Genomic DNA, 65,792 nt, shown 5'->3' on the forward strand with positions numbered 1-65,792 from the left:
TTGTATCAGATCAATGGATGTGACTTCAATAAAAAGCTGTTATACAAACGATGAAGTATAAATTGATGCAAACAGAGGGGGTAATTTGGCTGCTCCTGGACAGAAGGATCATGTATTTACTGAGGGACACCCTACCCTAAATTCTCTATTACTGAGGGACAATCTGTCACTATTGCTCTATTTGCTTTCCACAAGCTACTCTGAGTATAAATTTTTATGAGTGATGTATCTGAATATTTGGATGCTAATATTTTAATTGTATTGTTAAATTTATTAACCTTAATTTGGGATATTGCAGATTAGGTATATATTTTATGACTTTTAAACCAAACTTTGTACTTTTGGATCATGTAAGCATTATACCCAGATGTGTAGGCACTCTTCCCTTAACCTGTGTATTAGATAATTTCAGCGTTAGCTTTAATAAAAAGTTTTACTGTAGGCACTTTCGCATGCTTGGCTATGAAAAACAGAGGCACCTTCAGGGAGGTCTGCTTAATTTTTGGAGACCTACAGCGGGAGATCGAGCAGGGAGATGAGTCAGGGAAATGAATTCCGGCAACTTTCACGTGATGTCCATTTTGAATTGGGGTGTGCAAAAAACTGGCCGTGGGGCTGCACCCAGGGGCCGAGGCAGGGGCAGGGAGAGAGGAAGAGGCAGGTTAAACAAGGCAGGAAGACGCAGACGGAGCGAAGGGAAGGGGGCCCCGCTCTGGAGGCGCCAGGCGGCGCTGTAAGCTGCGAAAGCGGAGCCACCCCCACCGCGGCTTCCCGCTGCCCTTTGCCTCCTGGCGGCGGCGCGGAAATCAAATTTCGGCGCCTGGCCGGGCCCTCAGCGCTGCCGCCACCCCGGGCCGGACTCCCAGCTCCAGCGGGAAGGAGGCGACATGGTAAGCGGCGTCCGGTCCGGCTCCCCCTGCCCGGGAGCCGCGGGCGCCCCTGCGGGAACCGAGCTCCGGGGCCCTCCCCAGAGCCAGCCGCTACCGAGCCTGTCGGAGGCGCTGCTCGGTTTATGGCCTGGGCGCGCAGATGGGGTGACTGGGTGGGGGCCCGTGGCCGCCTGGCCCGCCCCGTGCAATGGGCAGAAGGGGTGTGCCCGTAGCCGCCTGGGCTGTGCTGGGCTTTCCTAGACCCGCCCCCCCGATCCTGCTGGGCCCCTCAGCCGTGGCCACCCGGCGCGGCCCCTCTGCAGGTGCCCGGAGTCCGACCCGTGGCCCCACAGCCCTGGCCCTGGCCCTGGCCCGGTGTGTTCCGGTCCGCGCGCGGCGCCTGCAGCCACCCCCCCGCCGCCGCTGCCGCTCACTCGTAGGGGCTCCAGGCCAGCTTCTTTAGTCGGCTTTAAAAGGGGGGGCGGTTCAGACAAGAACCAAGTCGCTACGAGTTTAGTGTATTAGCCAATACCTAAACACCAGGTCTTGTACTAGAGGAGAAAATGCGGACTGCCCCAGTTTTGAAGTGAGTTAAATCCTGCATAACCCCATTGATTTCACCCATTAAAAATGTTGACTTTTAATGGGATTTCATAGGGTGTAATTAACTTGTGGAACTCAATACCACAAAATCTCATTGAGACCAGTAGTTTAACACTGATTAAAAAATTTAAAAAAAGATTTAAAAAAGGGGGGCTCCCCATTTATAGGGATAAAGAGTGTCCCTGGTTATATTATGTCGGGTATGAAATAGCCACCACTTTCCAGAGGTTAGGAAGAAACATCCAGCATGAGCAGATTATCCCATGATTGTCCATTACTGGGTTTTTTGTACCTGCATTTGGTACCCTCCCCTGCCAAAGACAGGATACTGGAGTAAATGGACTGATTAGTCAGTATGGCAAATCCTTATGTTCCTTTGCTTGGAATTTGGCTCAAAATTCCAAACTTTACTAATGACATCACAAACTTTCAATGTAGAGTTTAAAATAGGCTTAAAACAATTGAGAGGCCCTGTTAGGGAAGGGGATTTTCTCCATAATGAAACCAGCTGCTGTTTCCTTGGAGTTGCAGCTGGGATTGGGGTTATGACAAAGGAAACAAAGAGAAACAGTTGGATAGATTGTAGGGAGCAAGAACTGGTTGTAGGAGGAGAAAAGAGCAGAGATGTAGGCAGGCTGGAAATGTGGAGAGAACTGAACTTGAATCATGAGAGGATCTTAGAGGCTTTGAGAGTTGAACCTTAGAAAGCTGGGTAGGTGCATTAAAGTGCTCTTCTATCAACTTTGAATCATCAGATATAGGTTATTGGATGCTGGCCTCATTACCCAATGAGAGGAGGAGTGGACCAGTGATTAGAGAACTAGCCTAGGTCTTGGGAGATTTTAGTTCAGCTCCTTGGTCTGCACACGACTTCCTCTGTGACCTTGGGCATGTCTCTTAGCTTTTCTGTGCCTCAGTTCCAGTTGTAAAATAGGGATAATAGTATTTCCTTATTTCACAGAGGTTTGTGAAGATAAATATGTTAAAGGTTATGAAGTGCTTTGAGACCTGTTGATGAAAAGTGATAGTGATCTGACAGGTTTTACTGTTAATAATGTGTTCTGGTAAGGCCTTTGTTTCTCTACATATGATTGGTCTCCTTCATGTTGCTTTTCATCTCTCTATTTTCTCTGCCACTTGAGATGAGGCAGAGGTGGGTAAAGTTTTCCCAGTAATTTTTCTCATACCATCTTCTATTGAAAATGGATGGTAGTGTTTTTGTATAACAGCTTCATATAATTACTTTTAATCCTTCTCTGTCTAAAAGGTGAATTCAAGAATTTAAATGTCAGGATTTTTCCCATATAAATTCTAATTTAATTTATGTTTCTGTAGCACTGGTCAATGCAATATTGATTAGCTGCACTCCTTATTTCCAATAAAATCTTTTAAAGCTGCATCTGTTTTATGTTTTTCCTCCCTGTTAGTTGCATGTGGACCAAACTAATTTTAGCTGGAGGCCACCACCGTTATAACAGGTCATGTAAAAATAACTTGCACTAGGCCCAGTCTTCTTAGCATATGTGCAGTGTGCCTCAGATGGCACGTGACCAGGATTCATCACTGAATTTGGTCCGCTGGTTGGATCATTAGCTTACCTGGCATTGGGCTGGGTACTGATGGGGAGTGCAGTATGAACACTGATCCATTAGGCCCAGTGATGAGTAGCATAGCCAAAATTGGAACACAAAAAGGTTTTGTGGGATTTACATGGACAGTTTCCCATACATCCAGGTGTGAACAGAACTTATAGTAGCTTGATTGTGGTTATACTGTCCACACAGCCCCATGAACATCAAGAATGACTTCCATGCTTAAGTAAACTTGAGTAAACTTAATAATACTGCATGCTACCAAAACATTATTTAAAATGTCATGTTGTATTTACATATTTTTGTTCCCATCATTGCCGATTACCAAGATATTTGGGGAAAAATAGAACCCTTATTAACTTCTAGTCAATCTGCTGTTCTTATTTATACAGCAGTGCCATATACAAGTGTTTGTAACATCAAAATCTCTTTCATAATAACTAGTTGTGATGTCACCAATTTAGGTATGTGGCAGAGTTGAATAAATCAGATGGGAAGAGTTTATGTAAAAAAAAATACAAAATTTAACAAGGCTTTAGTCAAATAAACTTTATTACAGTGAATTAATTGTTTTAAATTGATGCATAAGTGATTGCTGAATAAATTATCTTCCAAAATTAAAATTTTGTACAATATAACTTAAAAAAATCCAAAGCAATCTGGCCCTTGTCCATGACCACAGATGATAAATGCAAACATTTGTTGCTCTTGCATATAACCTGTTTCAAAGTGAAAAAGCCGTGAAACTGACAAGAGTTCCATCACTTTCAATCTACTGCAGCTTTGATATGCTATGAATAGCTGAGGCAAGGCATGATTCTCTCCTTTCAAAGTTCTATGTGTCCCTGAACGCTACTTACCTTTTCTAGGAACTCCCCAAATTCACTTTCCCACTGATGAGTGTTTTTAAGGATTCTTTTTAGTATATGAAGATTATGCAGCATATTTTTCCAGTACATAATGTGATGCACTAGCACTTTCTTCCTATGGGCTTTAAAGGGACACTATCAACTTAAAAAGTCACATTTCTGCTTAGAAATATTTTATATGCTGCTGTTACAAGTAACACTTGATGGGATAACATGATTTTGGTAATTAATTGATCTTTAAATATTCATGGTAAATAGGCCCAATGGCCTGTGATGGGATGTTAGATGGGGTGGGATCTGAGATACTACAGAAAATTCTTTCCTGGGTATCTGGCTGGTGAATCTTGCCCATATGCTCAGGGTTTAGCTGATTGCAGTATTTGGGGTCGGGAAGGAATTTTCCTCCAGGGCAGATTGGAAGAGGCCCTGGAGGTTTTTCGCCTTCCTCTGTAACAGGGGCATGGGTCACTTGCTGGAGGATTCCCTGCTCCTTGAAGTCTTTAAACCAAGATTTGAGGACTTCAGTAGCTCAGACATAGGTGAGAGGTTTATCGCAGGAGTGGGTGGGTGAGATTCTGTGGCCTGCATTGTGCAGGAGGTCGGACTAGATGATCATAATGGTCCCTTCTGACCTTAGTATCTATGAACGCTCAATATAATTGACAGAGATTGGAGAGGAAAATACTTTTCAGTTTTACTTTTCTGTATTATATTTGTATATAATCCGTTCCAGTGTTTCCCTGTATATTCCATCAGTTTCCCCTGCTAATTGTTTGACACATGATGAAAAGAAAAATATTTGAAAAACGGAGCACAGGATCTGTTCCAAGAGGTGAATATAGCTGAAGCTCTTGGTAATAGTGACTATAATATAATAAAATTTAACATCCCTGTGGTGGGGAAAACACCACAGCAGCCCACCACAGTAGCATTTAATTTCAGAAAGGGGACTACACAAAAATGAGGAAGTTAGTTAAACAGAAATTAAAAGGCACAGTGCCAAAAGTCAAATCCCTGCAAGCTGCATGGAAACTTTTTAAAGACACCATAATAGAGGCTCAACTTACATGTATACCCCAAATTAAAAAACAGAGAACCAAAAAAGTGCCACCGTGGCTAAACAACAAAGTAAAAGAAGCAATGAGAGGCAAAAGGGCATCCTTTAAAAAGTGGAAGTTAAATCCTAATGAGGAAAATAGAAGGGAGAATAAACTCGAGCAAATGAAGTGTAAAAATATAATTAGGAAGGCCAAAAAAGAATCTGAAAAACAACTAGCCAAAGACTCAAAAAGTAATAGCAGTTTTTTTTAAGAACATCAGAAGCAGCAATCCTGCTAAACAACCAAGGGGGCCACTGGATGACTGAGATGCTGAAGGAGCATTCAAGGATGATAAGGTCATTGCAGAGAAACTAAATGAATTTTTTGCATCGGTCTTCATGGCTGAGGATATAAGGGAGATTCCCAAACCTGAGCCATTCTTTCTAGGTGACAAATCTGAGAAACTGTCCCAGATTGAGGTGACCTTAGAGGAGATTTTGGGACAAATTGATAAATTAAACAGTAATAAGTCACCAGGACCAGATGGCATTCACCCAAGAGTTCTGAAGGAACTCAAATGTGAAATTGCAGAACTTCTGTGATATATAATTTATCATTTAAATCAACTTCCGTACCAAATGATTGGAGGATAGCTAATGTGATGCCAATTTTTAAAAGGGGCTCCAGAGGTGATCCTGGCAATTGCAGGCCGGTAAGCCTAACTTCAGTACTGGACAAATTGGTTGAAACTATCGTAAAGAACAAAATTGTCAGACACACAGATGAACATAATTTGTTGGGAAAGAGCCAACGTGGTTTTTGTAAAGGGAAATCATTCCTCACCAATCTACTAGAATTCTTTGAGGGGGTTAACAAACGTGGATAAGGGTGATCCAGTGAATATAGTATACTTAGAGTTTCAGAAAACCTTTGACAAGGTCCTTCACCAAAGGCTCTTAAGCAAAGTAAGCTGTCCTGGGATAAGGGGGAAGGTTCTCTCATGGATTGGTAACTGGTTAAAAGATAGGAAACAAAGGGTAGGAATGAATGGTCAGTTTTCAGAATGCAGAGAAGTAAATAGTGGTGTCCCCCAGGGGGCTGTACTGGGACAAGTACTATTCAATATATTCATAAATAATCTGGAAAAAGGCGTAAACAGTGAGGGGGCAAAATTTTCAGATGATACAAAACAACTCAAGATAGTTAAGTCCAAAGCAGACTGAAGAGTTACAAAGGGACCTTACAAAACTGGGTAAATAGGCAACAAAATGGCAGATGAAATTCAATGTTGATAAATGCAAAGTAATGCACATTGGAACACATAACCCCAACTCTACATATAAAATGATGGGGTCTAAATTAGCTGTTACCACTCAAGAAAGAGATCTTGGAGTCCTTGTGGATAGTTCTCTGAAAACATCCACTCGATGTGCAGTGGCTGTCAAAAAGGCGAACAGAATGTTGGGAATCATTAAGAAGGGGATAGATAATAAGACAGAAAATGTCATATTGCTTCTTTAAACATCCATGGTACACCAACATCTTGAATACTGCGTGTGGATGTGGTCACCCCATCTCAAAAAAGATGTACTGGAATTGGAAAAGGTTGAGAAAAGGGCAGCAAAAATGATTGGGGTATGGAACGGCTTCCATATGAGGAGAGATTAATAAGACTTGGACTTTTCAGCTTGGAAAAGAGATGAATAATGGGAGATATGATAGAGCTCTATAAAATCATGACTGGTGTGGAGAAAATAAATAAGGAAGTGTTTTTTACTCCTTCTTATAACACGAGAACTAGGGGTCACCAAATGAAATTTATAGGCAGCAGGTTTAAAACAAACAAAAGGAAGTATTTTTTCACACACAGTGCACAGTCAACCTGTGGAACTCCTTGCCTGAGGATGTTGTGAAGGCCAAGACTATAACAGGATTAAAAAAGAACTAGATAAATTCATAAAGGATAGGTCCATCAATGGCTATTAGCCAGGATGGGCAGAGATGGTGTTCCTAGTCGCTGTTTGCCAGAAGCTGGGAATGGGTGACAGGATGGATCCCTTAATGATTACTTGTTCTGTTCATTCCCTCTGGGGCACTGGCATTAGCCACAAGTTGGAAGACAGAATACTGGGCTAGATGGACCTTTGGTCTGACCCAGTATGGCTGTTCTTATGTTTTTAATAAAGATAATGTGATTGTTAATCCACAACATTGGAAAGGTGATTTGAAGGCAGATACAGTTTCTGAAAACTACTCTAACTTTAAAATGGTCTAGATTTCACATTGGCTATGTCATTTTAACAAGAAGGAAAGAACAATATTCACAGAAATAAATGAGTCAGACAAAAAGCAGAAGTCTCACACTATAGACTAAATAGTAGAAATAACTTTTTAAGGACAATTGGGCATTGGTACCAGTTACCAAGAGAGACTGGAACTGCCATTTCTAGAGTTAGTAAGGCAAGACAGACAAGGAACTATAGGGATGCAGTAAAACACATTGAAAACTACCTTGCAGTGAGGTAGGGGATGAACTAGATTATACAACATATCAGTACCAAACTTAATATCTTTGAAACAATTGATATATTTTGAATGGATTAGCCCGGCATGGTTTTCCTTTGTGAAGAAGTCCTGTTTTAGGGAGTATTGTGATGTAGGACAGTATTAAGGGAGATGTCAAGGAAATGGTTCTTCTAGAGTAAATAGATGTGAATTCTGAATGAAATGTTAATTCTAAGTACTGAATACATGTTCTATTGTAGTCCAAGAAAAGGGGACTGAGTGTTGAAGAGAAGAGAACTCGTATGATGGAAATATTTTTTGAAACAGTAAGTGTTTTAATTTTTGCATATTTCATAGAATATCAGGGTTGGAAGGGACCTTAGGAGGTCATCTAGTCCAACCCCCTGCTCAAAGCAGGACCAGTCCCCAAGTTTTGCCCCGGATCCCTAAATGGCCCCCTCAAGGATTGAACTCACAACCCTGGGTTTAGCAGGCCAATGCGCAAACCACTGAGCTCTCCCTCCCCCTCCTGGCCATTGGGAGCACCCATAAGGAGCCAGAGAGACTGAGTGGCTCGGGCACTGGACTGTGATTCAGGAGTCTTGGGTTCAGTTCCTGGCTCTGCCACTGTCCTGCTGGGTGACCTTGGGCAAGTCACTTCCCTGTTCTGTGCCTCAGTTTCCCCATGTGTAATATGCAGATAGTGATACCGATCTCCTTTATACAGTTCTTTGAGAGTGACTAAATGAAAAGCAGTATATTACTATTCTTTATTAATGTACCATAGGGGGAAAATACCTTTGTGATTCCATCAAACTGCTAAATTTTTAGCCAGCTTTATTTTTCCTAGGACACAGTGGCCTTACTTGCATTTGTGAAACTATCGGTTGCTGATCAAAGGTGTTGGTGAGAGGTGCAGATGAGCTTGTGCTAAGTAGAGTTTTGGATGCTCTTTTAGTTAAATTGTTCGGCACCAGTTCAACTGAACTTTTATTGATTCCCTTGTCAGCAGTGGATAAGGTATTAACAGTTAAGTCGAAAACCAAAAAGGTTTATTTTTCAGGTAGTGCAACGGTTTCAAATTTAGGTACAACAGTCAGGAAATCCAAAGTTAGATTTCTCATAACATCAGTAATTGCTGCTGACGTGCTTGTGCTTCATGTACTTCTATGTAGTATTTCTCAAACATTTTCCTGTAAAGGGACTGCCATGTGTAACAGAGGTGGATGCACAAAGCCACATGACCTGGTACCTTAATAACCTCCAGCCCATATGTGAGGGAGCAGCAAAGTAAAATTAAACAGGAATTTGGGACATTTTCAGTATTTGCTTTGTTCCTTAGGCTCCAAATCTCATCAGTTTCACTGTGCTCCCACAGAAGGCAGGGAGGTAGTTAGGGATGCTCAAATTCGACAGTATGGGAGAGGGATAAAACTGGGAAATAGGAAAGGGAAGGATGAGAATGCACCCAAAAGAGGGCAGTGGAAGGGGAAGAGAAATGGAGCTCCAACTCAGAGACACCTTTGTGTTTGTGATGTAACTGAAATATTATTTATTTTGTTTGTTAAAATTAATTTATTGTGATGCTGCAGTGCAAAAGCAGCTAGACTAGGGGCTGAGGATCTGGCCACAGCGCTCTCTTCCCTGAGGAGCTAGCAGCCTAAATTTAGGCATGAAGCAATTAATTAAAGTAACAAAGAAAAACTGGAGGAAATAACAAAGCCTACAACAAAATAAAATCACTTTTTATTTTCAAGTACTTTAGCTCTATCTTGAGGAGCATGCAATATTTTTCCTGGAGAAATGAAAAAATACATTAGATATGGTACTTGTATATTTGTTGGGATTAATTTAGTAAAGAACGTAGACATGACTTAAATGAGACCGTCATTCAGAGCTGACGTGCCTTTTGTGTTTTGAACAGAAAGATGTGTTCCAATTAAAGGATATGGAGAAGATTGCTCCCAAAGAGAAAGGAATTAGTAAGTATTAATGCTTTCCCCCCTCCCTAAAACTTGTTTAGACATTGAGAATTGTTTTGTGGACTAGTTATACTGTGTGCATTTTCATGTTTTCACATAACACTGACTTTATGATCTTTATAACAGTAACGTTAAACAAAAGAAAAAAAATACCTAGCTGCAACTGGTTAGTCATGGTGACCTAACCAAGTGTAAATTTAGAAACTGTACATTTTATGCACGCACATCCCAACCCTATGTTACTAGTAGCTGTAACTTATATTGGACATTAAGGCCAACATTTTCAAGTGCTGATGTCTAAAGTCTGGAACTTGTATCCCTAGTTAGCTACCTAAATACATGGCACGATTCTCAAAGGAGCTGAGCACCTACTGAAGTCATTTCTGAGCACCCACAGCTTCCATCTCTGAGAATCATGCCATATGTTTAGGTGCTTAACTAAGGATTTAGGTGTCCAACTTCAGATTATGGCCCATTTAACTAGATCCTTGGCAGTTTCAGAGACCAAAAGAGCATCCGCCACCACAGAAGTAACTGTGAGACTGCCATTTGGTCCCCACTCACCTTTACTAAGCACTACAGGCCTGACCTGCAATTTTACACGTAAGTGTCCTTTTGTAGGAAGGTTTTCCCTCTATAAAGTAGTACTTTAGGGAAGGGGATTGCTAATCTCACCTGCTCTGATGATTTTTCTTTGTTGCTTGCTACATTCCAAACTGGTCTAGATTAGGGGAAAAGTCAGGACCCAGAATGGAAAATATCCAGGAACAAATTGTCTTCGTATTGTGAGCTATCCTATGCATGATATTGCCATTAGACATCAAAGGGATTCTCTGCATGGAGTGGCTGTGGCACAAGATCTTTATTTTTGGTGTCTTCCAGATAGCTTGTGAAAAAGGAATAAGCTTTTCAGAAATATGTGTTTGTGGATTATGTGCTTTGCTTAGAACTACAGCAACATAAATAATCTGCAGTGAAAATGAAAATAGGTGTAGTACATTGTCTGTTACATTGACATACTTGCTTCGCAATCATATTTTAAAATAAAGTATAACCACTTAACACATACACTGAAGAAAAAGTGACTTTTTTTTTCTTTGTTAGCCGCAATGTCGGTCAAGGAGATCCTGCAAAGTTTAGTTGATGATGGTATGGTGGACACCGATAGGATTGGAACTTCCAATTATTTTTGGGCTTTTCCAAGTAAAGCTCTTCATGCCAGGAAGCGTAAATTGGAAGCACTGGAGACTCAGGTATATTTGTGTTGCGAAAAGCACTTGTTTGTCTGAATGGTATTGGCATTCTGTTTTCCTACAGTCCTTGCCATATCTATCTCAGTTTGTTACAGGACATGCTGCCAGTAGGTCCATTTCACCCAGCTAATAAAGTTTTTTTTCCTGCTATTATACCGTTTTATCAAAAAGAGCCTATTCGTGAGCCAGAACACAGATGCTTTAAAAAATGTTGCCATGGTTGAGAAGATTTTTTTGTTTGTGTTTTTGTTCCATTGATGCAGAAAAAAATTGTGGCCCATTTGCTTCAGATTCAAAACATTTTTACCTGGGGAATTATCTTTAAATTATTGGGCAGTATGCATTTTCCTTTTTACGCCATTGTATGTTGTGGCTGGGTGATGTTCTGAGGACTAAAATGGACATCCCAGCAGAGTGCTGCCTTAACTTGGGTATCTGTTTCTGGCTGGTAGCTTTAGTCCTCAGGTACCCTGTCAAACCAACCCTGCACTCCTGTTTAGGGGAGTCGACCAAACTGGTCACAATGTTCTAGATGAGTGCATGACTCTCTTTTGAGCCAACGTTGTTATTCTATATTTTCAGTATTATTTCTATTTGTTTTTTAAATAAACGCAATTATTCTGCTTGTTTGTTTGAATTGCTGTTCACTGGAAAGACTTCTACTCGTCAGTTTTGTTTATTCAGAGTATAAATATAACCAAAACTCAGAGGGCGACTTTTTGTAAGCAACTTCATGGTCTGATCACATGACATTTCTTTTAATCTGTTCTTTCCCTGATTTGGAACAATTAACTGATTCTTCAGTGAATGGGTTATGAATACAAAATTTATTTATTTCAGAGCATGTTACTTATTTAACTAAAGGTGGAATGAGCTGAGGCCTTGTTTACATGAGAGTTTTCTCAGTGTAGTTCTTCATCCACTCGGCTTTATCTAAACTGGTCTAAGCTGTTTCCCTTGTGAATCTCAGCATCCACACAAGACTGCTCTTATTTTTTAAAATAGGCCCACCACATTCTGGGCAGGCACCCCTGGGTCCAGTGTTTTGCTGCCAGGCTCTATGTATTCTGGGATTTTTCTTTTGATGCGTTGTAGGGTAGCTATTGGAACCTACTGAGATTTGGGTCAGATTCACAAACTCCCATGATTCCTTTCCTAATATCCCATAATTCCTCTGGTTTTTCACAAGCCAGCGTGATTTTCAAAGTGCTGTAAGGCAGCATGGAGGAAGCACTGCAATCCTGACCATCACTAATAGGAGCAGGGTGTTCCAGATGTATTGGCAGTCATGTAGGCAGGTGCTTTGGATGAGTTGGAAGAGATGCTAACATGACTATGATGCCCTCATATCTGTTCCTGGTTCCACCACTGACCTTGCAGGGCAAGTCACTTACCCTCTTTGTGCCTCAGATCACCAATTTTTATAGTAGAGGAGCACTTGTGGCACCTTAGAGACTAACAAATTTATTAGAGCATAAGCTTTCGTGAGCTACAGTTCACTTCTGAAACCAATTTTTATAGTGAGTTTAAATAACAGCTCCCTCACAGGTATGTTGTGTGGCCTCATTAATGTTTGTAAAGCCTCACATCCTTGTGTGACATCTGAGATTGTCAAATGAAAGGCACGATGTGAGTGTAAATTATAACGTGAACTGCTTCCGCTATCCTCAGCAGGATGACCTTGCAGCATTTCCAGGTGTGGCCTCCAGTTGAGAGTCTGCGGGGGATGGAAATTAAATCCATTTTTGCCGCAGGGCAGTAACACTGTGCTGGTTCCTGTATGACATTTTAACAAGGTTTTTAATTCTTTGAAAAACTAGATCAGTTTAACTCTCCTCCACTGACCTATTTTGGAATTAGGTTCCTAGCAAAAGTAGTAAAATTCATCACCTCATTAGAGCATCCAAATAAGATAGAGACAAGGCAACTTGGGAGATCTACAAACTGACCAATTGAAAAACCTGCCACAATGTAAATAAGCAACTGAGCAACCAAATCAGTGTGTGCCAAAACTCCAGCCTTGTTCACCCAAACACACCATTACAACTGCCTTGTTGAATGCAAATTTGTTTTTGGACATGTCATTTCAAGTCTGACTGAGTATAATTTATTTAAAAGACCACATAGCCTGCTAGCAGAACAATGAAATCGATATGCTATAGTCATTATTTTGCCCTCTGGCCTATCTTATCTCTCTCTCTCTCATATTGATGAATATTATCCTTGGAATATCCTGCAGTAGCTGCATTAAAATCACATTGAATATTTAAGATCTTATCTACATACATTAGTTGTACTCTACTGGTATAGTGAAAGTGATATTGCCACTCTAGTGTATATGCAGTTATAGTAATATAAGGGTGCTTTATATCAGTATGGCTAGTCTCATATGGGAAGGGGAATAAACTACACTGGTATGAGCCCTTTATATCAGTATACCTGCATTCACAATAGGGGTTGTACTGGTGTAACTACTTCAGGAAAAAAATCACACCCCTAACTGACGTAATTATACTGGTCCAAGAACTGCATAGGCTGGGCCTAAGACATTCTTTAGGTTTCTTCGACGTATTATTCTGAGTTATTGAAGGGGAAGGGAATTATATAGTACTTCAGTTAGAAAAGACAAGTGGACTTGCTTGTTTCCTTCTGGATCCTCACTATTCTGTAAGTAGGCCTTTCTGAAGAAAATTTGCATTTCAATAACAGTAGCTCTCTGGACACTTATTTTTACTAGATGTTGAAATGTTCTGTCTATGATTACAGACTTAAAACAATTAGTTACATCTAAGTGTTTATATTCTTCCTTACACGAGCACTTGCATATGTTTTCTTAATGCTTTCCAAATCCAGTCAGCAAGTCTCTCATGTCATAACGTGTAAAGCAGCAAATCGTAAGTTATCATCCCACTTCTTTAGCACATCACACACTTTTGATTATAGTCATACAGCCTACAATGTGCAGTGTGATATGTTTCCCTTTTGTCTGTCTTGTCCAGGTCCATTTGTATGGTAATATTTATTGTCCCCTCCCCTCATCCGTTTCAGAATCTGAAAAATGTAGGCTTTCATATTGGAGAAAAAATAGTTAGCGGTTTGGTAGAGGGTGAACCTTTCTCAAGTGTGCTGAATTTAACTGACACTATGTAGTCTTTGGCTGCGTTAGTGCTATGAAATTATATTTAGGACTTGTATTTTTTGCTGGTAGTAACAAATGTGGCTGTAGTGAAGATAGGACTCTAAGAGCTTTGTCAGTGGTTGATTTTTTTTGTATCCTAGTGTTCCTAATGTAGATAAGACCTTTGTAGAGAGCCTGAATAAATAGTTGTGTGACGGGGTTGAACTCTTTCCCCCCCAGTTACTTCAGTGAAGTGTTAATGCTGAAGACTTGCAGGATATAACTACTAATTTTTCAAGTGGCGAGCTTAAGGCTTTTCATCACATACATCGCTACAGCTGTAGCGTAGCCTATAGTGAAGACACTCCTATAAGGACGGGAGAAGCTCTCCTGTTCGTGTAGTTAATCAGCCTCCCCAAGAGATGGTAGCTATGTCGGTGGGAGATGCTTTTCTGCCAACATGGAGGAGGAAGACATGGGGGTGGAGGAGAAAACAGGTGGGGTAGGTTGGTATTACTATATAGCTCAGAGGTGTGGATTTTTCACACCAGTATAGGTCTGTACTGTAGACCTGGCCTAAACCTCTTTCTTCAGCTTTAGAATGTGTTAACTAAGATGATCTAATAACACACCTTTCTATTAGTCAAAACAAACAGTGAGTTGTGACACAGACGTTTTTGTAAATGTGAAACAATGGGCTAAATTCCTCCCTGGTGTAACTCAACAATTAAGCCTATGCTTCAGCCTGACCAGCTAGCATATGTTAAAGTCTACACTAGAGTTTTAGAATAGGTGTTTGCTAACATGTTCTAACACATTTTGAAATCCTAGTGAAGACAAGCCTAGGGGCAGTCAGTTTAACAACTGCTTTTGCAATTTAACACTTGTTTCAGTCTTTTAGGAATTACTAAACCACACCCAAATTATTCAGCTGATCACCAGCAATGGAATCTGACTCATCTATTCAGAACCAAGAAAATAAGAAACTTTATTCTTGGATATCAGTGTTGTGGTTCAGCTTTCATTACGGCTATGTACACGTTTGTTTTTTCAGGAAAACTCCATTGCATTATCAAAAGTGATGTTGGGACACAGTAGTAAAAATGCTGGAATTCTATACTTGTGCTTTTACCTTTGCTGTCGCTGGTGGACCTGCAACAGTGTGCAATTTCTTGAAAAATGCTAGGGGTAGGCAAGACTTAAATATTCCTCTTTCAAAGCATTTCCAAATTCAGTGCAGTAACTATAAATTACTAGAAGGTCCACAGAGAGCAGAAAATACTGTTCCAATACTTTTATTTTGGCCTCCCTTGAAAGTAGCTTGTTTCTTCAGTAATCACGTAAAGAGCTCAAGATTAAATCATTGTTTGTTTTTAAATGGATATTTTCTTTGAAGAAACTCCCCCCCCCCCCCCCCAAAAAAAGTCATAATGCCTTTGGTCACTTAGTAGACACTTCCCCATCCTTTTTTCTCAGTTCTTAGTGAACAGCGTGAGTACATTCTAGGCAGTGATCCTGTTGTGCAATCAGCAACATGGCAATTAACTTTGGTTTTAATTCCCTTTTCATTGTGGGTGTCACTGTTGTTCGGGTGCTTTTGTTTTTTAGTTTCCCATCTTGCTCTTGGTTTTCTGCTAAACACCCAGGGTGGAATCATGGCCTCGTTGAAGTCCATGGCAAAACTCCCATTGACTTAAGTAGGGTCAGGATTTTACCACTGCTTTCTAACCCAGCTTCCCTCTTGAGAACCACAAGAAGAAGTGTGAATAATAAAGCTGGCAAACATCTTCAATCACATGGTGTCTGCAACAAATCTTGTTTCCAATAGCCTACAGAATAAGTAGTACCAAATGAACCTCTATGTCTCTGCCAAGAGAAAGATTACTGACAGAGTTGAACAACTGTTTTCTAAACAATGTTTTTTTTGATGGGAATAGACAAAAAGATTTTATTCTCTTCCAAACTTTTCCCAGCAGCAGGTCCAGATAACTTGCAAGCAAGAATTTTAAAAGAGTTGACCAAGGAGTTTTGTGGATCATTGTTGGTTTTCAGTAAGTCTTGGAACACTGGGGAAGTTCAGGGAACTGGAAGAAAGCTAATGTGTAAATATTTAAAAAGAATAAATGGAACAACCTGAATAAATATAGATCTGTCAACTTGATACTGATCCAAAGCAAAATAGTGGAATAGCTGATATGGGACTTGGTTGATAAAGAATTAAAAGGATACTAATATAATTAATGCCAATCAGCAAAGGTTTATGGAAAATAAATCTTGTCAAACTAATTTGGTATTTTTTGATGTGATTATAAGTTTGGCTGATTAAGGTGGTAATGTTGATGTTATATATTTAGACTTCTGTAGGGTATTTAAGTTGGTACCACATGACTAGAATGATACAAAATTAACATTATACATATTAAATGGATTAAAACTTTTGCCTAAACTTCAGTGTGAGCAGATTAGGCACATGGTTGGGCCAGTAATGAAACTATGTGTACTGTAACTATTGGCTGTCCTATTGTGATACTAGGGCTATGAATATACTTGATGGTATCTTCTTATGTTGGCATTAGTGTGGTTTATAAAGTTCTATATAACCCTTGTTAGCAGAAGGTCAGTGATTGCATTGGCTACTTGGATCACAGCAGTCCCCACGGTAGATTTGCTCACTCCGAATCGATTCCCGACTGACTGGTAGAAGTCAGGTGTTGCAAGCTTCCACAGGGCTATCGCCACTGGCTTCTCAATTGTCAGGGCAGCTCTCATCTTGGTATTCCTGCGCTTCAGAGCGGGGGAAAGCAACTCACAAAGTCATGTGTTCCAGACCCATAATCATTTTTGTTGCCCTTCTCTGGACTCTTTCCAATTTATCCACATCCTTCTTGTAGTGTGGGGCCCAAAACTAGACACAGTACTCCAGATGAGGCCTCACTAATGTCGAATAGAGGGGGACGATCACGTCCCTCGATCTGCTCACTATGCCCCTACATATACATCCCAAAATGCCATTGGCCTTCTTGGCAACAAGGGCACACTGCTGACTCATATCCAGCTTCTCATCCACTGTCACCCCTAGGTCCTTTTCCGCAGAACTGCTGCTTAGCCATTCGGTCCCTAGTCTGTAGCTGTGCATTGGGTTCTTCCGTCCTAAGTGCAGGACCCTGCACTTATCCTTATTGAACCTCATCAGATTTCTTTTGGCCCAATCCTCCAATTTGTCTAGGTCCCTCTGTATCCTATCCCTGCCCTCCAGTGTATCTACCACTCCTCCCAGTTTAGTATCATCCGCAAATTTGCTGAGAGTGCAATCCACACCATCCTCCAGATCATTTATGAAGATACCTCCAGATCATTTATTGACGGTGTGTCTGTGAAGTATAGATTCCCCCACCATCAGTTGATGTAAAATAGAATTCGAGTGATTTTATAGTAACTTTTTTTTAAAAAAAGCTGGTTTTATGTGAATTATAGAGGGATTATGGGCTAGATTTAAAAAAATAAAAATAAATTAAAAACGTGTGTTACCTTATTTTGTATTGTATATCCCATGATTATCTTTTGAAGGAAAAATATCAGCCTTTTAGAGAGACACTCTGAAACTGAATGCAGAATTTTTAACACAATGGCATCTCCCTCTCTTTTTACCTCTTTCGAAGAATTACTGGCCCAAACCTGTGCCTCATCTGCTCATGCTGAAGTTGAGGCAAAAGTCCCCCTGACTTCAATGTGAACTGACTGTGGGGAAACTTATTTTGGGTCAGACTCTGAAACTTGCATTAAATAGTACTTTACTTCATGAGTGAAGTCCCACTGACCACTGAATAAGCAGATTTTAATAATCAGTGGAGTAAGGTGATGTGACTGAGGATGGTAAAATCTGGTCCTGGGTGAGGAACTCCTAGTATTCTAACAAATGTAATGGTACTTTAGGCCTTCGAGGTGGCGTGCAAGTGGGATGCCAGCAACCACTTCCTCCCTGGGGGCAGCTTCACCCAATTTGCTGACTGGAGGTTCATCCCCTGGGCCTGGCTCGTCTGCGTTCCGCTGAAAGGGGCCATGTGCCACAGGAATAGAGACAAACAATACAGGAAGTGTGGCTATGCCAATGAGACACTCCCCCATGTCCTGTGTAGCTGCAAGCCTCATTCCAGAGCCTGGCAGCTGCGACATAACGCCATGCAACATCACCTAGTCAGAGCCATCCCACTACCCATTGGGAAGATGGCTGTGAACTCCGCCATCCCCGGAACCAACAGCCAACTGTGAGCAGACATCGTCATCACTAATGAGGACCAGAAGAAGATCATGATGGTGGATGTCATAGTGCCCTTTGAAAACAGGACCCCAGCTTTCCATGACGCCCGAGCTCGAAAGGTGGAGAAATACACCCCTCTGGCCTAAACCTTGAGAGCTAAGGGTTACCAGGTTCAGACACACCCGCTGATTGTTGGAGCCCTCGGCACATGTGACCCCAGTAACGAGCATGTTACGAGAATGCGGAATCGGTCAATGCTACGCTCAGCTGATGTGGCAACTCATGGTTTTGGACGCTATCAGGTGGTCAAGGGACATCTACATAGAACACATCACCAGACATCGGCAATACCAGGAGGGATGAGCTGGAGTGCCGATGAGAAGCGTCGTCGGGAAAGTAACTGAAATACTTTCCTCGTGGATTGTACTTTCTAAATGGACAACCTATCCTAAATTCTCAATTACTGAGGGACAATCTTCACTCATTGCTATATTTGCTTTCCACAACCAACTCTCTGTATAAGTACCTGAATACTTGGATGCGAATATCTAAACTGTATTCTTAAATTTATTCACCTAAATTTGGGGGTTATTGCTGATTATGCACTATACGTATTTTATGACTTTAAAGACAAACTTTGTATTGTGTGGATAATCTAAGCACTATACCAAGATGTACAGACACTCTTTTCTTAACATGTGTATTATATAATTTTTTAACATTAGCTTTAATAAAATTTTTAAATCTGTTTTTATTTGGAAGCTCACAGGACAGAGGTCCCCTCTTTGGAATGAGTGGCACATGAAAAGTTCACACAGGAGAATTTAAGGCCACTCACTTGTCTGATCTGTGAATAAAGCATCCTCCAATTTCAGTAAAGCTAAATTTCAAAACTTGGTTTGAAGCAGAGATACTTATTTTAAGAAAAAAAAGGCTCCTGCGTTCTGCGTACATTCTTAATAGGACAGCTAATTGTTACCGTACATATGGTTCCTTTACAGTCTGTACCCTGTACTTGGAATTAGAGGTGACTTTAGAAGTGACTTGATTGACTGAACATTACTTCTAGTTTATGAAATCAACATAGAGTAACAAATGCAGCTGTGAAAGGCTGCTGTCAAATTGCTAGATTTAGTCTCTGTGTGTGTTCCACTCTGGGATTTCTAGTACGCTTATAATACGTAAATGTATACCTTGGACTTATTGTGCATTCAGCTTCCAGAATAATGACTTGAATTATTTTTGTGCTCTCTTTAGAGAGTGATTGGATATAGAGTATAATTTATATCAGTCCCTTTTGAGTAACACATACAGTGTCTGGGATTGTCTGTGTTTTGTCCCTGAAACTTTCTGACAGTATGTGTCCTAGCTGGTTAGAAACCGCAATCACTGAAAAGCCTTTTAGGTAAAAGTTGTCAAAAGAAGACTTCCTTTTTTTAATGATGATGTTCTTCAGCATTCTTTCTGCTGTCCACTGACCTGGTAACTATTAATCCCCACTGGTTCTCTTATTTCCCAGTTCAGCAAATTCTAAATTGTGCGCTAAGAAAAACAGTGACAAAAGTTTCTGGGGAATTGCACATGTTAAAAACTTGCACTGTTTTGTCAGATGTGTCTGATGGATTTTTGATTGCTGTTTCAGCTCTTACTGTAAGATTGCTTGCAGTTGTGAAGCGAGGATAAGGAATGAGGCATTTCTACTTGTTCTCATTTTTGTTCAGGTTGATTTGACATACTTGATATCTGAGTAAACAGCCATCTGTCCCTGAAGTCTTGCCAATTACACCAACTCTGAAAGCAGTCAGAGAAACTTAATTCTTCCACTTAATCATGTGCAAGTCCTCATTCTATCTTTTGTCAAATCCATCTTTTTGTCTAATTAAAAAAACCTTGGTCTGGATTTCTTATTTTCTGTTTCCCAACTGTAGAGTTTACAACTGGCATTATAGCTAGATAACAAAATAAATAAAAATAAAATTATTTTCTCTGAAGAAACATTTAATGACTTACGTGTTAGAATTAATCCCAGATTAAAATTACAGTATTAAAAACTGCTTCCTTTCAAGTATTGTAATTCAGTTAATAGTGTGAGGGTTGTTGTATCTATGGCAAGGAGAGGTAGGTCAAAAATTTCAAAAACGGATACTTAATATTAGACTCCTAAGTCATCGTTAGGTGTCTAAATAAGGGGCCTGATTTTCAGTAGTACTAATTATGTTGACTTCAAGAGGAGTTCATGGCTGCTCAGTGCTACTGAAATTCAGGCCGCTTTGGAGCCTAACTTTTTTAGGCACCCAGTTTTATGGTCTGGACAATTCTCCATCATATGTTTGTAGAAGGAGTCAAGTATTTTTCCAATCACGATTCCCTGCAAAAATATCTTCCTTTATTCAGCTAGCATGAATATTTCTTCATTCATTATCTTCCAAGTTGTTAATTCCAGTTCTGCTAACTAGTGCTAGTAATTACTTTTGTTTTTGAATTTTTTTTCTTTATTTTTTAAACCTGGTACTGTTTAAGTCAAAGCTTCTTCAAACTTGTTACCTGGTATTTCACTTTTTACTAACAACAGCTAAATTCTTACTGAATTTGGCACTGCAGTATATAACGCAAGGATTGCTGCTGATGGAAAAGTGCATACTTCCAACTCCTAATTAATGTATGAGGAAAGTAGTACGTGTTCAGATATAAAATACAGCTCTTTAGTCAATCGTCCTATATTTTTCAAAGGGTATGATATTTGCTTTTCTAGGAACTAGTATTAAGAACAGAGAACAAAATGAAACTAAAAGCATCATATTGCAAAAAATATTTAATGGAGAACTGCTGAAAACAACTATTACTTTCCAACTTGACCCATTCCGCTTGTTTCATGCTGGCTTTATTTTAAATGCCTAACGTAAAACATCACAGAACAAAATAGGTGTTTTAAATATGATTAATTATCCTTAAATTGTCCAAAGCATTCACTTTTTTATCATTGAGAAACATGCTTGTAAACCATAATTGTTCAATTATAAAAATCCTTTGCAGTTCAATAGTAACAAATCTCACTGGTGTTGGGGAAGAAATATATTGTGGGCAGTTTTAAAAATAAGGTTCAGGAGAAATTGTTCTGTGTACCACTCTTCCACTATGAGCAGTGTAAGAAAACTTTAGTATGAAATTTTTGCTAAAGTTGGATTGATTATTTTTCTCCAGATTTTTAAATTAACATTCAACTGAGCTAATCTGTCTCTTTATGGTACAATTTCATATATGCAAAAAGAAAAGAGCTTTTGTACTAAGTGCTCTCTCTCTCTTCTCCCATCCCCCAAAAGAAGAGGCTTCCCTCAGGAGTCTAGAAATGTAGTGGGACTGGTTTCTTGCTTCTTACTCTTGCTGTTCTCCATTTTTCCATTCTACTTGTCATCCCTCTTACGTTTTTTTTTTCCCTTCTATGGAAGCCTATTATGCATATTCCATTGTCTGAAGACAAGATTCTTATAGCTCTGCCTTCATCTTCTCTTATACTTCCTGTGCTTCACTATTTTGATTGCTTTCTTTGACTCCTTCACTAGGTGCAGATTCTATCCCTTCTTTCATGCTGTTCAGCAGGCTTGGAACAACTGCCCAATTAATGTATTTCAAGTTTCTCCTTTTCCTTACAATGTCAGAAACTTCTTTAAAAACCTATTTTTTTGACATTATGTGGTATATAATAAACATGTCCCATTCTTTCTGTCCTTCCCTGAAACTGTTTTTTCTGTATCCAGTGTGTCATTGTGGGACCTGTTCCTACTTGGATTCAGTTTAGTTATTGTGCAGTGTTTATGTACCTAAGTGGCACTTTGTGAATGATGATAATGCCTTCGGTATCGGTGATCTCTGGAGAGCAGAGCAAAACAGCTGTCTGGTACACTTTTTATCACAGATGCACTGCTTCTGTTGTGAGTTTCCTGGCAGTGTAATTAGCTAGCAAACATATATCTTAAATATCTGTACCCTGCTTTAATCAGCAAGTGTGTGATTGGAACTATATATGTATAAGATAAATAATTGTATCAACAGACCTTTGAGTCTGCAGTTCAATGTAACTCTAGTAGTACAGCAGAAACCAATTCAGTACAGTGACTTGGCCTACAGACTGATCTACGTTATAAATAGCTTTAGTTAGTAATAGTTGGAGAGTGCTATTTTTGTAGTGTTGTATACACTTGGTTTTAGTGCAAGGATTATGATTTTTAACTTGTCTATTTTTAATGTTTTATTAGATGAATTTCACTAGATTCCACTCTGTTCTGTATATCTGTATTTTGTTAGACTGCTTTCTACCTTCAGCTGATGAGTTACTCTTCCATATAATTGCTGATCAAAACAAAATATAGCGTAATAAATGCTGTAAAATTACCCTCTTCTTTGTACCTTCTGAGATCCAGTTTATCTAATCTCTTCAGTGATGAAGAAGGTTTCTATAATATAGACAGGAGCATATAATTTTTTTATACATGCAGTTTTTTTATACAAAACAGTCTGTTTTTTGTTCAAACGAAAAAGCACACCAGTGCTAACCTCTGGACTGAGACAAAGCATGGAGAATTTAAACCCAGAAGGAATTAATTTGACTAAATTATGAGTGTCTGAAAAAGGGACATTGGAATGGTGGTTGGAACTCGGTAACTATCTTGTGCACCATCTCCACCTGCTATGGTAATTATGTTGTCTTACCATCTTTGGTTAGGTTTCTTGACTCAAAGAAAACCAACTATGATGATGATTCTTTTAAAGACCAAAATGATACCAGTGTAACAGCTGAAAAATGCTCTTGGTGGTTGGCATATGGGACCTTTGGTTTGATTTCTGTCCAGTATACACACTGGAGTCTATGTTTGCATGACTTGTGGCAGATTTATAGCTGTTTTTAATGTGATAGAAAGGCAGGTTACATAGTTGGAGGGATATTAGTGGTTAGAGAGGTTGAGAATTTGGGATCTAGAAGGAAGATATCCAAGAAAAAATTTCACTGTTGTTCTGAAAAATAAGAGATCAGCACTTTAAGATAATGCATGTATTGGGACAGATTTCAGGAAGGTTTCAGTCTTTGACTGCACCACAAGGAAGAGCAAGGGGTGTGAAACTACTACAGCATTTGCTCAGGAAACTTCCTGAAAAAGCACAAGATCAAATCCGCACAGACACACCCCTGGAACCCCGACCTGGGATATTCTATCTACTACCCAAGATTCATAAACCTGGAAATCCTGGGCGCCCCATCATCTCAGGCATTGGCACCCTGACAGCACGATTGTCTGGCTATGTAGACTCCCTCCTCAGGCCCTACGCTACCAGCACTCCCAGCTACCTTCGAGACACCACTGACTTCCTAAGGAAACTTCAATCCATCGGTGATCTTCCTGATAACACCATCCTGGCCACTATGGATGTAGAAGCCCTCTACACCAACATTCCACACAAAGATGGACTACAAGCCGTCAGGAACACTATCCCCGATAATGTCACGGCTAACCTGGTGGCTGAACTTTGTGACTTTGTCCTTACCCATAACTATTTCACATTTGGGGACAATGTATACCTTCAGATCAGCGGCACTGCTATGGGTACCCGCATGGCCCCACAGTATGCCAACATTATAGCTGATTTAGAACAACGCTTCCTCAGCTCTCGTCCCCTAAAGCCCCTACTCTACTTGCGCTATATTGATGACATCTTCATCATCTGGACCCATGGAAAAGAAGTCCTTGAGGAATTCCACCATGATTTCAACAATTTCCATCCCACCACCAACCTCAGCCTGGTCCAGTCCACACAAGAGATCCACTTCCTGGACACTACAGTGCTAATAAACAATGGTCACATAAACACCACCCTATACCGGAAACCTACTGACCGCTATTCCTACCTGCATGCCTCCAGCTTTCACCCTGACCACACCACACGATCCATCGTCTACAGCCAAGCTCTGCGATACAACCGCATTTGCTCCAACCCCTCAGACAGAGACAAACACCTACAAGATCTCTGTCAAGCTTTCTTACAACTACAGTACCCACCTGCAGAAGTAAAGAAACAGATTGATAGAGCCAGAAGAGTTCCCAGAAGTTACCTACTACAGGACAGGCCTAACAAAGAAAATAACAGAACGCCACTAGCCGTCACCTTCAGCCCCCAACTAAAACCCCTCCAACGCATTATTAAGGATCTACAACCTATCCTAAAGGATGACCCAACACTCTCACAAATCTTGGGAGACAGGCCAGTCCTTGCCTACAGACAGCCCCGCAACCTGAAGCAAATACTCACCAACAACCACATACCACACAACAGAACCACTAACCCAGGAACTTATCCTTGCAACAAAGCCCGTTGCCAATTGTGCCCACATATCTATTCAGGGGACACCATCACAGGGCCTAATAACATCAGCCACACTATCAGAGGCTCGTATACCTGCACATCCACCAATGTGATATATGCCATCATGTGCCACCAATGCCCCTCTGCCATGTACATTGGTCAAACTGGACAGTCTCTACGTAAAAGAATAAATGGACACAAATCAGATGTCAAGAATTATAACATTCATAAACCAGTCGGAGAACACTTCAATCTCTCTGGTCACGCAATCACAGACATGAAGGTCGCTATCTTAAAACAAAAAAACTTCAAATCCAGACTCCAGCGAGAAACTGCTGAATTGGAATTCATTTGCAAATTGGATACTATTAATTTAGGCTTAAATAGAGACTGGGAGTGGCTAAGTCATTATGCAAGGTAGCCTATTTCCTCTTGTTTTTTCCTACCCCCCCCCCCCCAGATGTTCTGGTTTAACTTGGATTTAAACTTGGAGAGTGGTCAGTTTGGATGAGCTATTACCAGCAGGAGAGTGAGTTTGTGTGTGTATGGGGGTGGGGGGGATGTGAGAGAACCTGGATTTGTGCTGGAAATGGCCCACCTTAATTATGCACATTGTAGGGAGAATGGTCACTTTGGATGAGCTATTACCAGCAGGAGAGTGAGTTTGTGTGTGTGGTTTTTGGGAGGGGGGTGAGAGAACCTGGATTTGTGCAGGAAATGGCCCAACTTTATTATCATGCACATTTTGTAAAGAGTTGTCACTTTGGATGGGCTATCACCAGCAGGAGAGTGAATTTGTGTGGGGGGGTGGAGAGTGAGAAAACCTGGATTTGTGCTGGAAATGGCCCACCTGATGATCACTTTAGATAAGCTATTACCAGCTGGACAGTGGGGTGGGAGGAGGTATTTTTTCATATTTTCTGTGTATATATAAAGTCTGCTGCAGTTTCCACGGCATGCATCCGATGAAGTGAGCTGTAGCTCACGAAAGCTCATGCTCAAATAAATTGGTTAGTCTCTAAGGTGCCACAAGTCCTCCTTTTCTTTTTGTGAAAACTACTGTTCTTATGCAGGGGGCATGTATAAATGTTCCTCTTCAAAGCATACATATATCAGTGAATTGACTCAATAGAATCCTAGCAATGACCTTTATACAATGTATTGTAAATCTTCACTGTCCAGTTATTTTTGCATCCTTTTATTACAAACTGAACTGGAAGGTAGACAATAGTACTTCTTCCAAAGTGCTGAACAAACATGATATAATTGGTCACCCCAACACTCCCTGCAAGGCAGGGATTAACGTTCCTTTATCAAACTTTTATTTGAATTATTGAGATGCCTAAGGGGTTAGCCCAGTGGCCAGCCACAGTAATGAGGATATTTCTGTGGTTCTTCCCCCCCCCCCCCCCAATGTGTCCTAACTTGGGTTAAAATAGGCATGGCAACTCATGTCATCAGTTCGAGTTCAACCCTAGGTTTTCCAAAAGGCTTTACCTCAAGCTGCCAACCTGAGTTAAAGACTGAGTTGCTGTATCATTGCTTCTATTTTTAATCCAAGTTACCTAACCTCAAGTTAAGAATACATCTTTTTTTGCAGGGTGTATATACCCTGAGTGTGCTGATAGTACACATTCATAGATTCTAAGGCCAGCAGATTCCACTGTGGTCTGAACAACTGTATAACTCAGGCTATAGAACTTCATCAAAATAATTTGAACTAGAGCATATTTTTGAGAATATTAGTTTAAAAATCGCCAGTGATGGGGAATCACTTGGTGATCCTTAGTAAATTGTTCCAGTTGTTCATTACCCTCACTGGTAAAAATTTTACATCTTTTTTTCCATCTGAATGTGTTTATCTTCCATTTCCAGCCATTGGGTCTTGTTATATCTTTGTCTGCTAGACTGAAGAGCCCATTATTAAATATTTGTTACTCTTGGAGATACTGATAGACTCTGTTCAAGTCACCCCATAACTGTCTCTGGGTTAAATGAAACAGATTAAGCTCCTTGAAGATCACTCTTGTGGCTCTTCTCTGAATCCTCGTCAGTTTATCAATGTCTTTCTTGAATTGTGGACACCAGAACCAGACACAGTATTCCGGCAGTGGTTGCACCAGTGCCAAATACAGAGGTAAAATAACCTCCCGGCTCCTATTTACTACTCCCCTGTTTATGCATCCACGGATCACATTAGCCCTTTTGGTCACAGTGGTTGCACTGGAACAACGTGTTCAACTGATTACCACCCTGACCCCCCAAGTCCTTTTCAGAATCTCTGCTTCCCAAGATAGAGTCCCTTATCCTGTAAGGATGGCCTACGTTCTTTGTTCCTAGATGTATGACTTTTTATATTTGGCTTTATTGAAACACAAAGTGTTTGCTTGTACCAAATTTACCAGGTGATCCAGATTGCTCTCTATCAGTGACCTGTCCTCTTAATTATTTGCCACTCCTCCAACTTTTTGTCATCTGCAAATATTATCGATTGATTTCATTTTTTCCCCAGATTATTGATAAAAATATTAAGTAGCAAAGGGCTAAGAACTGATCCCTGTGGGACCCCACTAGAAACATGTTCTCTGATGATGATTCCTCACTGTCAAATAGCCAAATTTTAATTAAAAAACCTCCTCCTTATTGTCTTTACTGCTGGTGGCCATAGATTTCTCCCTGTATCCTTATGCTTCCCTTACCAATTTCTTACAATTCCTAGCTTCTGATTTATTTCATTACTATCAACTTCCCCTTTCTTATAGTTGTTATATATATTTTCTTGTTGCTTTCACTACTCCTCTAAGACAGGCTGTTTTTTTTAACCCGTGAGGCCTCCTTTCTCACTTGAGGCTTTTTGGACATTTAGTAAAATGTTCTTAAATAATTCCCAATTATAATTCATATTTTTCTGTTTAAATTCTTCTACCTGATTTGGCTCATAATTGTTTTCAGCTTTGAGAAATTGGCAGTTTTATAGCAGTGTGTGTGTGCGCTGTGTAGTTGTAGCTGTGTTGGTCCCAGGATATAAGAGAGATGATGTGAGTGAGGTAATACCTTTTTATTTGACCAACTTCTGTTGGTGAGAGAGACAAGCTTTCGAGCCACACAGAGCTCTTCTCCAGAGTGTAAGTACTTATTTGGACTTCATTACTGTTCGCACATAACAAATGTGATCAAGTCATGATCGCTTGTACCTAACCAACCACCAAATTTTAGTTTGAGGTCTTCTGTAGAATTCTCCCATGTTGTATTCAGCACTTCTTAAGTTAGAAAATTGTCATCTGTAATATCTAGAAATTCTGAGGACATTTTAGTACTGGCAGCATGAGCCCTCCAGCGTATGTGACTCAGACTGAAGTCCCCCACTGTGATCATGCAGCCTTTTTTCATAAACAGTATAGATAAGTGCTCAAGGGGCCGGTCATCCTGTTCCCTGGTGTGATTTGGTGGACTTGGCAGACACCACCAAGTACCCCATCATGTGCTTTCGCTATTAGGACATTGATCCATAAGCACTGAAAATAATTTTCTTTCAAGTCTTCACTGAGCTTGTGGTTATTTTCACTGACAGCAATGAGGGAGTAGTTGGACTTAATTCACCCAAATGTGCCTTACTTGTTACTGTAACTTCTATATAAATTGATCACTGTTAATGGGGGAGGGGGAAACTTCCACTCTTTCAGAGCATGTTTACAGTTGCTCAGTATATTGGTAAATCTTGTCCAGAATAGGAGGTAATATTTGAAAGTGGATGCTATATAAATAAGTGAGTAGTTGTGCAGTTTCCCACACGCATACACGCAGACTGCTCCAGCCGTAGCATCATCCGTGCAATTTAGCAGAACAGGGGAGCAGGATTTTGGGGACCACAACTTTGCACTCCATGAGCTTACTACAAACCAGGTGGTTGGGGCAGTGCCCAGGACTTGGCAGACTTTGGGAAGGGTCAGAAACAGTAGGTGGATCTGTCACAATATGCACACATTAGTCATTGCTTGCATTGAGTAGGGATGCAGTGGTGGGAGAGGTAACAGCAGCATTATGTTTCTGTATCATGTAGCCTCTTATACCAAGGTTTGCTTCTTGGGTTTGCTATGAAACAGGGCTGTTACTGGTGATGGAATGAGGTAGCAAAATTATGTGCCATGAAGGGGAAAACTCAATATATGACACCCGGTCTATGAATACGTTTATAAAATCAAACCTTTAAATAGCTAATAAAATATGTTGATTGGATTCTGTTTTTCCTTCCTCAGTTGGCTGAAAGTAGCCAGAAGAAAGAGAGGTTACAGCAAAGCATTGAGAAATCAAAAATCGGACGCCAAGAGACTGTAAGTTTTTGTCCATTTTTTCATTAAAGAATCTTGCTGTGAGGATGTACAATCTGTAGATGTTAATATGTTACAGTTTTATATAAAATCGTTGAAAATCTTAATAGAATGGCTAAATATTGGAAGAGAGGATGAGGGAGGGGGAAAATATCAGGCTTGCTAGACAGCCCTTTCCTTCATTGCTGATTCACAGCTGATTTTTGATCTGTGGTGAGTACCAGGTTGGGTGTTTCACAGGGTAGGAAATTTGGTGATTTGCTTCAGAGCTGCTCTTCATAAACCTGGATCAGATTGAAAACCAAACAAACAAACCCAATCATAGCTATGTGCTGAAATGCCCAGAGGCTGCTGAATAGCCAAATAAACCTAGTTATCTGTGAATTTAGGTGGTTGTTTAAAATTTTGTATCTTGATTTTAATTTGGCTAAATTTAACAAAGATCCTTTCTATGTTGAAACTGTTGAAGGAACACTGTCAAACTAAACTTAAAACATGCCACTTCATAGGCATGTTAGGTGGAAATGTGTTTCATACAGTATCCTAGCTAAACTGAGCATTGGGAAAGATAAATCTAGATTCTTACTGATCAGTAGTATATTTGAAGTAGATGATGTTACATTATTTTTTGGCGGGACAGTATAGATCTGAAATATTTGAATTAGTTTTTGTACTTGGGAGGTTGCTGCTGCCCCAAAATGATGTGAAACAAAGGTAAGGTTTTTGTTATGCAAAAAGAAAAGGAGGACTTGTGGCACCTTAGAGACTAACCAATTTATTAGAGCATAAGCCTTCTTATAAACAATAATTCCATTAAAAAAACTGTTGAGAATGTTAGTATTGCACAATCAAGTATCTGGGTATCAGAAAATGTGAAAGTTAAGGATTAATCTGTTACGATACACATTGTAATCTTGAATTACATGACCGCATACTAGTTCTCAAATAACATAATACAATTTTTCTACAGCCTACAATACATGTGTATAACTTTGTAATAGATTTTTGTTACTCTCACTAAGTGGTCTACTGTATGGTACCTTTGGTGATAAAATTATAATGTAAAGTCTCTTCTTGAAAATGGGCTATATTTTAAATTTTATTATTATTCATTCAGTACTCTGAGTAATCAATTACTGTATGAAGAAAGAGACTCTCTCAGAGATGCTATATCCACGTTAAAGCAGTGGTTCTCAAACTTTTGTACTGGTGAGCCCTTTCACATAGCAAGCCTCCGAGTGCAAACCCCCTTTTCAATTAAACACTTATTTATATATTTAACACCATTATAAATGCTGGAGGTAAAGCAGGGTTTGGGGTGGTGGCTGACAGCTTGCGACCGCCCATGTAATAACCTCGTGATCCCCTGAGGGGATCCAACCCCCAGTTTGAGAACCCCTGTGTTAAAGTGTTTAGAATGGAAGAGTGAGGCTCTTCTAATATTATGTGTTTTGATTTTAACATTAAGCTAGAATTCTCTTTCTCATTTACACTATTCTCAACTATCATAATAAAGTTCAAGTTCAATTAACAGAGTACTGCATTTAATTGATTCACTATATTTATATTTCTGCCTCACAAGTTAATCTAAACTGGAAACTGGGTGTTTCATTGTTGGTATACTTGCGCTGGCATATTTTTAATTGCTAAATAGTTATCAAGATTACATATAATAGTGTGTTTACAGTACAGTAAGGGCACAGTGGAAGCAGTCAGGTACACTAAAGAAACAATTGCTAGTTATTGATTATGAATGATCATAATGTGTATAGGTGGTGAGGGTCTGAAATGTGGTCCCAATCCTTATTTACCCGTGTGTATAACTAGGAACAAACAACAGGTTGGTTACTTAGAATAATTTTGATTTGTTTAACCACTTTGCCTTGATCTTGCCTTCATTATGCACTGAAGACCCACTTTGACACAGGGCATTTTGAATGTGCATGAAGTGCAGGATTGGTTTGCCTACCTTAAAATACTAGGAAATGGAACACCTGGCAGTTTATCATATTTTTTTGGAGAGTAAAATAATATTTGCATTTGGCATAAATGTGTAGTAGTAGTATAATCACTGCCTATTTAATTTTCTTTATTGTTGGTTTCTCCCAAAATGCTCTGAACCCAGGCAGAACGTGCTGCCCTAATAAAGGAACTTGCTGCTCTCCGGCAGAAAAAAGAGCACCTAAAAGCAGAAATAGACAAATACAAAGAATGTGATCCAGATGTTGTTGAAGAAATCCGTAAGTTGTATGTTGTATAGCTTTAACGTGTTAAAATTTCGCAAAAAGAACCAAACACAGAAGGAAAAATGGAGCTTTTCAACAGCTCAAACTCGCACACAGCTGAATGGATTTTCATGTGGGCACAAAAGACAGACTTCCTCTGCCAAATATCAAGTTCCTGCTGCAAACCAAAGAGTTGTAAAAGCTCTAAAAATTCTTCTGACATTTTATTTTATAATCAAGAGTGTTAAGTAACCTAAATAGAGGTTGCTACTGCTTCTAGTCTATTTTATTTATAACTCATTACTGATAAAGGGACTGGGACATGGGCAGTCAGGTCTGGTAGTCAGAGCACGAGTTGGGAGCAAGGAAACAGATTGTGAGTGTGTCAGAGCCAGAGGCCAGAGTCCGGAATCGGAGCCAAAGTTCAGAACTGAGTCACCAAGAGTCAGAGAAGGCAGGAGAAGGGCTGGGTCCAAGGCTGGGACAGGGCAGAGCAGGAACAAGGCAGGAGAAGGAGCTAGCGCAGCTGCGGGCAAATGCTTTGAGTAGCCAGGGCCCTGCTGCTTGGCTTAAGAGCAGGTCTGTCAATTCCCTCAGCCATCTGGGTGGTTGGGCTATGAGGAGGCTCAATTGGGGCCTACTCTTTAGACTGATTGGGGATTATGCTAGAAGGGAAGCAGGTTAGCAGTGATCCTTTACTCCTGACACACGCCTGAAATCAAAGAGAGCTGAGGGTGCTCAGGGCATCTCAAGAACTGCTCAGCTCCTTGAAATAGTGGCTCCAAGTGAGTTTGTGCATCAGATCTCATCTCTTTCCTCCTACTATTTACTGTGAAGACAATAAAGTCTAAAAACGGGGTTGGAGGGAATTATTTACGGTGTGAAGCACTAGATACGCACACACAAAAGCAACTATAGCCATTTCCTGTCCATCAAGATTTCATATTCTTAAATCTTTTGATTTAAGGAAAATTTAATGTCAAACTATATTAATACAACATTTATAGTTGGTAACTGAAACAAAATTGAGGATATTTAGTTATGGATCTCACAGCATCTGTATCTTGGTTACTCTGTGTGTGTGCATAGAATAGTTAATCTCAACAATAATTATGTATAGGCTGAACACAAATGTTCACATTTGAGGGCAGGCTGTTAGAGGAAGACCATCAATATTCTTGTTTAATCAGTGCGTTTTCTAGTGTGCCTGAAACGTGTGGCTCACCTCAGCTTATCACCCAGGTCGAGACAGTTTTGACTCAGTAGTAGCAGTGCCAGAGCGAGTCTTAGATACCCTGTGCTGGTGGCTGGACCTTTGCATGGTCTGTGAAGGAGTCCCGTTCAGCACCCCTCAACTCTCCATGACCTTAGTAACCAGGGTGGTTTTGATTTTAAATCAAATTGATTTAAATCATGATTTAAATCACTAGTCAGGAAGACTCGATTTAATCATGGATTTCTACATAAAAGTGCCTTCTTGTTGGTTGTTATAACCTTAATACATTTTCTTCACAACTCAAAGATAGATGTAGGTTTCATTTTTAGAAGGTACACACTATACATTTTTAAAGTGATTTCTTTTGAAAACTTTTCAGATTAGTTTTACAGCTATATCAGAAAATGAATGACTGGTTATTTCATTTACCAAAGGTAATTGAAGCAAATATTTATGAAGTCATTGGGAGGTGAACTATCTCCAATTCAACAGGTTGATCATTAATATTTGGAGGATTTTCTTGCCATGCTGTATTAGGAGGAGAACATCACCAGACAGACATCTAAATTGTTTTATTTAACTAAAACAACAATGTTATGTGTTCTGGATTATTTTCTTCAACAGCAAACATATGATATTTTAACAAAACAAGCATATGAATTTTTGAATTTAGTTAAACATTCAGGATTTTTAAAATCAGGTTTGTTTTTGTTAAAATTGTTTTTAACTAAAATAGTTAAATGAAATATTAAAATAAATCAATCAACTGTCAGCCAGGTCAGTATGAGAAACTTAAAATATTGGCTTCTGCAGCTAACTCAGTCATCTTCACCTGTTTGTTCATAATCTGGAAAAGAAAAGCAAGCTTTCCTGCTTTCAGGTCCCAAACGATTTCTCAATTTGGAATGAATTAGTCCAAAGGAAGAAAATATTCCTTCTAAACAGGCAAAAGAAGCTACTTCTGTTAAAAGTGAGATTATCACTTCAACAGTCTCTGAATTCCGGTGTTCACTGGTGTGACTTTCTTTAAAACATCATCAGCAAACATATATTTCTTGAATGGTTCTTATTCCCAAACGGGGTCTCTTTTACAGCCTGCTGTCATTATAGGTTTTCCCTTCTAGTGAGAGAATGGTATGGTAGGTCTCAAATCAATGAAGGCTACACTCAGAAAGACCTCAAGACTTCTGGAATATGCTGCTCAAACAGTTTAACTTTTTTGTTTCTACTGCCTGTCCCTCCCTTCTCACATTTATCTCCAGACTTCTTCTTCTTGTCCAGATCTATTCCGCCCCCAACAATCTGCTATTCATTGAACTTTTTGAAAGTTTGCACTTTTAGAGAAGGGTTTGACTCTGTGTACACATATTTGCAGAGGGATAATAGGGTTGAGGTCTGTTATTTCTCATCTCTATATATAATTTTATTTATTTATTTAAAACATTGTTGCAGTTAACAAGCATGTTATCTCTGCATACACAAATCCAATTTAAATAAAAAATAATCTGATTTTTAATTTTTTTTTTAATCTTTGTTTATTCACCCCGTTAGTAACAGATGCATCAGAACTGGGTTGGGGGGCCCACCTAGGAGATCTACAAACTCGGGGCAGGTGATCACAGTCTGAGATCCCGCTCCACATCAATATAAAGGAGCTCAGAGTGGTGAGACTAGCCTGCCAGACCTTCTGGACCAGAATACAGGGTCAGTGCATGGCGGTGCTGACCGACAACACTGCAATGTTTTATATAAACAAACCAGACGGAGCCTGCTCCTCCCTCTCTGTCGGGAGGTTCTCTAGCTGTGGGATTTTTGTATAGCCCACTCCGTTCACCGGGAGCATCCTATCTCCCTGGAGTATGGAACGAGTTTGCAGAACACCTCAGCAGGTCGTTCCGCAATCATGAGTGGTCTATCCGTCCTGACGTCATACATTCCATCCCCCAAAGGTTGGGGTTTCCTTGGGTAGACCTATTCTCCATTAGGAGCAACAGGAAGTGTCCAACATTTTGCTCTTTCCAAAAGCACAGTCCGGGCTCTATCTCGGATGCGTATATGCTATCCTGGGGGACTGTCTAATGTATGCCTTCCCATTGACACCAGTCGTCCACAAGGTACTGCTCAAGATCTGCAGAGACAAAACGAAGGTAATTCTGTTGGCCCCTGTGTGGCCACGCCAACATTGGTACACCATGCTTCGGGAGCTGTCAGTGGACACCCTGATCACACTGCCGCTGCACCCCGATCTGATCACACAGGATCATGGTCTCCTCCTTCACCTGGACCTCCAGTTCCTCCATCTCATGGCTTGGAAGCTTCATGGTTAAACTCTGTGGCGCTCCAATGCACGGAATGGGTGAGGGAGGTGCTGCTTGGTCACAGGAAACCTTCCACCAGGGCCACTTACCTAGCTAAGTGGAAAAGGTTCTTGTGCTGGTGTGAGCAGAGTCATGTACCTCTACTTCGGGCATCTATACCATTCATCCTGGAGTATCTACTGCATCTGAAGCAGCAAGGTTTGGCTGGATCATCCATCAGAGTATACCTCGTGGCCATCTCGGTGTTCCACCCTGGAGAGTTGGGGCGCTTGGTAATCACCAACCCTAGGTTGGGCCATTTTGTTAAAGGCATGGAAAGGCTATAACCACAGTCCTGACCTGCTTGGGATCTCAATCTGGTCCTTGTTCGGCTAATTGGGGCCCCATTTGAACCACTGGCTACATGCTCACTTCTGTATTTCTCTTGGAAGGTAGCTTTCCTGGTTGCCATCACATCAGCCAGGAGGGTGTCAGGGTTTAAAAGCATTAACCTATGACCCACCCCTACAAAGTCTTCCATAAGGACAAAGTACAGCTCAGGCCGCACCCGACCTTCCTGCCCAAGCTGGTATCTCAATTCCACATTGGCCAAAACATTTTTCTTCCACTCTTCTATCCCAAGCCACATGCTAATGCACAAGAGCAGAGGCTTCACTCACTAGATGTGCGGAGAGCACTAGCATTCTACATTTGAGCTCACAAAGCCTTTCAGGAAGTCGAACCAACTTTTTGTAGCAGTGGCAGACCAGATGAAGGGGCTTCTGATCTCCTCACAACGCATTTCTTCCAGGATCTCAGTCTGCATCCATACCTGCTACGACCTCGCCGAGGTCCAAGCCCCAGGTATTACACCCCACTTGACACAAACTCAAGCCTTGTCTGCCGCTTTCCTGGCCTTGGGGCCCGTCCAGGAGATCTGCAGAATGGCAACCTGGTCCTCAGTGCACATGTTTATCACCCAGCATGCTAGAGAGGACACAGCTTTCGGCAGGGCGATTGTCCAATCAGTGATTCCTTAACTCTGACCCCACCCCCCGTAGGAGAGTTTGGGAGTCACCCGATTGGAATCGATGTGAACAAGCGTTCTTCGCGATGTGGTGTTCACGTCCATTCCAATACCCACCCTCCTTCCCCTCTGTTGGAATAGCCCGCAAGAAGGAACTGAAGGGGGAGGTCAGTTTGGCAGGGTCCTATATTGAGCGCCATGAGGGTGCCACTCCAGGGGGCTCCCTAGCCGACCTGATGGGAAATGCTAAGGGAAACAGTTCCCAATGACTGTGCATGTGGCGTACGCACACCTGATTGGAATCGACATGAACAACACATCTCGAAGAACAACAGTTACAAGAAGGTGAGTAATTGTAGTTCTAACTCCTCTGGTAGTGAAGACAACTTTCCACTTATGAAAGGAAGCAGTACTATCTTGCTGAGTCTGCTAACAGAATGAAACAGTATTGTGAGAGGTGTGAACTGCACATTATTATTTTGAGGACTAACTCTGAAAGCTGCTGCTGATTTAACTATTTCATTACCGATCCTTTGAGTAGAGGCATCTAGCTGATGTGCTTTAAGCAAGCCATTGCTGTTGGATTAATTTGAAATGTCATTCCATGTAGAAAAGTATTACAAGATTTAAAGATAGAAAAACTTGATTATTCTACCAAGTATTGGATTTATCTTTAACACAAAATTACTATTCCCAGAGGGAAGAAGGTAGTAGGGAATCTCAAGGGGAATGAATGAATGTAGGGAATGGAGAGGCTTTAAAAATGAGTGAAGTAAGTAAATTGTATGTAACATTCTCCAAAATACAAATGATCTACATAACTATTAAGGTTTTCATTTTTTTTTTTTAAATTGGAAAGTATATTCTCTGAGGGGGTGTGTGTGTGTTTGTGTTTTGTTTAAAAATACCTTAATGCATAATTTGTGGATATATGTTTTGGAGTGAGGAGCTACATGGCACACTTATTGAAGGTGCAGTTATACTTAGACGAGCGAGTTTGTGCAAATGACTCTAAGCTCAGTCCAAAGCCCACTGAAGTCAATGGGAGTTGAACCAGGCCCATAGCAAGATATTATTTTCCAACAACTTCCCGATCAAATGTGCTCATTTTGGTAATAAATAGATGTTTTGTGGTTACCAGCCATGCAATATGCACCTGATATCCAATAGTTCAGTTGTGTTCTTTGTGCCTTGTGCACCGACACCAGTAGTAAAGCGTCTGCAGCTGGAATTCAGTTAACAATTCCGTTGAAGAAACATGAGCCGTAGTAGAATCCACCCACATTGGTACTGGCTTTACTGGTTAATTGAAGTCTTGTTTTGTGAGTGAAATAAACAGATGTCACTGAACATACATAGGGAACAGACCAATTTGGTAAGCAGGTGTCATTTTTAGGTAATCTAATTTCTGAGTATAATTGCGCGTGAATGCGCTAGTTTTTAATCTTTGAAAACCTGGGTGAAGATATTATAGATCACAAGTAATTGCAGTTTTTGTTGGCGCACTCAGTAGAGAAGTCAAGTTTGAATAAATAGAGAAATTCTTCACAGAAATGGAGAACCTTAAACTACTGCTGTCTGATTTTGTGCACATTCAAGCGCTAGAGAACACCTTTCACGTCTGCTCCAGTCAGTCTGCAGTAGAAACTAATGTGACAGCTACTGTGAATCTGAGAGTATAGATGCATACATGGTATTTACACTTCAGACAAATTCAAACAAGTGACTAGTCCTTTCTGAGAACTTGTATCTCTGCCAAGTTTATTTTAAAATGAAGCTGTTTTAGTTAGCTAAGCAAAATAACAGTTTTAAAAGCTTGAACATATGTTTTCTTCCACACTGATATATCCAATGACTGGCTCAATGTATTTTGTTCCAGCTTTAGAGCAGCAAAAAAACCCCAAAAACTTTTTTTCTTTGTTCTGAGAGAAGGAAGGAGAAATGTAATCCTGTAAGGAATATCTTTACAAAAGTTGTAAGAACTTGTAAGAACAAGGGTTTATAATAGAATGGCTCATTCAGACTTTTAGGTACCGATCTTGCAATTATCTTGTCCATGGAGTTCAACATAGGCACTTCAGAAGAGTCAACACAGGATAGGGGTTCACCTTCATGGGTCCAGTTGCAGGATCAGGCCTTTAACTAGCACCTGCAACGCTCTCTGTTTCAACCCTGAATAATTGTACTTGCCTGGTATTTAACTGGTTTTTGGACAGGAAGGGGAAGGATCATTAGTCTTTTTTTGTGTTTGTTTTTAAATTACAGTTCTATTTTAAGAGAAAAAATGTTGGAGGGGAGGGATGGAAGAGGAAGATGGGGAGTGAAATTAGTGTAGGTAGGTTAGTGCGTAAGCTGGTAAATCTTCAAAACAGTCTTGTGGAGCTGATATAATGGGTAGGTGAACACATGATCAGTTTTGTGATGTGGGCAAATGGCTACAGGTGACTAAATGGGGAGCATCACAATTTGCAATCACTTCTCAGTCACGGAATAAGCAGCAGTTCACTTGGTGATGTCTTAAAAAGATTACATGGAAACATTACAGCATTTACCAGAAAAAACCTAAAGAAATGAGAGCAGATGTTTGAGACTACTTTGAGAGAGAGCCTGGTTGCATCACTTGTACTGTCCCATTCCTTTGTTTATTTGGCTTTCCACTAAACAGCTCACTCAGCTCTTCGATGCAGCTATTGTTGACTGTTGTTTACAGGTGATCTGAAAAGGAATATTTAAAATATTGGTTGTGTGTCCTTTTTGTTGTTTCATGTGGTATAAAGTAGTCCTGGAAATGTGTTTTGGATTTTTAAATTCTTCTTTCTGCTTTTATGTTAAAATATCAGGACTTTTCAAGTCTCCTCTTCCCTGAGAAAATGTGTCAGCAGTCTCATATATATTGAGAGCTTTGTCATGTCTTCACTAGAGCTAGATGTGCTATAACTGTGGGTTTGCCTAGACTAGGCAAACCCATAATGTGGACACACTGCTGTGCAGCTTATGCAAGTAATGTACTGGGGTAGATTGTACTGATGCAAGCCCTGTCCTACACGTGGTGCAGGTGTACACAGGAGGATTGATGTAATTTCCCCCTCCCTCCTTTGTAGGTCAGCTTTACTGGGATGATCAGGATATTAGATTTGTGACACCCCAAAATGTAGGGATATGGAATAACTTTGAGGCTCTATGGAAGTTTCTCAATATAGTATAACAGAACAAAAGTCTTGATGTTCTCCTTGACTAGTGTCATGGCTGCAAAGTACATGAGGGAGGAGCAGATAACATCAAATGCAGGTAACTTATGAAAATATTGGGGGACAAATACAAATTAGATGCAGTAATTTAATACCAATATTGATAGTCTCTGAGGGCAGTAAGGAATTGCCTATGTCGGGAGATGTAGTTCCTGAGACTTCACAACTGTGGGTATGTCTACACTGCAGTTAGATACCTTGTGACTGGCCTGTGCCAGCTGACTCTGCCTTGTGGGGCTCGGGCTAAGGGGCTGTTTAATTGTGGTGTTTGGACTGGAGCCTGGGCTCTAGGGTCCTGTGAGGTGGGATGGTCTCGGAGCTTGAGCTGCAGCTTAACACTGGATCAGACCCTAAGCTGGTGTGGTCACTTTCTCTTTGTTAGGTGCATTATTTCCTGCTTGTATTAGCTCTTGTCTACTTGGACAATAGAAGAGGTGTATTTTTGGTTATAAGAGTTATGAGACCAAGAATTAAGGAGTGGGAGCTTTTAAGATATTTTTTCTTAAAAGCTAATAGTGTGCGTGTGTGTGTGTGCGTGCATACACAATATGGTACGTGTGAGTACATGACACTGTACATTGTGTGTATGTGTGGGTTGTAGAAATCTTTTGTTACCAGTCATGACAAAACATGAGACGTTTTTCAAAGACACATTACAAATGTACTGATGAGACTTGACAGTCTAACCTTTTCATAAAGGACATAGGGAGCCTGTACTGATGGAACTTGAGTCCTTTTTTTTTTGTTAATAGGCTGACAAAGATCCTAGACACTTTAAAAACATACTCCCAGAGAAGGGGATTAGCTTACCAATAATTTAGTATGTGCTAGTGTGTCTCACCATATAGAGAGAGTTAGAACTATTGTATGCATTTGCACAGGGGTTATTTTCAGGCACAAGTTCTTCATTTTTTGAGAAAGCAATGCTAATATAATTCATACACATAGTGGTTTCAATCGCAGATGGCTTGCACTTCGTCATGCTCCATGTCTTTCAAAAACATTCTAACACATAGTGGATCTTAAGCTAGGAGCTGTGACTCTCAGGTGAATTTCCTAGTAATTGCAAAATTTTCTACAGAGTCTAGACTCACTTAAACATTTCTAGCCCTTGTTGTGAAGATAACATTCTCAATGTAAATAGCTACAGTAAACAAGATATTTAATGTATCATTTAAATGACAAATGTGTACATTTAATCCAGTTTATGGTGTAGTGAACTTTAAAACTATTACAGCATATTTGATATTTTGGCTGAAACAGTGCAAAGAATTCTGGTAAAGCAGAGCACTGGGGTCATGGGCACTGTTCCCTCTAAGCTGTGCGCGTGCACACAGATCCTAAACCCTACGCACCTGGTGAAACACCGCGCGCAAAAAAATTTGCACAGAAGCATAACAGTTTGCACAGAAGAAATGTATTGCGCACACGGCCTGTCAAAAATTAGAGGGAACATTGGTCATGGGTCATGTTCTTCACTCTGATTATGAGGGAAACTTCTTATGAGCATCCATTTCTTCCCCAGTGCTATCGAACAATTAGATTTTTCTTCCTTCAATGTTTGATAGAGTCTGCTGGTAGAGTCTTGTGGACCCCAACTTGCATAGGCATTCACATATGAGCTGTTGCCCTGCTCTCTCTCTCATGATGGCTGCCTCTTCCATTAACTTTTTTGATCTCCCTCTGATTGCTATAAATAGTCTCTGATGGCAAAATGCAGAGCCTTGTCCAAGGCCACTGTCAGTGTTGATCTATAGATGAGTCAGCAGGAATTGCTAGGCAATCAAGTTAGCAGTGTGCTCTCCTGTATACCGAGTGTGTAAGTTCTGCAATGCACCTATGACCAGTGGTCTTGGAAGTGGCATTCCTAATAAACATGAACTCAGAACTTGAGCACATTTTCATTAATAGGCATCTTCTTATGTCACGGAGCTCCCAGGAATAGCCTAAAGAGGCTTCTCCAAGAGAGGTCAGGAATTAGTGTGAGGAAAATCTGGCCTATTGTGCTTGGAGGGGTAAGGGAAATGTTTAATGAATTTCTCAACAGCCGAGGCCTTAGACCCAGGGAAGTAGAAAATGTTCTATACAAAATTGTTTCTGTCAGTAGGAAGAAGTATAGAAGATTAAGGTTCACAGACATTCTTACTATAGCTACCATTTTGATATTTAAATGTAACTATATACAAAGGGAGACTGAGTGAATTCCATTTCTGTAACTGTAGGGTTCTTATTTACTGAGACCTCCCTTCATGAGCAGTACTAGGAAGCCCGCAACTAACACTGCTTGTTAGCCTGTGAGAATAATTGCAGCTGCTGCTGTTCCATACAACAGAATTACACTTCAAGATATAAAAGTTACTTTACCCCAAAAATATTTAAGATGTTAGTTATATTTTGCATTACCTGGTAACAGTTCTGCAGGCAGATTGTTAACTATATCCTTGAAAGGTTGCCAGTTTTCTCTGCAATCTCTGATCCTTTCGGTGAAGAAATCCATAAAACCTGCTTACTGAGTTAAAAGAAAAGGAGTACTTGTGGCACCTTAGAAACTAACCAATTTATTTGAGCATAAGCTTTCGTGAGCTACAGCTCACTTCATCGGATGCATACTGTGGAAAGTGTAGAAGATCTTTTTATATACACACAAAGCATGAAAAAATACCTCCTCCCACCCCACTCTCCTGCTGGTAATAGCTTATCTAAAGGGATCACTCTCCTTACAATGTGTATGATAATCAAGTTGGGCCATTTCCAGCACAAATCCAGGTTTTTTCACCCCCCCCCCCCCACACACAAACCCACTCTCCTGCTGGTAATAGCTTATCTAAAGTGACCACATTGTAAGGAGAGTGATCCCTTTAGATAAGCTATTACCAGCAGGAGAGTGGGGTGGGAGGAGGTATTTTTTCATGCTTTGTGTGTATATAAAAAGATCTTATACACTTTCCACAGTATGCATCCGATGAAGTGAGCTGTAGCTCACGAAAGCTAATGCTCAAATAAATTGGTTAGTCTCTAAGGTGCCACAAGTACTCCTTTTCTTTTTGCGAATACAGACTAACGCGGCTGTTATTCTGAAACCTTACTGAGTTAGTATGGTAGCTCACACCGTCACCAGCTGCTACTTGTTTTGTAAATTTAGCTACTTTGTCTTGGGAGACTTGGGATTTCATTATTCTCATGGGCAAGATCTTGAGGTTCCTGTTTTTGGAGATCTTATTTTGTACATAAAAATGTTAAGATAAGCCTTAAGGGTGGCCTGGAAATATAAAGTAGTCAGGGTAAGAAAGGGAATTCAGTACAATTCTTTCTTTGCCACCTAAAAACTTTGAAGGAAGAAAATCAATGTGCAGGTTCTGGATGCTGAGAGTTTTCAGCATTTATTAGTAAGATTGCTGGGCCTGGGTGTGTTACCTTTGTGGACCACCTTTGAACATTATTGGGTCATTGTTGCTACAGTAACCCTTTAGAGATGAACAATGAGTGATTTTAAACAAAAAATTGACTTGTGTCCCTTTTTGCTGCTTTATGTCTAAAGAGAGCCTGAAAGTGGCTTTTAAAAAGATCTGCGTGTTGTTTTTTTTTAACCATAAAAATATCAAGAATGTCATTGTCAACTCTAGTTCTGCTGGAGGGACCTACTGGATGTCTTGGAGCATGTACATTGTGATTTCACACATCTTAACTGTTTAGTCTTTGACAAAGATTAGTTTTCTATACAGTGTTACCATTCATTGAAGTTGAATAGGCTTTAGCAAAACAAACTAAGTTAGAAAGTGTGGCTAAAAATCCTTTCCCATCTTAATTGTTAAACCTTCACTTTCCAACTCTTGTGATTTCATTTCTCTCCTTCTACAATCTGAAGCAGTGCTTAATTTGTGCCAGGGCTGAGCCCTAGCACCTCTAGGCGTGTCAATCATAGCCCCGGCACCTCTGGGCTTGCCACATCAGTTATAAAAGTAAAAAAAATTGCTTGAGCTCCAGCACCTCTTTCATTACAAATTAAGCACTGATCAGAAGATGCTGCCTACCAATGTTTCAGCTCCACCAGTGGGAGTGCTAGCAAAGGCAAGGCTCCAGGCAGCTACCAGCTTTCTTCCTTTTTTTTTTTTTTTTTTTTTTTGGTAACTATTTATTTAGGAAGTTTTATAAGGTTTACAAATCCATGCCATGTAAATATCAGAGACAAAACAATAATTGTTACCACAGTGAGATTTTGTTTAGAGAAATATTAATATAGTAAAACCGCAATATAATCATCAATCTTCTTATTTCACAGGGTGTTACCATATTACAGAGTGAGAATCTTTATAGTACCCATGATACGCTTCTGGTGATATTATTAAAATAAGTAAAATCTCTGCACATATTTGACAAACCAAGCATGTCTATCGAATGTTAATATTTAAAAGAAATTGGACACATGTTTGATTTTTGCAGGTGAATGTACTTTGTCTTGGAATTGAATAAACAGTAATTTAATATATAAGTACCTATTTATCCTCTATTTGCTGAGAATGTAATTGGCTACCATCATTTTATGTACTACATTGCCTAATCCTGCTCACAGCAGGTCTATACAATATGCTCTTGTTTAGGCTACGAGAAAAAGTGCACTTTCAAAATATTTTAGTTAACATGTTTTAAAATCCTAGTGTGGGCTGGGCAAGTTGTATATATTTTTAGCACACACAAGCAAGTATAGATAAGCCCTAGATTCAGATACAACTTTCCCTAGCTATACTAGGGTTTAAAACATGCTAGCTAAAATGGTTTAGCTAACACATTTTAAAAATGCACATTTTATCCTAGACTACACAAGCCCTTATTTTGTAGACCTGCTCTGAGCAGGGCTAGGCCAGACGGTGCTTAAAATGCTGATGCTGCCAGTACATTGTCAGTGCTAGCATTCCCATCGATGGAGCTGCTGAACCAGTGGAAGCAACAATGGAAAATTCTCGGAACAAATGCCAGTGAAGAGAAGAGTATAGAGTCTCTCAGGACAGATATGACCTGAATTTCCAATATAAAAAACACACTCTCTTTGCCTTCATACATCATAAAGAAGCAAAAAGGGCACAAGTCCAATCCCCCCCCCCCTTTTTAGACCATCTTTAAAGAATTCAGAGCTTTCACCACTACATTTTACTATTATCTAATCATTCTTCACATCACTGACTGCAGCACGTAAGGTTAAATAATGAGCACCAACTTTAGCATGTGCTAAGTTTATTTTACAAGATAATTAACATTTGCCTACAGTAGAATCCATGACGATGAACACTTTATCTCATATTCATTTTTAGTACCCCTAGAGACAAACTTTGTACTTCATGCTGACCATTGTAAATGAATATTATCATGCAAGCACTAGCAAGGCTGACTGGAAATGGTCAAGGTATATGTAAGTATGAGAAATATGATGATTCTAATAATTTCCCAGGCTGATACAGCTTTTACACCAATGGGGACAAGAAGATTTAATAAATTTTTTTTAGAAACTGGTTTGTGTCATAGAAACTCTTTTTAAGCTACTTGCAGTGGAGATGGGTTTTTTTTAAAAAGTACTTTAACCTTTATTTTTGCATTTGTTATCCAGAAATGTTGTTCTTTCTGTGTCTCATCAAAGGGTTCTTTGGTATCTCTGAAGTCCTGAGAACCTTTCTGGTTCCCTCTTCTAAGGCACATGATACACTGGATTTACCTCACAGGCCACTACCGTTGCTATGTACTTTTTCTCTAAAGAGTCGTGCACACCTGTGATGCTACAGAAATAAGAATATTTACAGGCGAGAGAGATTGCTCCTGAGTAATGCCAAGCATTCTCTCTCAGAGAATAGGCAGCTGTCCCTGCAGCACTTCCAGCCCATGGACCTAATTCAGATCTCCCACATAGCTGTGCAGAGCACTATTGCTGAGCCACCAAGCGGGCTAAACCAGAATTATTTTCTTTTAAAATACCATCTGAAGTGTCAAAAGTATTTTTAAGAATGTATCTTTTATGGTCCTTTGTTAACGATTTTTTATTCAACAATGCCCCAAAACTAGGTTAATCTTAAAAAAGACATATTTGAAAGCCACAGGTGAATATCTTCATTATGGTCAGTGAGTTCATAGGAACTGTGTCAATATAAATATCATCTCACTGTTTTGCACTTGTTAAATTATGTGACTGTGCCTTGTATGTACATGGTTTTTCTCTCTTTCAGGTCAAGCAAACAAAGTTGCCAAGGAGGCAGCCAACAGATGGACTGGTGGGTATGCATTTACAGTGTTCAACAACATTCCTAATTATGGCGCCTGAGTGTAGCGAAACTCAACTCAAAGTTCTGCTCAGTGACTTATAGGGCTTTAAAATTATAAGTAATTTTTCAGCTAAAATGAGACTTGATTCTGGAAGTGCAGGGAAATAACCCCCCTAGAAATGTACTGTCATGGGTGCATAGATGTGTGTGTTTCAAGTATATAATTAACAACCTACCAGTCTAATTTTTTTCAAAATGCATAGCAGACTTCCTCTCCTAGTAGAAACTTGGTTTGCCAAATTTCAGTCTGGAGCTAATTTCTACAGTTGATATAAGGAGGCTTCAATAACAGGAGTTCCTTAATGTTTGTGATGGGGTTGGCACTGGTATACTTTTTAAGATGCATAGAAAATAATGGATTATTTTATTAATTTAATCTTAATTTACATTTTTTGAATGTTTAAAATTTACAGTGCTGTATAGAGGTTTTGTTGTCGCTGGTGTGCATGCAGATGTGCATATATATGTGGAGTGATAAAGTAATTATTCTTGCTTAGAGTAAGTAGTTCATTTGCTCAGTGTCACAGATGAAATCTATAAACTTAGACGATAAATTGTATTCCATATTGGATAGAAAAAGAAGATCTTTTAATGATTATTTCTTCTTGTTGTTTATATCCTATCGTTGAACAGAATTGTTGTTGTTACTGCCCTGTTGTGAAACAGGAAAAAGTATTTATTTTTAAAGATAATTTCTGTGTGGGTATTGAGTGTCACTAAGACTTCCGTTTGTAAGAGGTGTTTAAGAGATTGTACTTTGCTATCTAATCTGTAAACCTGGTTCCATATTGTAGCATATCTGTGCTCAATAGCAATTTTATAATCAAATATCTGTTGGTAAAAACTTTACTTCAAAGATACATAGTCATAGAGTAGCTTGATAGATAATTTCCCCCAACCTAAACAATTGTGCAATTACAGAGGTTAGCGTAACAATCAAATAATCACTTTTATATTACTCGAAGATGTAATGTATAATAAAATTAAAGGATACTGAATAATTATGATAAAACAATCTAATACAAAATAAAACCACTTACCAAAGCTTAAGTATTTCTCAGTGCACTTTTATTTTTCCCAATTTTTTCAAGCTAAATCCATATTATGCAACCCCAAAAGAGAAGAAATGTCTGTCTTTGTTGTAAGTAAAATACTGACTTTAGCAGTGAGCAGATTTATCACTAATTCTAAAATTACCTTATGATTTATCAGTAATTCTACAATTAACTAGCTTACAGAGAACTAGCACCACATTCTTTGATGGTTAAAATACATGTACTAAAGAATTACATAGTTTTGACTCCAGGAGTTTACTTAAAACTCGAAAACCTTGGACATGTCACCTTTGCTACTTTATGACAATATATGCATATTCTACGTTGCAGTATTTTATCGTATATGTTCACAGTTGTCTTCTGTCAAGCTAGAGGATACAACAGAGCAGGACTTTGCAGTCAACATGTAGCAGGGCAAATCATGGTCAGGTTCATGTTAGCTACCTTAGGGCTTGTCTACACTGGCACTTTACAGCGCTGCAACTTTCTCGCTCAGGGGTGTGAAAAAACACCCCACTGAGCACGGCAAGCGTCAGCACTCTCAAGCGCCAGTGTAGACAGTGCCCCAGCGCTGGGAGCCGCGCCCCTCGTGGAGGTGGTTTTTTTACAGCGCTGGGAGAGCTCTCGCTCAGCGCTGAGCCGCGACTACACCCGCCACGTTAAAGTGCTGCTGCAGCAGTGCTTTAATGTTGCCCGTGTAGACTAGCCCTTATTCAACTGTTCAATAGTAGTGGGAGAATGTATTCAGTGACTTCAAAAGACCACTAATTAGACTAGTCCTCTGCCCAGTGCCCCACAGTGTACTGGTGGCCTTTTGAAAAGTCACCCAGAATGCACTGCTTCTGGAGGCTGTATGGGGAACTGTGAAGTAGCTACCCTCACGGCACTGCAGTTGTAACTTTTTAGAACAGCACATTGCAGGTGCATGGCAAAACTTGCGAAGGTTGTTAACATGATTCAGTGTGGATATACTGAACTTTTTACCTTTACACCAGTGCAGTACAGCTGGCTCAGTTACAAGCTAGACTACACCAGCCCTAAAATGAGTGGAGATCAAGTAAAATTATTACTTCATCAGAGGCATTTGGATAATTGAGAGGAGAAAGGACTCTTTATCGGACTGTTTGAAACACTTCAGTTTGGTTTTGTTACATCTATTTGGCTTCAATGATTAACAAATTAAGCTGTGAGAGTTCACAGAAAATGCACATTCTTTAGGATGTTCAGCAGGTCCTCCGCATAATCAGGGAAGAACAGATTTGATATTGCTAATATTTCTTGGCTGAAAATAATCAGATAGGAATATTTTTGAAAGCGTACACCTTTTCAAGTTTCTGTTCATAAACCTTGAAGAAGCCCCCCCCCCCCCCCAAATAACTGTACAAGCCCAATTTTTTCTGATCTTCTAAGTAATATTTTAACTATACAAAATAAAATAGCTACAAAATTTATAGTTAAGGACATAATAGTGACTAAAAACTCATTTTGAGCATAATTTTTATTTTTATGCACATATTTTTACCAACCCTATTTGCCTCATTAGCATTTATAGCAGTACTCAGTTATTCATAAAAACAGAACAAGCATTTGATTCCTCTTTCCTCTCTTAGCCCTACCTAATAAATTATATTCAGAAACTTTGCAGCTCTGTGCTTTTTCAGATGTTTCCAGAGGTGGTGAAGGGTTTACGGTAGTGAGGACTCTAGTGCCCCCATTCTGCTTGTGAACTGAAACATTTCTTCACTCTGTTCACAGATAATATCTTTGCAATAAAATCTTGGGCCAAACGGAAATTTGGATTTGAAGAGAACAGAATTGACAAAAGTTTTGGGATTCCAGAAGACTTTGACTATATTGATTAATGTGTTACTGACACAAGTATACATATCTTATTTAATATTGCTCAGCTGACATTTGTCTGTGTTGCTTTTCAAAACCAAACCAAACACCCTCTTGTATTATTTGCACTTTTCATTAATATTAATAAAATGTAAACAATACATTGTCGGTTTTGTTTTTTCCCCCTCATTACTTCCTGAACTCTAAATCACCCACTGCCAGGATGAGACAGCCCAAGTATTAGGGAAGGCTGTGCAAGGTAGTTGTCATAAGGTCCTGGTCTTCATGCTTCTGGTTGCTTGTCATAAGAACCAGCAGGAACCCAACCAAGAGAGCGCCAAAATCTCCAAGGAATTCCTATCTAGGCATGTTCAGCAGTTTGATTCTGCTGAAGAGTCTGTGGAATGAGATAACATTGGAGGACTTGGAAGGAAGGAGGTTTCCACTATCTGGATGATGACAAAGAAATAATGACCAAAACTACTAATCATCCTGGAGGTAGAGAAGGTGGACAACGTTTAGGGGCTGATTGTGGGAAGTAATGTAGGAGGGAGGGTGGAACTGGAAAGGGACAATGAATAGTCCTTGAGACAAACAGATTGGGGACCTGATTTGCTTCCTGAAATGCAACAGGCACAAGCTGTTGAAAAGACCTGAGAGGAAGCAGCACATGCAGTATATCGAATGACCCATGAGCTTGGTGATAGACCACTGAATGTATCATTGCTTGGCCACAAAAAAGGACTGATCCCAGACCATCAGATGTGCTCCAGATTGTAAGGTCATGTGTTTCCATGGTAGTTACCCTCCATGAGTCAAGTGTACGATAGTATTTTGGTGCAGCATCAGTTGTAGAGGATGGCTTACATGCCCCTAAGGAGCCAACACAACCCGCTGAGAGTGAGTGAAGTAGCCAATTTCTGAATTGCTTTTTCAGAGACCTCAGCATCAAATACAAAAGAAAAGAATGAGAGGCTGGGGTGGAAAGCTTAAGGAAATATAAACAGCTATTTTTGTATGATCATTCCCCTCATTTCTATTTTGTGTAGCTGCCTGTGGGTACTGTGAGAATAGTCTCCTTGCCAACACCTAAGTAAACTTTTATGAACCATATGTTTCTGTATATGCCATTCTGATGGCTTTTACTACAAGTCTCATAGAAATTTTTGCTTTGGCTGACATATACATTGTTAGCACTTCTGTTTGTTCTTGATTCTGTCTACATGGATCTAAATTCAGGCCTTACCTACATCTTCTTCACTACATTTAGCAAGTGTCCATGGTGTTAAGATAACTTTCAGTTAACTGAAGCATCTGTGTCCTTTCCTCTTTCACGTCTTCTTTTTCTGTTTGTGTGTGGGCATTATTGGTAAGCGTTATTGGTAAGTCTCTATAGTAACTCGCTTCAGAAGTCTTGTTTGATCAGCGTCTGGGAGTGTGGGAGACATCTGGAAAGCTTTCTGGGATAGGACCTCATGATTTTCCACTTCTAGCCCCCCTGGCAATGGCATCCTGCACCCTAAGGCAATATGCAGGATTCAGCAAGCCCAAAATGGTGTTTCACATTGTTACTGTCTTGTAGAGCAACATGCCAGGTGATTATCCAGACATATGAATCTCAGTTTCAGAATGCTGAAAGATATCTGTGATTTGAACTGCTACCCTGATAGGCAGCACCACAATTTAACTCTTGGGAATTATTGGGAGTTTGCCACAGAGATCATGAGCCACGTTTTCAGAAGTTAGGTTCTGCCTGCTACAAGCAAACAGTGTGAGAATTAGGCCAACGTGGCTTCTTTGTCTCCACCTTGGTTAAATTGCTAACTTTAGCAAGAGTTCTACTGGAAAAGTGACATTAATCTGGGTACTTGGTCAGAAGCCAGTCTCCAGCGATCTGTCCAGTCAATGCTCCCAAACAGCCCAGAGTGTCTGAGAACAGAAGGATTTAAGACATGCTTCTGGGTATTGGGCAATTTTGTCTAAGATGATGTGTAGGGCCCTACCAAATTCACAGTCCATTTTGGTCAATTTCACGGTCATAGGATTTTAAAAATTGTAAATTTCATGATTTCATCTATTTAAATCTGAAATTTCACCTTGTTGTAATAGTAGGAGTTGTGGGGAAGGGCGCAAAGTTACTGGGGTGGGGGAGCGATGGGGTACTGCTATACTTACTTCTGCGCTGCTGCTGGCAGCGGCTCTGCCTTTAGAGCTGAGCAGCTGGAGAGCGGTGGCTGCTGGCCAGGAGCCCAGCTTTGAAGGCAGAGCCATTGCCAGCAGCAGTGCAGAAGTAAGGATGGCATGGTGTGGTATTGGCACCCTTACTTCTGCACTGACTTCAGAGCTGGCAGCTGGAGAGCGGTGTCTGTTGTCCGGCTGCCCAGCTGCTGGCGGGGTGCTGCCTTCAGAGCTGGGCACCTGGCCAACGGCCACCACTCTCCGGCTGCCAGCTCTGAAGTCAGCGCTGAAGTAAGGGTGGCAATGCCATGACCCACCCTAAAATAACCTTGTGAGACCCTCCCTACCCCCACAACTCCCTTTTGGGTCAGGACCTGCAACTTGAGAAACTTTAGTCTCTCTCATGAAATCTGTATAGTATAGGATAAAAGCACACAAAAGACCAGATTTTACAGGGGAAGACCAGATTTCACGTTCCGTGACGCGTTTTTCATGGCTGTGAACTTGGTAGGGCCCTAATGATGTGATAAGTGTTGCCAAGGATATACATATTAATTGGATTGGAACCTTTTTTCCTCCTATAGGTGACCTTGCTGGCTGAACATACCCTGGCCGAAGGAGACTATGTATGTATGCAGTCACTGATACAGGAGATATAGAAACTGCAATGTCAAAAGACTCTCTTGGTGCTGCAGCCTTTCCCAGAGAGAATTACAACCCTTTCCTGAAGATACCATGGAGAAATGCTTGATGTAGCTGGAGGTGGCAGACTTGTCTGATCCATGTGGTAGCCCCCAGAACTCTGAAAGCTTCCTGCTGCCAGGGTCCCCAGAGTGGTGGCAATATGGTTCGGGCACAGCTCCTCTGTGTCTGGCTCATCCAAATCCTTCTCTGAAGTGTAGCTGGTTTGAAAATTAAATCTCAACATGAAGAGTAATTTGTTAACTCCATGAACCGCACTCATAGCCCGTAGGCCTTATGGCAAGCCTGATCCTGGAGGAGGCCTGCGCCTTGGGGGGGCAGAGGACACCTTTTTTCTTCCTCCCCTCTCTCTCTCTCTCTCTCTCTCTCTCTTCCATAGCCATTTATCGTACCTGATATAGCTGCGCTGTGAATGACCCCATACTGTCATGTAATAAACCCAGTGCAGTGCATCAGTGAAGCAACAGTGGAAGCTGGGGTCCCTCCATTTGCTCCTTCAAACATGATGGTTAATGGGGATATGCAGTGCAAAGTGAGGTGCAAAAGGCTCGGTGTCCACTTGTGCCCTAGTGCAGTTGTTTAAAATTCCACGGGTAGATACTGATTTTTTTGGACATCCCTTCATACTTCCTTCCTGGCAAGTGCAACAATAACTGGGTGTTCCTTACATCCCAGTTGCACCTTTGATAGAAAATAGGGAGCACAGTTAACATTTGCACCTGTTTCTGCAGCACAAAACAGTGACTAGAGGCACAAACCTTTTTACTGGTTTCCCAGGTCAGTGGTAAGTCTCCCAGACACAAATTAATGAGCCTTACAGCAGGTTATGCAAGTGCTCTATTGTGCCACAACCTGAGCCAAAAACTTACTGGTGTCTCCTCAGAACTCTGAGCATAATCAGAGAAAATGTCAGCACCGCTTGAAACAGCGTGGCGTCAGTGACGGGGCCCTCTAGTTGAAACTTTGATTGGACTCTGTTTTGAGGAAGGATCAACTTGACGCAAAGGATGATCTTTCCAACCAGTTCCTTTTCTATGTGTTTCTGAGCAGGTTACCCACAAAGGAGCGTAATGGGACTAAGTCAGCTGTTAGTTCCGTTCAGGGATTAGTAGTTTATACCCTCTAGAGTCTGAGGAGCTTGCAAACATGTCATTTTCAGACTTGGTGTGTCATTTCCCTAGAGGGAGGCTCTGATCTCTCATGCAAGTGTCTTGACAATTGAACCTAGGGACAGGCATCATTTTCATAGTCTGGGCTCTCATGCTTGTTTTTTTCATTATGTTATGTGATATGACACAATGATATGTCACTGTATCAACACTTTTTGCTTAAAATGTTAAATTGAGGCATCTGTCTGAATATTCTTTGAAGACCAGCCTTTTGAGTACCTTTATATAGATTTCTCATTTTGTTTTCCATTTTATTAGCTATACGATCATGTTTAAGCTGAAATCTTCCATAACAAAGAAGCTCTGGCTAGAAATGTATTATATTTTTAATTTAAAGACCTTATTTCATTTTAACTCTGTGAAAATGTGTTTTAATTTTTTTTTAATAGTCTGGTATTTTTGGTAGCTAAAATTGGGGTGCAACAAAGTTCTCAATCAGTCTTTGAGAAGTTAAGTAATACAGGAGTTCTTGTACATGAGTGAAAAATGGATCTATAAAAAACACTATAATGAGCAAAAATGCATTTTCTGTTATGTCCATTTGCAGTTTCCTTGAAGCATTCTAGTTCACATAACACCTGTGTGTATTTCCTGTGTAACTTAGAGATGCTGTTAACTCACAATTTAAAAGGAAAATAAAACAAGAGTTCAATGTAATACCCAGTTGTACATCTGCCCCTGAGGTCTCTGCCAATTGGTTTGGTCGTTTATATATATATATATATATAGAGAGAGAGAGAGAGAGAGTGTGTGTGTGTGTGTGTGGTTTTTTTTTTAAAAATTCTCCCTGTTGCTGTTTGGAAAACTTGGACAAACTGGGCAAAACCAACTACAATGAAACACTGAAATTAATTTGAATCCAAGTGTGGTCAAAAGCACAAAGTAAACAAACTGGGAAAAGTATTTGTTATTGTAACTTTATGTGTGATAAGCAACAAGATCGGTGGGAAATTTTCAGACAGAAGTGAGATTTTTAAATTGACAATGTTGCCTTAATCTGGGGATTAATTAAAGTTAAAAATGGGGGAGGGGTACACTTCTCTTCATTAGCTCAAAATCTAAAAGATTAGATTTTATTATTAATATAACTAGTATGTAACACTTTGCCTATTAATTACGTTGGGCCAAATTCAGTCTTGGTATAAGCAAGGACAGTTGACTTGACTGGAGTTGCAATTGATCTCTCCAGGCTTGGATATAGGCCCATAAGTGTAACGCTATTGATCATGATGAAATGATGCGAAAACAAAGTGATGACACACCGTTTGTGTCTACAGGACTTTGAGTGATTCTCCTTTTTCTTGGATTTTGCCTTGTGCTGTGGGACACTGAGAGATCAAAAGACCATCCTGAAAACACCATCCTGGCCACTATGGATGTAGAAGCCCTCTACACCAACATTCCACACAAAAATGGACTACAAGCTGTCAGGAACGGTATCCCTGATTAATGTCACGGCAAACCTGGTGGCTGAACTTTGTGGCTTTGTCCTCACCCATAACTATTTCACATTTGGGGACAATGTATACCTTCAAATCAGCGGCACTGCTATGGATACCCGCATGGCCCCACAGTACGCCAACATTTTTATGGCTGACTTAGAACAACGCTTCCTCAGCTCTCGTCCCCTAATGCCCCTACTCTACTTGCGCTACATTGATGACATCTTCATCATCTGGACCCATGGAAAAGAAGTCCTTGAGGAATTCCACCATGATTTCAACAATTTCCATCCCACCATCAACCTCAGCCTAGACCAATCCACACAAGCGGTCCATTTCCTGGACACTATGGTGCTAATAAGCAATGGTCACATAAACACCACCCTATACCGGAAACCTACTGACTGCTATTCTTACCTACATGCCTCCAGCTTTCATCCAGACCACACCACACGATCCATTGTCTACAGCCAAGCTCTACGATACAACCGCATTTGCTCCAACCCCTCAGACAGAGACAAACACCTACAAGATCTCTGTCAAGCATTCTTACAACTACAATACCCACCTGCTGAAGTGAAGAAACAGATTGACAGAGCCAGAAGAGTACCCAGAAGTCACCTACTACAGGACAGGCGCAACAAAGAAAATAACAGAACGCCCTGAGCTATCACCTTCAGCCCCCAACTAAAAGCTCTCCAACACATCATCAAAGATCTACAACCTATCCTGAAGGACGACCCATCACTCTCACAGATCTTGGGAGACAGGCCAGTCCTTGCCTACAGACAGCCCCCCAACCTGAAGCAAATACTCACCAGCAATCACACACCACACAACAGAACCACTAACCCAGGAACCTATCCTTGCAACAAAGCCGATTGCCAACTGTGTCCACATATCTATTCAGGGGACTCCATCACAGGGCCTAATCACATAAGCCACACTATCAGAGGCTCATTCACCTGCACATCTACCAATGTGATATATGCCCTCATGTGCCAGCAATGCCCCTTTGCCATGTACTTTAGTCAAACTGGCTTTTCGTAAAAGAATAAATGGACACAAATCAGACATCAAGAATTAACATTAAAAAACCAGTTGGAGAACACTTCAATCTCTTTGGTCACTCGATTACAGACCTAAAAGTTGTAATTCTTCAACAAAAAAAACTTTAAAAACAGACTCCAACGAGAGACTGCTGAATTGGAATTAATTTGCAAACTGGATACCATTAACTTAGGCTTGAATAGAGACTGGGAGCAGATGGGTCATTACACAAAATAAAACTATTTCCCCATGTTTATTCCCCCTCCTTCACCCCCACTGTTCCTCAGACGTTTTTGTCAACTGCTGGAAATGGCCCATCTTGATTATCACTACAAAAGGTGTCCCCCCCCCCCCCCCGCTCTCCTGCTGGTAATAGCTCACCTTGAGTGATCACTCTTGTTACAGTGTGTATGGTAACACCCATGGTTTCTTGTTTTCTGTGTATATAAATCTCCCCACTGTATTTTCCACTGAATGCATCTGATGAAGTGAGTTGTAGCTACGAAAGCTTATGCTCAAATAAATTTGTTAGTTTCTAAGGTGCCACAAGTCCTCCTTTTCTTTTTGCGAATACAGACTAACACTGCTGCTACTCTGAAACCTGAGAGATTAAAGAGTAGGTAAGAAAAATAGCTCATGAATTCATCTGAAAGGTGATATCCTTACTTGGGAAATGCCACAATTTGATGTAAAACTGTTCTCTACTGCTAAACCTAAGTGGTGTCACAGTAGTTTGGCATAATTCCTAATTCCATAATTAAGAGCATTTATCTGCCATATGAATGACGGCTCAAAAGATCTGTGTTTACTGAGGCACTGCGTCCCAAATTGAGAGCCATGGCTCCCTTGGGAGTCACAAGGGGCTCAGAGGGGAACTCTGAGTGTCTGGGGACAAAACTTAATTGATATTCACTTTTTTTTCCGAATTAAGAAACTATTAAACTAGGCTTAGAAATCATTGACATCTTGTCCTGCTGCTGCTGCGCCCAGGATTGGAAGCCTCTCTGTGCCATCTACTTCTGCACAGGGCCCTCAGCAGAGAGACTTCCTGCTGAATAAAAGAAAAGGAGGACTTGTGGCACCTTAGAGCCTAACCAATTTATTTGAGCATACGCTTTCATGAGCTACAGCCGAAAGCGTATGCTCAAATAAATTGGTTAGTCTCTAAGGTGCCACAAGTCCTCCTTTTCTTTTTGCGAATACAGACTAACACGGCTGCTACTCTGAAACCTGCTGAATGTTTACCTCAGCAGGAAGTCTCTGCTGAACACCCCCTCTTAGAGCAGACGGCAAAGAGAGGCTCCCAATGCCAGCAGCAGTCGCACTTGCAGATAGGGGATGAAGGCTGAGGGAGACACAGGTGTCTTATTTTTCTAATGAAACGAGTTTTACCAAGTGCTAAACCTACATGTAGCCAACATGCATCTGAAGAAATGATGATTTTCATAAAGATAAACAGAAAAGGAAGAACAGTAGACAATATGATGGCTGTTACATTATGTTTGGGTTTTTGTGTCTTGTTATTACTGTGGAAAGTCCACAGCCATAATTTCACTTGTTTGGAAATGTTAGTAAATGAGGCCAGGGAAATGACTGTGACATTTGGAAACCAAACTCCTGGGATTTGTAAACAAGAGCTGCATTTTTTCAATCAGAAACAAGACAAACTTAAAGCAGCAAATTAACCAGGCATGTCTAAAGAAGCAACTGTTTCTCAAAAAGCCTTAGAAGCAGCTTATGTTGTGGCCATGCTAATTGCAAAATGCGAACAAGCACACGCCATTGGTGAGACGCTACTACTTCCGGCAGCAATAGACATCTAGAACTATAATCGGGGAACAAGCAGTCCTAGCACTGACAATACTCCTGCCGAATAATGCCTTCCGCTGATGCATTGACGACCGTGCAGAAAACGTCTAGCACCAGCTGACAGAACAAGTTAAGAAAAGTCAGTGTTTAGTATTGCAGCTTGAGCAATCCACAGACATAGCCAACATGATTCACTACAAGAAGGATGTGGAGAAATTGGAAAGACTCCAGCAGAGGGCAACAAAAATGATTAGGGAACTGGAACACATGACTTACGAGGAGAGGCTGAGGGAACTGGGATTGTTTAGTCTGCGGAAGAGAAGAATGAGGGGGGATTTGATAGCTGCTTTCAGCTACCTGAAAGGGGGTTACAAAGAGGATGGATCTAGACTGTTCTCAGTGGTAGCAGATGACAGAACGAGGAGTAATGATCTCAAGTTGCAGTGGGGGAGGTTTAGGTTGGATATTAGGAAAAACTTTTTCACTAGGGGGGTGCTGAAACACTGGAATGCGTTACCTAGGGAGGTGGTGGAATCTCCTTCCTTAGAAGTTTTTAAGGTCAGGCTTGACAAAGCCTTGGCTGGGATGATTTAGTTGGGGGTTGGTCCTGCTTTGAGCAGGGGGTTGGACTAGATGACCTCCTGAGGTCCCTTCCAACCCTGATATTCTATGATTCTATGACTCAACTTCTGTGTTTTGAGAGATTTGTCAAAGCAGGTACAATAGGTGAAGAATATTTACTTTGCAAAAAAAATCCCAGCCCAAACAACGGTTGAGGAAATGGTCATAATCCTCAATTCATAGTGGAGGAAGGTCTTAACTGGGCTTTTGATGTGGGGCTGTGCACTGCTGGGGCAGCAGCCTTGCCCAGAAAGAACAGTGGGGTTGCAGCACAATGAAAGAAAGTGACATCAGCAGCAATTAGGGCTCACTGCAAAATTCATTGCCAGGCTTTGGCATCAAAGAAATTGCAACTTGAAGTATAGAAGGCCTTCAATATTGTTCTTAAATTTGTTAATTTTATAAAATCCCAGGCAGTGAACATGCATTGTTTTAGTATACAGGGCGAAGAGATATGGTATCTGACCACACTCCGCTTATGTTTGACAGTGAAGTCAGGTGGCTGTCACACGGGAAAGTGTTACATGTCTTTTGAATTGGATGACAATGTTCCTCCTTGGGAAAACAAACCTTACAGATTACATGTGTAATGTGGACTTCTTCTCTAGGTTAGCTTACCTAGTGGACATATTTGGCAAATTTAATGCAGTGAACTTCAAGGTAGGAATACAGATATAATAGATATGAAAGAGAAAATTGAGGGATTCATGAAGAAGCTTTGTCTTTGGAGACACCACGTTGAAAAGGGATTAACAAGATGTTTCCAGGGTTACCTGACTTTTTTCAAAGAACAGAGTGAAAGTGTTCAAAACGCTATTAAAGAACAAATATTAAGTCATTTGCCTGAGTTGTTGTCTCATTTTGATTAATATTTTCCTGGAGTTGAACATGAATCTCCAGGTACCAGCTAGATCAAAACCTGTTCTCGGTAACCATTGATGCTGTTCCAACCTTAAGTATCTTGGCACAAGAAAATCTCTTAAAACTGTTAAGTGATTACACACAAGACCAAATTTTCAAATCTAACAAACTAGGAATTCTGGATTACCGTTAAAGGAGAGTACGGAGAATTCAGTGGTGAAACTATGAAAGTGCTCTTCCATTCACTTCCAGTTGTCTCTTTGAGCCTTAGTTTTCAGCCCTGATTTCTGTGAAAACTAAAACTAAATATCATGTTGAAAAACAACTTCTGTCTGGCATTCTCAGAGATTCCACCAAACATTGTGCAGCTATGCAGTTAGAAACAAGCCTGTTCTTCTCGCTCAAATCTTTGGCTGTGTCCAAACATGTCAAAAAATCCAGTAAGTCAGAATCTTTAGCCAGGTTCTTTGAATATTAACCTGATTCTGAATAAATAATTTACAATGTAGGATGTTAACATGTTACTGTACATTTGCATTAATAAAAATCCATTTTTCTAATAGTTTTTAAAACCTAGATTAGGTCACATTACATAATTAAATAAACTGTGTATTTGAATAAAATCACAGAATCGTCCAAACTCTTGTGTCTCTCTTGAATCTGTCATGAGTCAGTTTTTTGCTTTAAAAAGAGGTATTTGGTTGTGAGAAGCCAGGAAGCTTTAAAATATCTGCAAGGGAGACACAATCTTTTTTTTTTTTTTTAAAGGGGGAACCATGGCACTAAGGGATGTTGATTTTTACATTGCTTATCTGCACAGTAGTCTAGTTTGAACACACCAATGCCCTTACTTTGCCAGTTTTGGTGCGTCCCCATGGTTTGTAACTTGTTGTGCAAGAACTTTCTGGGACACCTGAAGCCGCTATCGCATAATGCCTATCAAGGTTGCTGGGAACAGGGACTTTTAAATAATTTTGGTGCTTTTGGGTAATTTCTAAATTCAAGAAAAAATTTAGGAAGTCCAGCAGAATGGATGCAACCACAATGCTTTGTGGTTTCCTGTCGGGGGACGGAGGTTGAAATCCTTACAGATTGCATCAGTTTAGCTGTATTTGAGATAAAAGCTTACTCTGAGTCTGCCATTGCAACCAGTGCTTGTTAGATATCAAGGACAGCTGTTGCACGTGCAGTGCATGCAAGGCTTTGTTCAAGTAGTGCAAGCTTGAGTAGTTCCTAGCAAAATAATTTTTTTGCTTCGCACAGATATAGTAGTGGATGGAACATGGATGGATAGTTACAGGCAGCATGAGACCTGTTTCTAACCTACTATTGAACAAGACAAAGTTGTGAGGGCAGAGAAGGGAGAAAGCACCCCACTCAACTTGCTCATGCCCAAATGTGGGATGCAATGTGTGACAAAGACCTAAAATAAGAGGGACAAATTATGCATGCAGAAAACTAAAACGCTCATTTCTTTAGTGCAAGTAACTATTTTTCTGTGATCTGCATTGCTGATGTACGTACCTTTCAGTAATAAAAGTCAATCAAAACCTGCTTGGGATGAACAGGGATAATTTACACCTCTCACTTGTCCCAAACTGCTTGCAGGCTTGAGGTAATACTGTTTCTTCTCACATTTGGAAAGTTTTCTTGTTAGAGAGGCAGTCAGCTTGTAAATCACATTAATGTCTGAATGATGACTATGTGATCTAGAGAAAGGGCATTGTGGAAAGTGAACATTTTCTAAAGGATATTTGATGATTGATTTTAAAATCACTGAACATACCATGATTACAATTATTTCCTCCTCCCCGCCCCCTCTCCTCCCAAAACAAAGAAAGAAAAGAAAAAAGGTTTTGGACTATATTCATTTGTATTCATAATAAAAGTTAGCACACGTAGCCAGGTGTAATCCTGAGCTCCAGTTAGATTCCTTGAGATTTTCTAAGAGAATATCGAGGGTTTTTTAAACAAACAGTCTAACATGAGAGGAAAGTGAAAAAGAGACTCACTCCTGCAGTCACCCTTGTGGTTCTGTCACTGCTGTACTGTGTATTAGTCTTCCTTTTTTTTTTTTTTTTTTTATTGCACTGTAGGTTTCTTTGCCCATGTAAGGTAAATATTTTGAGCTGCTGTAGCAAAGTCAGCAGGTCAAGCCCTTACTGTGATTCAGGTTTAAAATTAAACAGCTACTGGCACTATCATGTAAGAATCAAATGTGTTTTCATCAGGGCTTCCAATCATATTTGCACACATCTGTAATAATGTTGAGTCAGCCTTTCAAAGTAAGGCTCAGTGACAATTTAGTGCAAAAGGAGATACAGACTTATGGTAAACCTACTTCACACTGAGTTCGAACAGACATTTTGAGGCAAAACCAGGTACCGAATACATATTTTAAAGTTGCTGTTCCCACAGTGTTCTCCAGCTAAAGATGTTGTCTTCCCTTGTTGTCTGTGAAATCATCTGTGCTTCTGCATATTTTCTTTTAAGCATACACAGAACCTTTGCACAGTACTGAGCTTGAATCTTGCAGTCCTTATACAGGAAACCTTCCCCCAGCATGCATCAAAATATTCTAATCAAAGGAATTGGCCTGAGTAAGGAGGACGGGGCTGGATACTGTGAGATAAATGCATGTTTAGGTAAATGTATTAATTTCCTTTTCAATTTTTATTATTAATTATATGTATACTGTGATGTATCTGTAGATGTCAAAGCTCTTTACAAAGCTTGGGTAATAGTCCCCATTTTACAGATGGGGAAACTGAAGCACGGGGAGGCATGGCTTGTCCCTAGTCATGTGGTGAATCAGTAGCAGAGTTGGAAATGAAGCCCATGAGAAAACTATGGCTCATTCTTCAGAGAGGCAAATGCCACACATTCTAGCATGGAATCATTTATGGAAGATTGGCTGAGGATATTCTTATGGAGTTTCCTGCCCCCAGACTCATCCCACAGTATTTCTAAGAACGGAGACCATAAGTCTGTATCTCCTTTTGCACTAAATTGTCACTTGTTACTTTCATTATTATGCAGTAATTTTGTAGCACTGTAAGTTTATACAGGGTTTTACAAACAACCCTACAGAGTATACCAGGAGCAGCTCATTTGCTCAGCTTGTACAGATATATGGGCTAATGTTAAATCTCTCACAAACCACTGGATTCTGCAGAATTTGTAAGCACCTGCTGCTATGATTACTGGGGTATAATATTCCCTCAAATATTCATGAGTTTATGGGATTGTGCCATTACAAGTGGCACTCTTGCTCCTTTCTCTCTTCCTCATCTTCCTACTCATTCTGCCTCATCTTTTTCCCTTTTCTTTCCCTTCTACCTTTCCCCTCCTCCCTCCTTTTGCTCTCTCTTCCCTTTCTCTCTGTTTTACTTATCAGAAATTGTATATCCTTAGTAGACTGAAGCAGCAACATATTGGATTCAGTAGAAATGGTAGTGACACAGATCAGGACACAGTACATACAAAAATAAAACTAGTCTCTTAAAATTGTATATACAGAAGATTATATGTCAGGAAGGTTAGAGATCAACTAGAAACTTGATAAATCAGGGCGTATATATGAAAGCAGCTGAGAAAACAAACATACATACTCACTGCTCTGTACAAGGTCTCTTAAAAGCCTTGAAATGCTCCCTGAACAAATGAATGTAATCTTTTCTTTGTAGATGAACCAGTGATATGCTGACCAAATACTATAAGGTAGAGCTGGTCAGAAATTGTTTTAATTTTTGCTGCTCCGATCCCCCCCCCAAAAAACAAACAAGCAAATAAAAAAACCACAAAAGCTAAAAACCAAAAAAATTTTCATCAGGCAGCTTTTGGTTTTCATCTTTCCAACAAAAAAATCAGATATTTTTGGGGAAAGCAAACAGTTTCTGTGAATATTTTCATGTAGTTGAAACCTCATTTTCTATTGGGGGAAAAAAGTTTTGATTTAAATGTTTTGGCCAGCCCTAATGTGATGGCTTGTAGAGCTCCAGTTTTGAGGGTCTACTCTGTATTTTATGAAACATGATAAAGCTCTGATCTTTTGGGGAAAAGATGTAAAAGATTAGTGGGGGCTTATGGTATATAAAAAACCCTGGGTAGCTTTTTTGGGGAAAGGGGAGGTGTTTTGGAAGTGAAAGTGGTCTGAACATAGACCACTGTGTCAAGTTGCAGTGGGGGAGGTTTAGATTGGATATTAGGAAAAACTTTTTCACTAAGAGGGTGGTGAAACACTGGAATGCGTTACCTAGGGAGGTGGTAGAATCTCCTTCCTTAGAGGTTTTTAAGGTCAGGCTTGACAAAGCCCTGGCTGGGATGATTTAACTGGGAATTGGTCCTGCTTCGAGCAGGGGGTTGGACTAGATGACCTTCTGGGGTCCCTTCCAACCCTGATATTCTATGATTCTATGATAGACACCATTCTGAGGCTCTGAATTTACCATTGACAAGATGTCAAAAGTTGAGGTGCATCTCTTTTTAAGTTTCTTAATTCTGAAACTGCTCATCTACCTGTTTCTAGATACTTATGTGGCCCTGTGGTAACTGAGCATCTGGCAGTTTTGAAGACTGGGTAAAAGAGGAGATTTTTTTTTAATAGAGATGCAAGAGTTGTGGTTTTCTGTTTCCTAGAGTATCTTGCAGGATAACTGTTTTTAATGGACACAGGTGTTTGTTGCTTGCATTCTCATTATTTGTTCCAAAAAAATCAAAAATATAGACTTCAACCCTACAGGCCATGCAAAATATCAGCATTAGACATGTCACATTAGAGTTCTGGATTTTTTTTTTTTTAAAGGCAGATGAAAGATGATTTTGTAGTTTGTTCTCCACCAGAAATTTCAGTCAAGGATTTTTCTTATCTGTTGCATGATTGTGATTCACTATACTTTGCAAAAGGAATACCTGAATTATAGGAATTTTTTTGAGTAGGTGAAGGATGCCTGGGAAGCATAATAAATAACTTTAAATTGCAAATAAGCACACAGAAAAGTTCATTCTAGGTCAAACAAGAAAGAGCATTGATTTGTAACATCTGAGTATGGAAGAACATTTTTGTAGTGTTTAAGATCTAGGTCTATAACATGTTTGTGTCTTATCCAACAGATCAGGTCATTGGTATTAAATCTGTGTGGGAAAGGAATCTGGAATATAACTTTGAGGAGGAGATTGGTGTAAAATTTTTAGAGGCACTTTTATAGTTTTCAGTTTGTGGAAAACAGAATTCAGAAGCTTTATTTGGTCCTTCCACAGATGCACTGGTTTCACTTGGAGATAAATCATCAGTGTCCTCAGTGTAGAAAGCAATTGCACAGTCTGTTCCATCTCTCTGGAAAAGTTATATCAAGAGTTTTCAATCAAATTAGCAATTTTATGCACAGGGGTTTGTACCTTACTCACATGATGCATGTGTTGGGAGAGTTTATTCAATGACCAATCTGATTTAGGATTCCACACAAACTGTTTTGTAGTCCTTTCAAATAAATATATTCTGAAAATATTGGTTCATGAACTCTGCTCACTCCCTGGATTGAAGGGGATTAAAACTTCAAATCTAGAGTCTATTTTGTTTCGGATAAATGCATAAATCATGGCGGGGGTGGGGGCGGGAGAATCTACTGGGAATAGAATGCATGTCCAAGAAGGGTATAAGAATTCAGCACTCAAACTTTGCCACTTATGGGAGGACATGGGCTGGGAGCATGTTCATCACCTGAGGAACAAAGCCATGAGGCAGTCTAGTGATTTTTGTTTTCCAGCTGACTTGAGTAGTATCACCTGACTCTGGGAGGAAACACATTCTCTTTGTCTGATTGGAGTGATGCTGCAATTTAGGGTATGTCTACATTACGAAATTAGGTCGAATTTATAGAAGTTGGTTTTGTAGAAAGTGGTTTTATACAGTCGATTGTGTGTGTCCCCACACAAGTGCTCTAAGTGCATGTAGTCGGCGGAGTGCGTCCACAGTACCGAGGCAACCGTCGACTTCCGGAGCGTTGCACAGTGGGTGGCTATCCCACAATTCCCGCCGCCCATTTGAATTCTGGGTAGAAATCCCAGTGCCTGATGGGCCTAAAACATTGTCGCGGGTGGTTCTGGGTACATATAGTCAGGCCCCCGTTCCCTCCCTCCCTCCCTCCGTGAAAGCAAGGGCAGACAATCGTTTTGAGCCTTTTTTCTTGAGTTACCTGTGCAGACGCCATACCATGGCAAGCATGAAGCCCGCTCAGCTAACCATCACCGTATGTCTCCTGGGTGCTGGCAGACGCGGTACTGCATTGCTATACAACAGCAGTTAATTGCCTTTTGGCAGCAGACAGTGCAGAATGACTGGTAGCTGTCATTGACATAGTCCTGGGTGCTCTTTTAATCGGGCGCCTGGGCAAACACAGGAGTGACTCAGCCAGGTCATTTCCCTTGTTTCGTCTCGTGGCGATTCAGTCCTACCTGCAGTGCGCTGTCTTTTAACCTCCAGCCAGCAGAAGATGATGGCTAGTCATCATACTGCACCGTCTTCTGCCAAGCACCCAGGAGATGATGATGGCTAGTGGTCGTACTGCACAGTCTGCTGCCAGCAAGATGTATAAAGATAGATGAAGTGGATCAAAACAAGAAATAGACCAGATTTGTTTTGTATTCATTTTCTCCTCCCTCCCTCCTTCCCTCTGTGAAATCAACAGCCTGCTAAACCCAGGTTTGAGTTCTATCCTTGAGGGGGCCATTCAGTTTCTCGCAAAGCCACCCCCTCTGTTGATTTTAATTCCCTGTGAGCTAACCCTGTAAGCCATGTCGTCAGTTGCCCCTCCCTCCGTCAGAGCAACGGCAGACAATTGTTCCGCGCCTTTTTTCTGTGCGGACGCCATACCAAGGCAAGCATGGAGGCCGCTCAGCTCACTTTGGCAATTAGGAGCACATTAAACACCACATGCATTATCCAGCAGTATATGCAGCACCAGAACCTGGCAAAGCGATACAGGGCAAGTAGGCGACGTCCGCGCGGTAGTGCGTGATGAGGACATGGACACAGACTTCTCTCAAAGCATGGGCCCTGGCAAGTGGGCATCCTGGTGCTAATGGGGCAGGTTCATGCAGTGGAACGCCGATTCTGGGCCCAGGAAACAAGCACAGACTGGTGGGACCGCATAGTGTTGCAGGTCTGGGACAATTCCCAGTGGTTGCGAAACTTTTGCATGCGTAAGGGCACTTTCATGAAACTTTGTGACTTGCTTTCCCCTGCCCTGAGGCGCAAGAATACCAAGATGAGAGCAGCCCTCACAGTTGAGAAGCGAGTGGCGATAGCCCTGTGGAAGCTTGCAACGCCAGACAGCTACCGGTCAGTTGGGAATCAATTTGGAGTGGGCAAATCTACTGTGGGGGCTGCTGTGATGCAAGTAGCCAACGCAGTCAAAGATCTGCTGATATCAAAGGTAGTGACCCTGGAAAATGTGCAGGTTATAGTGGATGGCTTTGCTGCAATGGGATTCCCTAACTGTGGTGGGGCCATAGACGGAACCCATATCCCTATCTTGCCACTAGAGCACCAAGCCAGCGAGTACATAAACCGCAAGGGGTACTTTTCAATAGTGCTGCAAGCACTGGTGGATCACGAGGGACATTTCACCAACATTGTGGGATGGCTGGGAAAGGTACATGACGCTCGCATCTTCAGGAACTCTGGTCTGTTTCAAAAGCTGCAAGAAGGGACTTTATTCCCAGACCAGAAAATAACCATTGGGGACGTTGAAATGCCTATAGTTATCCTTGGGGACCCAGCCTACACCTTAATGCCATGGCTCATGAAGCCGTACACAGGCAGCTTGGACAGTAGTCAGGAGCTGTTCAACTACAGGCTGAGCAAGTGCAGAATGGTGGTAGAATGTGCATTTGGATGTTTAAAAGCGCGCTGGCGCAGTTTACTGACTCTGTTAGACCTCAGCGAAACCAATATTCCCACTGTTTTTACTGCTTGCT

General features: G+C 40.5%; 1 protein-coding gene across 6 annotated transcripts; it reads left to right on the forward strand.

Moving 5' to 3' along the window:
- The first annotated feature begins 617 nt into the window (after positions 1-617).
- MND1 (meiotic nuclear divisions 1) lies at positions 618-52,260 on the forward strand. 6 transcript variants are annotated; one of them, XM_084625675.1, is made up of 9 exons: positions 637-890; positions 7,739-7,804; positions 9,403-9,460; positions 9,956-10,063; positions 10,565-10,713; positions 28,700-28,774; positions 30,897-31,011; positions 44,994-45,038; positions 50,746-52,255. In XM_084625675.1, exons 1-9 carry the CDS (start codon positions 888-890, stop codon positions 50,760-50,762), a joined length of 636 nt encoding a protein of 211 aa, XP_084481801.1. In that variant the 5' UTR covers positions 637-887; the 3' UTR covers positions 50,763-52,255. The 6 variants fall into 6 exon arrangements, with proteins under 6 accessions (XP_084481804.1, XP_084481805.1, XP_084481803.1 ...); XM_084625680.1 differs by lacking the exon at positions 50,746-52,255 and adding an exon at positions 47,900-48,129 and having other exon boundaries at positions 738-890; XM_084625678.1 differs by lacking the exon at positions 30,897-31,011 and having other exon boundaries at positions 618-890; positions 50,746-52,260.
- Positions 52,261-65,792: the final 13,532 nt, after the last annotated feature.

This window comes from Lepidochelys olivacea, assembly GCF_965140295.1.
Source record: "Lepidochelys olivacea isolate rLepOli2 genome assembly, chromosome: 4".
Classification (NCBI taxonomy): Eukaryota; Metazoa; Chordata; order Testudines; family Cheloniidae; genus Lepidochelys; species Lepidochelys olivacea.

What these genes read in the sequence shown, in the direction of transcription:
- MND1 (XM_084625680.1), top strand. An exon ending in TCCCAAAGAGAAAGGAATTA is followed by an intron (nt 9,461 to 9,955) that starts GTAAGTATTAAT and finishes GATCCTTGGCAG; the next exon opens with TTTCAGAGACCAAAAGAGCA. An exon ending in AAATCGGACGCCAAGAGACT is followed by an intron (nt 28,775 to 30,896) that starts GTAAGTTTTTGT and finishes CTCTGAACCCAG; the next exon opens with GCAGAACGTGCTGCCCTAAT.